The sequence below is a fragment of the Neopsephotus bourkii genome, unplaced genomic scaffold (assembly GCF_033783945.1).
Source record: "Neopsephotus bourkii isolate Nb327-2 ecotype Australia unplaced genomic scaffold, CSIRO-AGI_Nbou_v1 NB_1131, whole genome shotgun sequence".
In the NCBI taxonomy this organism is placed as follows: domain Eukaryota; kingdom Metazoa; phylum Chordata; class Aves; order Psittaciformes; family Psittacidae; genus Neopsephotus; species Neopsephotus bourkii.
Window position 1 is genome coordinate 347,238 of NW_026901617.1, and position 70,239 is coordinate 417,476.

The 70,239-nt window shown below is 42.5% G+C and overlaps 4 protein-coding genes across 7 annotated transcripts; 2 read left to right on the forward strand and 2 right to left on the reverse strand.

Moving 5' to 3' along the window:
* The first annotated feature begins 10,801 nt into the window (after window positions 1-10,801).
* Window positions 10,802-12,033, forward strand: TOMM5 (translocase of outer mitochondrial membrane 5). The gene is made up of 2 exons (XM_061362608.1): window positions 10,802-10,995; window positions 11,552-12,033. The coding sequence occupies exons 1-2, from the start codon at window positions 10,875-10,877 to the stop codon at window positions 11,584-11,586; spliced, it is 156 nt and encodes a 51-aa protein (XP_061218592.1). The 5' UTR covers window positions 10,802-10,874; the 3' UTR covers window positions 11,587-12,033.
* Window positions 12,034-18,631: 6,598 nt separating this feature from the next.
* Window positions 18,632-20,703, reverse strand: EMC4 (ER membrane protein complex subunit 4). Its single transcript, XM_061362627.1, has 6 exons — window positions 20,641-20,703; window positions 20,303-20,529; window positions 20,101-20,200; window positions 19,799-19,952; window positions 18,825-18,985; window positions 18,632-18,711 (listed from the first exon to the last, which is right to left on the reverse strand). Exons 1-6 carry the CDS (start codon window positions 20,701-20,703, stop codon window positions 18,676-18,678), a joined length of 741 nt encoding a protein of 246 aa, XP_061218611.1. The 3' UTR covers window positions 18,632-18,675.
* Window positions 20,704-24,214: 3,511 nt separating this feature from the next.
* Window positions 24,215-35,741, reverse strand: RIOK2 (RIO kinase 2). Of its 2 annotated transcripts, none has more exons than XM_061362610.1 (10): window positions 35,626-35,741; window positions 34,854-34,992; window positions 34,111-34,227; window positions 32,454-32,629; window positions 31,180-31,268; window positions 27,462-27,653; window positions 26,953-27,045; window positions 25,505-26,029; window positions 25,013-25,109; window positions 24,215-24,509 (listed from the first exon to the last, which is right to left on the reverse strand). In XM_061362610.1, the coding sequence occupies exons 1-10, from the start codon at window positions 35,689-35,691 to the stop codon at window positions 24,348-24,350; spliced, it is 1,656 nt and encodes a 551-aa protein (XP_061218594.1). In that variant the 5' UTR covers window positions 35,692-35,741; the 3' UTR covers window positions 24,215-24,347. The 2 variants fall into 2 exon arrangements, with proteins under 2 accessions (XP_061218594.1, XP_061218593.1); XM_061362609.1 differs by having other exon boundaries at window positions 34,770-34,992.
* A 10,104-nt stretch (window positions 35,742-45,845) lies between these two features.
* RGMB (repulsive guidance molecule BMP co-receptor b) lies at window positions 45,846-58,417 on the forward strand. Of its 3 annotated transcripts, XM_061362612.1 has the most exons (5): window positions 45,846-46,186; window positions 47,791-47,904; window positions 48,748-49,259; window positions 55,226-55,817; window positions 57,689-58,417. In XM_061362612.1, the coding sequence occupies exons 1-5, from the start codon at window positions 46,075-46,077 to the stop codon at window positions 57,724-57,726; spliced, it is 1,368 nt and encodes a 455-aa protein (XP_061218596.1). In that variant the 5' UTR covers window positions 45,846-46,074; the 3' UTR covers window positions 57,727-58,417. The 3 variants fall into 3 exon arrangements, with proteins under 3 accessions (XP_061218596.1, XP_061218595.1, XP_061218597.1); XM_061362611.1 differs by lacking the exon at window positions 57,689-58,417 and having other exon boundaries at window positions 55,226-56,051; XM_061362613.1 differs by lacking the exons at window positions 47,791-47,904; window positions 57,689-58,417 and having other exon boundaries at window positions 55,226-56,051.
* The last annotated feature ends 11,822 nt before the right edge of the window (window positions 58,418-70,239 follow it).

The following is a 70,239-nucleotide window of genomic DNA, read 5'->3' on the forward strand; positions in this document are numbered from 1 at the left end:
GAAGCAAGAGCTTGAAAAAAAGAAATAAAATTAAGCCACAGTTCTTTCCTGGGGATTAAAACGATCCACTAACAGGACAAAACAGAGCTTCATGCCAAGCTACCAAAGGCATTAGATTTGTACCTCTATGAGGTGGAACTGAACATGTGGATTTCTTCTCTATGATTATTCTAGTTTTCAGAAGCCTGGGAAACATTTCTCCAGAACTTACGAGACATTTTGTCTCTAAATAATGTTCTTTCATTGCTCGTGTTTTGATTATGAAACAACTGACTTATAAAAGCCTTCTGCCTGGGGAAACGTTTCAAAATTAATTGGAAGCTTCCACCTTATTTTCAGTTGCCTGCCAAGCTGCTTCTATGAAGAATGCAAGAGTATCAAACCTCTGAGAGCTCATCTTTGTCATGAGCTGAACCTGTGAACCCATCTGCATGTCCTGTGACCCAGGTAATCGCTCTGGAACTGCTGAGCTTAAGGATCCAGAAAGTTGCGTCTGCTGAAGAAGAATGACTAAGAGAGATTTCATGAGGGAGAAAGAAACCTTCACATTTCACATATTTGAAAAATTGAACTTTGCTGATTAGTCAGCTGCTTTCTCAGAGTTCCTTAGTCTGGATGAGGCAGGGCTTCCCGGCCACGTTTGAGTGCCTGTGTGCTGCAGGCTTTTTGGTTCCGTGAGCTACACAGAAACAGCTCAAGTTCCTTGACATTCTGCCTGCCCTTCTGCAGGATAAAGGTACAGACAAGGCAAAACCTCTGTGTGGCTGGCCATGCCATTCCGCTGCTGCCACCTAGGCTGGTTGTCTGATGACATTTCACCCATTGAAGTCATTCAGCACTATGTGAGTGACCCAAAAGACCTTAAAATCATAAAATCATAACATGGTTTGGATTGTAAGTGACCTTTAAAGGTCATCTAGTCAAACCTGCAATCATCAGGTTGCTCAGAGCCCCATCCAACCAGACCCTGAACACTTCCAGGGATAGCACAGACACAGATTCTCTGGGCAGCCTTTTCCAATGTCTCACCACTCTCATTGTAAAAAAAATTATTCCTTATGTCTAATCTAAATCTGCCCTCTTTTAGTTTAAAACCATTACCCTTTGTCCTATCACTATAGGTGTTACAAAAAAGTCTGTCCCCATCTTTCTTATAGCCCCCCCCTTTATGTTTTGAAAGGCTGCAAGTCTCCCTTGGAGCCTTCTTTTTTCCAGGCTGAATAACCCTGACTCTCTCAGCCTTTCTTCACAGCAAAGGTGTTCCAGCCTTCACATTGTTTCTGTGGCCGCCTCTGGACCTGCTCCATGTCTTTCTTCTACTGAGAGCTCCAGGGCTGGACACAGTACTCCAGGTGGTACTTCACCAGAGCAGTTTAGATGGGCAGAATCCCCTCCTTTGACCTGCTGGCCACCCTTCTTTTTATGCTACCCAAGACACCTTTTTAAAATATAACATGGCACATGTGACCAGTAAAACACAAAGCAGCTCAAAAAAGGTGAGAAAGATGCACAGGTGTTTGTACTGGAGTCCATCCAGAGGCATGTACCAGCACAGGTGCTTGTACTGGAGTCCTTCCAGAGGAATGGCAGTTGTGAGGAGGCTGTGTATCCTTCAAAGCCTTTATATGTGCACCAGCTCTTTCTGGTTGGGTAGACCTGTCTGGCAAGCCAGGCTGTAGATTGAGCCAGGCCATCTCTCTGAATCTCTCATGCAGAATGACTACCCCTGTGTGCTTAAAAAGGGCACATTCTGCCTATTCACAGCTCACCCTGACACTCTTGCTAGTAGCTGGCTTCTTAAATGTGGACAGCAAACACAAAGAGACAGCAATGAGAAGCTCCAAAGCCTGCTGTGCAGGCACTCCTCACCAAGCTCTTTTCAAGGAAATACTTTCAGATCCCTTAGCATGGAATGGACAAACAAACCCATGAAGCAGAAAAACTCAAATATATGAGAGCCAAACTATACAGTCCATAATTTGCCCTTCAAACTTCTGTTTTCCTTCTTACATCTTTGACAATTTGTTTCAATGACAGAGAGCTCAAAAAGGAAACCACAATTTTTGTATGTGATGGCAGGCAATGGCGAGAGTGTGATAAGAGAAATACTTCTGTTACTTATGTAACTGACTGGAAAATATTTCTCCTGAAGGTTCAAACTCATTCAAACTGCACAGACATAATATTCTCCTACATACTCTAATTCTACTTAAAAGTAGCAACTACTTCTTAAAGTGATACAAATGATACAAATTATATCCACTTTTTGTTTCCCTTCAGCATAAAGATCAGTGCATCCAAACTTCTGAAGACATCAGAAATCATGTTCAGCCACCTGGTGCATGGGCAGAACATGCTGTGGCTATGGTTCACAGTTTTTGGGGGGATCACATTTCCAGTTCTCCCTGTCCCAGGCCATAGGTAAATGAATAGTGATGCTGAAATACTTTCCTTGAGGCAGGTTTTGGGGCTGGACAGGAAGAGCAGACACAGTGGCTGAATGTACCGCTGCTTGAAAATCTACACAGCCTCCTACCTTGTTCCTAGAAAAAGTCAGTGCAATGTATTTTTCAAAACCTTTCTCTGCTTAAGCTCCATGCCATTTTGCTTCCCCCTTTGGAGTAGTCATCCAGTTGACAGGTCTGCTAAAGCACAGTGTTAGACAAAGTAGATGCAGTTTCCATTTTGGAGTCTGCTATTCAATGAAGTTATCTGTGCCAGAGTCTTCCTCTTGTACAATGGCCAAGATTCCTGCTGGAAAGGTGTGATTGGCACTGCTGACTTTCCTACTCCTAAGTAGCTCCCATTAGCTGCAAGCCATGCCAGAGCTTCTGACTGGAATTTGTTGAAAGGAAAGTCTTTGAACCTAGTGAAATCAGAGGCAGAGCTCTGTATATAGTCAGATGCCTGTCTTGCAGACTTTTTCTCTTCAGTGAGATGGGGATGTTACGTGCCTCAGAAAACTTTGCTGGGAGGAGATGAATGGACAGAAGACCATGCTGCCTCTGGGTGTCTGTTACTTAGCCCTGGATAGTATGACTACTGTGTGAACTATAGGCACTGATCTTGCTGTACAGCTGCTCCAGATACTGTGTGCAACGGCTGCATTCAGCTGTGCACCCTTTGGATAGACAAACTCACTGGAAATTTGCAGAATCTTATATGACAGCCCTTGACTTCTTACCTATCCTTCACTCCAGAGGCTGCAGATACAGGCTGGAAAACACAGGTAGGGGAAAAACAAAACAAAACAAAACACAAAACAAACAAACAAAAACCACACACACAAAAAAAAAAGGAAAATGGAGAGGAAAAATGAGATGAGACTGAACTGAAATGGCAGACCCAGCTTCCCACAAGGAATACTGGCAGGACAGTCCTGTTTGGAGGGTCTGCCAGAGCATTCTTCTTTATGAAGGAGAGCTCTCTTGCATTCACTGAACCAGCCTAATCCAGTCTAACTCAGACACCCTCTGCCTGGTTAAGCCTGGGTTAGGTAGCTCTATCTTCTCACATACCTGTGCAGCACTGTATGCAGTAGATTTGCCAGTTCTAGACTCATCATACATCTGGTCTGTAGCCATATCTAGTTAAATAGAACTGAAACAGTGAGTCCAGTTGCTCCAGCTTCAAGGCACCAGGAAGCCAATGCACTCACTGAGCACTGAGCCTCAGACTCCAGCAGCAAGGGCCATGCGCACTATTTGTGTACCTATGCACTAGGAGAGATAGCATTGCCCTTTACACCAGAGCTGAGAAGCTGAGAGGCATCAGTGGGGTGAGAGGGAAGTGTCCCTTCAACTTGAATTGGCAGTCACATTAATTTGCTTTTTGTGCTGGTTTGATGAAGCCCAGAAAATATATATTTGTACAGTCTGACCGACTGTGTGGAGCCCATAGAGAGAGACTACACAATGTCAAGCTGAAATTTATTGGCCAGACAGAGTCTTTTTCTTTTTCCCCACAAAGACAAATGCTGCCATTAGTATATGTATCAATATTGATTCCTTTGATGGGGTGAGAGGGTAAACATGCTAGGTAGTACCAAGGTTCCAGCACTGTCTGCTTTGCCTCCCCCTAGTGCTTCTGCAAGGCTTCCCCTGGGCCTCTAAAATGCCTTTGATATGAATCAGTGATAAACCACATGATCCAGTGCCAGAAGTGAAGGTTTCTGGCACTTCTCTGAATCTTACTGGTAGATGCTCAAGGGGCCACCATTAGCCAGAGCAGGCTAATGCTGCCTTACCTAAGAGAAAGGCAGCCATGATGAACCATCTCCATGATGTGGGAGCAGCCCAGAAGCCCCAGAAACACCCCAGAGGAGGATATGGAGGGCCACTTCACCAAACATCTTCATCAACGAAGATCAAGCCATCTTAGTGAGTTCCCTTCTCCCACAAACCTGCCTGAGGTCATAAAAAAGGCGATGAAGGCGGATTTAATTTCTGAGCACTATTTCTTGCCTTTCCTCTGCACTAGCTGTGGCTTACCTCAGCATCAGTGCCAGCACTTCATGGGAGGGGGAGAATCCCCAGTGCAAGAAGTCTGAGTTTTCACTAGTGTGTCCTAGCTCAGGTCCATGGACAGCCCTGACTCTTCTCTGCCTTCCCACCCAGCATACAGTCCTGCTACTGTCATCTGGAGTCTCTGTTCCAAGGCTTACAGAGCTTGTTTGCACTTGAATCCTGCAGTTTCCCATATAGCTTCCACTCACGGCAATGGAAGAAGAAACCAGAACCAAAGCTCTTCACTTAGGCACAAACAAGTCATCCAAATCACAGGCACAAGGGGATGTTGATTTATTTAATGTGCATGCAGAAGGATGCCTGGACTTGGGCCCGCTTCTTGGTGGTTTTGCCACTGAGTTAAAGAGGCAGCCAGACCATGATATCATATCCTTGGTATATGAAATACACCTTGGCTTATGTGGACCTTAACTGACTGACATGTGGAGTGAACTGGTTTCCTTGCTAAAGGAGTACAAATTAATATTCTGTGTTATTAGTCAACCTTTTCTCAGCAAGGTTAGAAAAAAAATGAACCTGTTTTTAAGCAATGTTAGGAAGTTTGATGGCTGCCAAAGCCATCAAACATAGAAGATGCATTTATATGGTAATATCGGGAAGCTGAATCCATTCACCTGGGTGTTCTCAAGTCAATAAGGGAAAACAACATGCCGTCCCTTTCATCTTCCTGATCAGGACATAGGTTTGATATACATGCTACAGTCAAAACAACAGGTTTGTTTTAAGATTCTGCTCTAGCAATAGCAATAACACACAGGGCTGCTTGGCTGCTTCCTCTATGTAGCACTGGTCACAACATTTATGTACCTTGGTACTCCCTTTTGCCATTCCTCAACCTTCCTTTTTGGAAATCTTGTACTTCCTTTGTCTGTCCCAATCTCCTCCCAAAGAAACAACTATCTTATAACTATTTCTCCCTATTGGTATTGTGGTGGGAGTTGTTTGTTTGTTTGCTTGGGATTTTTTAACATCTATGTCCACTTTGGTATTTCTGACACTGTTACCTAGGTAATCTTGGCATTATGTGCTATTACTGACAGTTATTGGCATTATCCCAGAAAGACCCCCCTGCTTCTCTCCAGATATCTTTGAAAGTTTAGCTTTTCCTCACATCATTGCTTCAAAGCCACCTTGCAGATCCAGCTGTTCCCTGTGGCATTACGTGCAACTTTTGTCAGCTTTTCATACTATTACCTGCCACATGCAGCCATTTCACATACCATGTCGTGAACTTGTCCATGTTCTGTTCAAAGACTTTAACCTCAAGTCAGTGGCTAGTAGTCTGCTTGTAGCCCCAGGAAATGAAAGCTAAATTTTCATACAATTACAGGACTGAGTAAGGGCAGGGTATGAGTTATCAAAACTGCACCATTTGGAGGTTTGAGGGAATGCTGGAAAATTGCTGCAAACACTTCAAGGACAGCTCAGGAAGTTGTTCATGCTGCTGTAAAAACCCAAAGCCAGTGTCTTCTGTTCCTTGCTGGTCACTCCACACCTTAAATCTCCTGCCTACTCAATGTGGATGTCTCCTAAAGAAAATGTTTATCATCCCCACATCTCATAGAAGGACAAGGAGAATTGGGTGGATCCAGTGAAAAAACTTGTGGCAACAGCTTCTCAGCCAATGTCCTGGCAGAGTCCTCACTTACATTTGGTCTTCTTGCTCTAGTCCCTTTTCAAGAGTGTGTCATGTTTGATTCAGCTTTGCCCAAATTTGCCCAAGTTTCTTTCTCTTCTGCAGAGCAGTGCTCAGGAAAACAGCATCACTTCTGCTTTTCAAATACAAATCAAGAGTGGGAGGACCAGCAGTCTTGAAATGTAAGACAAGACTCCTTGCTTTTCTGCAAAGATGGGCTTGGCATCTGTTTCTGCTAGCAAAGACCAGAGAAACCTACATTCAGAGTGAAATCTTAACAGGACTTCTTGGAAGACAGCAGACAAAAGCTAGATTATGTTAGTTGCAGATCTAGGCAGCTCTACTGTATTTTCCTCCAGAGCCTTGCTGTAAAGCTCTCAGGAGGGCAGTCTTCCAACTTCAGCAGTGAGAAGAGGTTGCCCCTTCAATTGCACTGGGGAGTGGGACTGAATGTCCTGCAAATACGCTAGGAGTAAGGTAGTTTGAGAACACTCCTCCTTGGCCATTCTTTGCAAAGTCACGGAGGGCTCTTGAGGTAGCACTGTTGCAGATTTTCTTAAGTTTTACTGAATCTTTCTATATTTTGTGTTTGTTTGTGAAACACTTACCTATAGGAACATCTTGATTGAAGAATTTAGCCATTATGTTAGTGTGGGTTGCTGTGCTGCTTGAAATCCAGTGCTGTGTTGCTTGAAGTCCCTGTTCTCTGGAACATATTACCTTAGTCCTTACTCTCTAAACCATAACCAGAGCACCTAGGGTCTATTGTATATAGGATGAGTTATTTGACAACCTGGCAAGGTAGCCAGCCAACTTGGCAACAAAATAAGTTTAGGGTGTCCTTTAGATGAATTATCCTTATTATGCTCTCAATTATAACACTAAAAAACATACCCATGGATCAAGAAGACCCTTGCCCAGGTGAAAACCTTCCTCCGCATAAGCATAGTAACAGAAGAGAATGACACAGCAGATAACCATAATTATGTGCAAATCACTAACCAATCATTCTAACTGGAGTGTACTATCTTGTAGTTTTAATGTATAAATGTAACTATGAGATAGGCATGGGATATGCTTGATCTGCAGAAGCTCCACCTAGCACCCAGCGCTGCAATCAAGAAGTGCCTGCTTTTTAATGCTACACTGGTATTAAGGAGTTTTATTCTCCTGACTTTTGGTGACAGCCCAGACAGTGGCACAATGAAAACAGCTGCTCTGTAATTGGCTTTGCCTCGGATCATAGGCAGTTTAGCTGAGAGAAATCCATTTTTTGTATTATCTGCCTACAGTGCATTGCCTGATCCCAAGAAGCATAGGCAGAGCAGGGTGGCCTGCAGAACCCAGTGGGTGGTGGTGGATAGAGCCACGAGACTCTGACTGCTTGCTTCATTGTCTCCAGGCATTAACAGCACCTGTGGCCATCTCAGACCATATTCCTGGCATGTGAGTAGGAGTTCTGAAAGTATCACTTCTTCTGAAAGTATTGCCGGCTGCCTGCCATGGGCAGGAAATAAAGGCTTGGCTAGCTGAAACCTGTATGCTACAAACGGAGCTCAGAGGGAGGTAATTCAAGTCAGCATTCAGGGTGATCCATTATCCTGACTGAAACTCACCCACAGCCCAGCTTCCCATGACCTTTAGCGCCCAGAGAGGTGGTTTTGTGGTTGGCAAGGGGCATCGCCAAAGTCAAGATCTCGGTCCCTCTTTGTCTCTTTGTACCTGTTAAGTATTACTGCCCTTGGATGGTCTCCCTGCAGTGGTTTGGGAACAGGGGTTGCCTTTGTACAAGACCTTGCATGATGGAGTTCTGCGCTGAGGTGAACGCTCCACTATACTAAATGAAGCAGCACAGATAAGTCAGTTACTCGCTGAAGCAGTAACAAACTCAGCAATGGTACCAAAGACAGTGGTGTGTTATTCAGGAGACTGAACAACTACATTAATTCTTTACTGCAATTAGAGAAAAAACAGTTATCTGTGATGTCCTACTGTTAATAGATTACACAGAATGAAGGCACTCAGATGAGTTCAGAGGGGCCAGCAAGGCAATCTCTGCTCCTGCCTGATGCACTATAACCTTCTCTCCCCAGTGATCAAGCACACCGAGACTAGCCTACTTTTCAGGACTGTCCTCATGTACACACAGTAGTACCACACAGACTGGGAAGCCAGTGGGGTTTGCAGCAGGGGATGCGATAACATGGCCGGAGCTGCAGAGTTTGAAGCCGTTGTGTTGTGACATGCTCTGAAGTGTCATGAAGTGTAATTCCCCAAAGGAGGCTCTATCTGTGTCCACCACTTCTAGACAGAGCCACATAAGGCATTCCCATCCCCAAAGTAAGACCAGATGTAATACCAGCTCCTTGAAACCATTATCAATTACAGACCAATTGTTGGTAACAGACATCCCAAGAACTGTTACTTGCAACAGAGCTTTGGAATCACAGAACCATTAGGGGTGGAAGGGACCCCTGTATGTCATCCAGTCCAACTCCCTGCCAAGGCAGGGCTACTCAGAGAAGTTACACAGGAACATGTCCAGGTGGGTTTTGAATGTCTCCAGACAGGGAGACTCCACAACACCCCTGGGCAGCCTGTTCCAGGGGTCTGACAACCTCAATGTAAAGAAACTTTTCCTCATGTTGAGATTAAACTTGTGTTTTAGTTTATGGCCATTGCTCCTTGTGCTCTCGCTGGGCACCACTGAAGAGCCTGGCACCATCCTCCTGGCACCCACCCTCCTTTCATCTGCATTAATGAGATCCCCTCTCAGTTTGCTCTTCTCTAGACTAAACAGGCCCAGCTTCTGCAACCTCTCCTCATAAGAAAGATACTCCAAATCCCTGATCATCCTTGTGGCCCTCCCCTGGACCCTTTCCAGTAGCTACTTGTCTTTCTTGTACCAAAGAGTCCAGAACTGGACACAGTTCTCCAGATGTGGCTTCACCAGGCTCAGGTAGTGGGGGAGGATTACCTCCCTTGACCTGCTGCCACAGTCCTCCCAGTGCACCCCAGGACACTCTTGTCTCAAGGGCTGGCTCAAAGTCAATTTGTTATCCACCAACACTCCCAGGTCCTTCTCAGCTGAACTGCTCTCTAGTAGGTCACCCCCCAGCCTGTGCTGGAACTCAGGGTTCTTCCTTCCCACGTGTTCCCCTCCCTACACTTGCCATTGTTGAATCTCATTAGATTTCTCCCCACCCAATCCTCCAGCCTATCAAGGTCCTGCTGAATTGCAGCACAGCTTCAGGTGCATCAGACAGTCCCCCCAGCTCCGTATCATCAGCAGATTTGCTGAAGGGACACTAACCCTTCATTGAGGTCACTGAATGGCACTGTACAATTTCTCTGTGCATTATTATGTAGGGCTGTTTTACGTCTGAGGGAAAGCACTGGGCTGAGGAGAAAGGTTCGTGATATATACATGACTCTCCTCTATGACAGCTACATCTAATGAGAACTCCTGTTCCATGCCCCCATGCAAGTGTACTGCCTGCACCACAGCTCCCCAAGTTCACAACCACGGGTCAACCAGACCGGGCAGCTTCTAGCCTGCTCTGCTGTAGTCTTAACCCTAGGGTGGAGAGAGCTGCCTTCCAGCCCCTGAGGATCAGAGACTCAGGTAGTACTGAGTCTGGATTTGCAGCAGGAAGACTTAACCCAGAAGAAACTGTGTAAATATGTGTCAAGGTTTAGACAAAGAACTGTCTTGTTCTCAGTAGATGACAGAATGGACAAATGCCAAAGGACACCAGAGGAGGAGGAGAACATGCTTTGGCCAAGAGCATTTATCTCAACAAAAGTTGGCAATGAAACTAACTTTCATGGTGTCCTCGACTGCCTTCATTAATATAAAAAACAAATCACACCTTTGAGATGAGACCCTTGCCCACAGCAACACTTACTCCCAGAACATGCATGGTGAAATAAATCAATACTATGCCTTTAAAAGGAGATGGGAGAACACAAGAGCCAATGATTGTACATTACTGACCAATCATTGTAACTGGAGTGTACTACCTTGTAACTTTTGTGTATAAGCGCAATCTAGAAGCCAGCATTGGGTCTGCTCCATTTGTAGAAATGCCCCAAGCAACCTGTGCAGAATAAATGTTGTCTCCTCTCTGAATAGAGCTGGACCGTGTTTCGAGCCATCTTTTTCAAACAAGCAGCAGCTCAGCTCCCGACCACAAACCCATCTCTGCAGCAACAAACAGCATGATACTGTCTGCAACCTGGCAGGAGCAAAAGAAATACGCACTGCTGCCGGCAGAACCATCGAATCACCCACTGGTTTGAGTTCGAAGGGGCTTTAAAGAGCAGAGCTCCAACCAGTGGAACTCTCCCTGCGGGAATCCCACACACCCCACCCCACCCCGAGTTCGCTCCCCCTCCCTAACAGGAGCCCGTGTCCCGGCTTTCAGCCTGGCACAAGAGGCTGACGCGCGGCCCCAGAAGAGGCAGGACGCGACCGGAAGGTAGGCGGAACTATAGCACCGGAAGAGGTAGGACGCGAGCGCAGGAGAGGCGGACACACGGCGCCGGAAGGGGTATAACGTCAGCGCGCAGCGCGCTCTCAGCCCCAGGCGGAGCAGCCTTGGTACTTCCGCTGCAATCTAGCACATCCGCACCCCCCCCGGTCACGTGAGGCCAGTGGGCGTGGCTCTTCGCGCCAGCCGCAGCGGCGCGCGGGGAGGCCGGAGGTGAGCATGTTCCGTATCGAGGGCCTGGGGCCCAAAATGGACCCGGAGGAGCTGAAGCGGAAGATGCGCCGCGATGTCCTCAGTTCCGTCCGCAACTTCCTCATCTATGTCGCGCTGCTGCGGATCAGTGAGTGCGCGGCGTGGTCGGGTCGGGTCGGGTCGGGTCTGGTCGGGTCGGGTAGGGTGGCAGCCAGGGCCTGCGTGTGCAGGTGGGTGGGCACGTCCTCACGGGGGCGGGAGAGCCTCGGTATCCTGGCGGGGCCTGGGCGAACACCGCGGTTCTGGACTTCCCCAGAGCATGGAAGAACATCGCCATGCTGCCTGTTCTTGCAGGCAGTGCTGTAATGTCTTGCATCAGAGGCTCGCAGCGTTTCTTCAGGGTGCCCTTCACTCCTTTTGTGTGATTCCGTCTGCGCCTGGTGGTGTCGAGCGCTTGCCCAAGGCGCTGAACGGCAACACAAGCGGGCATACCCTGTACCCCCTTGAATCATGCTACTTCACCCGTTAAAGCAGTTATGCAAGGAGAGAAGGGACTATGTGGGAGGCGGGGGGTGGTATCTCACCCAGAGTCTGAATATTTTAGATGCCACATAAACGTGTTGTATTTTCATCGCAGACTCACTGTAGGCTTCTTGTTATTCTCAGCTGAGTAAAGTTCATGTGGCTTTATTTTCTTTTTTCAGCTCCTTTCATCCTGAAGAAGCTGGACAGTATATGAACATTTAAGACTCAGTATATGAAAACATTAAATGGACTGTAGCTGCTTTCCTGTTTACTAATTAAGCATTGTGATAGAGGCAGTCATCCAATACTAAATGATTCTAAAATGTTTCACTTAAGCATATCCGACCTGAGAAGGATAGCCTATTTGGGAGTATGGGGAAGATGCCTGTTCCTGCAGGTGAATTCTGGTCAAAGAATACTCCTTAGTGTCATCAAGTAATGACTTGTGATGGAACATTTCTTGTACTGTTTTGAAAAACTCTCCACCTCCATTTTGTACAAAGTATTAAATGTTAGTAAGTTCTTTTTATTATGCAGCTACCTCTAAATTGCCACATGCTATCAATCTTACAACCTGTCTGTATGAAAAACGAAGTTGTTAATGAATCCAGCTCACAGCAGCTTGATTTGAAATAAATGGAAGAGCAGTTGTGTCACTTAACTCTGGTAGTGATTTGGTTTTAATACTCATCACTTAAACTAGAGGTCATCTGGTATTATATCTCTGGCTCTTGTCTTAACCTTGCTCTCTCTTCCACCTTAAAAATCAACTTATATTGAGGAAAAGCAGGAGAGAGCGGAAAAAGACAAGGTAATGGTATGTTTTTCAGGTTGCTAAATGTGTAGCAACTGAGAGACATGATCATTTAGTCAAGATTCAGAGAAATAAAAGGAAGAAATGTGCTAAAGCTTTATCCAGCAGATCTGTACCAGTTTTCCCTTCAATTAGAACCTCCTGGGTCTTGAATTTCCACAAAGAAAAGCAGGAACAGCACCATATTTCTTCTTTGAGAGGTAACTGAATTTTAGTCACAACAGTCTTTTTAAAATGCCTGTTACCGCCTCTTGCCAGTACGTACAGCAATTTGGGTGTTCTGTTAGTTTGTTGGGGTTTTTTTCTTAGTATCATGAATCAAGCTTGTTTTACCATGACAAATTGCTGTATTCTGGTAGTTCAAGAGTATTATTTTATTCCAAGGCTGCCTGCAATATTATTGCCTTCCATTGCCTATGCTGATGTCAAAATAGAGGGTATTTCCTCAGAGAAACAGCTTGCTTTACAAAGGAGATTGTGATTGTCCTCTCTGAAAGGGGTTTAGTAAACTTTATGCTAATGCTTATTAATATCAACCCTGTACCGAGTTTCCAAAGCAGGAGTTGGATTTTCATCTGTTTTGGTTTGCCTAAGTCTTAAAAGATGCATTTAGGATTTGACTTGATATCGCTTAGATCAGCTGCACACTGAATCTCCAGAGAGGCTTAAATGCTTCTCAGACGCCTGGAAATAACTTAGGGGAGTGCAAGCAAAGCCACTTGTAAAAAGGCACCCTGAGTACTTACCCCTGAGACAGGTAGGGGTTGAAAGTGCAGTTCATGAATGGCAGGCTGGGAAACGGTGTTAATTTGAAAGCATAACAAATTAATCTGAAGACTTCTAACCAGAGCTGATGCATGGCCCTGGAGCCTTGGATGTCCACTGCAGTCAAATAATCCAGTTCTATTTAATTCTCAGGATTTTTCAGAGAAATTAAGGATATTCCTGAGCTCATTGTTCTGATATCTTTGTAAAATGGAGCAAGCATAACTGAATAAATTGTGGAATCATATTAGCCAGTTACTAATTAAAATTAAATTAATGCGGTAGGTAACTGCATTGGAGTTATAATGTTGATGGTGGGAGTAATGAGATACATTAAAGAGTTTGGCTCTGCCTGTTCTGGCCAGAATCTCCATCCACCCTATCCTCTGCCCAGCTCTGGAGAATGAAACACTGGAATCCCTTTTGGTGTTGGGTCTTCATGCAAGGTCAAGAGGTAGAGGGGTGGAGTACCCAAGCAGTGTAAGGATGTGAAGGTTTCTAGTAAGCCACTTCACTTTATCCTTAAAATTGTGTATGGTGCTTTGTCCACTTGCAGGCACATTTCAAGGCACAACACAGCTGACATGTCAGCAGTTCTTCAAACTGGCTGTTGGGAGCTGTTAAAGATGCTTCTAGGAACTTGCTTTCAGGCACATTGAGAGCTGAAGCCATCTCTTTATTAAAATAGCAGGAAATAAATGGCTGGTATTTTTCTGATGACTCTGATTTTCTGCAATCTCGTGTGCCAGGCAACTGCATGATCAGCAGCCTCCTTGCAGGAGGAGAGAGATCTGCAGCAGGAGAGTGAGTGGGGTGTCAGACTGCAGTCTGGCTGATGACTCATCTGTTGTGTTTTCACTTCAATGGCCTGTTCTGCTGAAGTGTAAGATGTGCTGCAGTGTGGTCTCAGACCCTACAGAAACATCTCAAGCAGAGTGCCCATGTCAAGTGTAGGATCAGGATAGCAAGACAAGTAAAACATAAGTCCTTGTGAAGTTCAGACCTCAGCTTATCCTGTAGGTACCTTCTTTCAGGTGATGTTATGACTGTTGGCAGTAGGAGGAAAACATTCTGATTTTTCCACGCATTCCAGGCCTTAGTAACAGAGTTTTATTTCTGCTCTGCCTCAGGGACCTCTGTCAGCCATCTGTGATGGAAGTCTGAGTGTTGAGGACAGTCTAAACCTATGTCAAATTCAGTGTGGAGTCCTCATCTGTTTGACTGTAGTTAACGTGATGCAAGCAGGTTGCAAGCTTACCTTATGTAAAGGGTGTAAGACTGAAAATGAAGATGATCCTAAGTCTGGCATGAGACCATATCAACATGATGTTTCCGTGCACTTAAGCTTCTCAGAGCTGTTTTGGCATTTTCTAAAATAACCTTACCTTCATAATACTTTTGAACCTGAAGATTTGTGCATTACCCATTGCATGAAAGGATAATGTTAGTGATCTATGCTACTCATTATTCAAATAACAGTTCTAAAGCAGAACATTAAATAGCTTAATTCAGGTAACTGCAGCTTTGTAGCTAAAACTGAATAGTCTGTGTGGCATGCATGAAGACCTTTTGCACTTTATACAAAGCAGTATTTTGGGCCTCTTTTAATTACTAAATGTGTCACAAATGTGCAGCTAGAGAGTCCTTTGTCCAATGCTTTCCCCATTTACAACTCCTTTTGAATGACAAGGTTGTGTAACAGGCTTTTTCTGAGGCTGCCTGGTTCATAAACTAAAGAAATTGGTAGCATTTTTTTTGTCTGAACAGAGTTGATACATATACCAGACAAGAACCTATTAGGCTGGTGCAAGTATTCACTTAAATTGCATTAATCTTCTGCTTGGGGTTATCTGATGCAGGCATAGAGGACAGAGGCATCCTGGGATGGGCTGTATTCAGCAATTAACAAGTTATTGTCCTTGTGTTTGTGAGAAAATAATTCCCAAATAAAGATCAGCTGTCTCTAGTTGGCCCCCTCCCTGAGAAAGACAGATGCTGTTCAGTAGAGATAAAAGTGCTCTTCCCTTTACATGCTGTCAGAATACCTCTCTTCTCTTGTGTTTCCCCAGAGCACAGCTTTACACATCAGCTACACAGCTCTGACCATGTGCTTTGGAGTGAGACCATCCAGCCATGACCCAGCAGCTGGAGGAGACACAGGCAGGTGACCCAGCAGCCAACACACTGGGAAGTGCAGCCCAGCCTATGCTGGGTGCAGACAGTCTCACAGTCATCTCAGGAAGCTGGTAACCTGCTGAAGGCTGCTGACACAAATGGTGCAACAATCTAGGCAAATTGAAGGATTTATAAAGCAGTTCAGTTGACAATGGCTGACACTTCCAGAGCTGACTCCCAGGCTGTACGGAGGCAGGGAAAATCACGTTGTGTGGGGTTTTTTTGTTGGTAGAACCTGGTAGGAAATAGTAATATCCTTGACTTTTAAACACTATCCTTACAGTTTTGCCCTCCAGTTTATATGTGGCTTTTTCTCACTGTGGTGGAGTATCAAGGGCTTGATACAGTTGCTCACTGGTGGTTGCCAGCCTTTTGCAGCTCCTTTGGGGGGGGCAGGTCTCCATGTGTCCTTTGTCATACTTGTAGACAATATTCCATCCCCTCAGGCCCCTTCTCAGTACAGACAAGTGAGACAGCTAGTCTTGCTCACTACACAAAGTTGCATAGCTATTTTGCCAGCTTGCCCCATTTCTGTCCCAGTCAACTAATTTCCAGTTACTTTTATTCATTTTTACCAATGCAGCTTCAACTTCATACTCACTTTCAGTTTTCTACAGCCATAATGTTTAAGAACCTTTAGCATAAAACCATGTCAGGTTTTAAAGCAGTCAAATCATGTGTTGCCTCTCTCCCATATCCCTCATTGTACAAGCACAAAGTGGTTTTACGTTCAGTTTTAGCAATACAATTAAGTTTGAAAATGTCCGTTTATCACACATGCAGGAATAAAATTTCTTTTAGAGCCTCTGTTCTGGAGGTGTTACTTTGCCAGCAATTGGCATTGCGCTGGCAAATGCCAGATATTTCGTATTCAGTCTTACTTACAAATCAGGTGGCTTAATGCAAGCTTATTGACTTGTGCCTGAAGATGGAGAGCAATGCTTTCAAATCCTGGTACTCACCAGTTTCTCATGATTGGAAGTAATGTGTGACTCATTCACAGAACTTGAAAATTTTGGGAAAAATGAAAATACCACTGTCTGAAAAAAAAAAAGTCACATGCTGAAATTCAAAATTCAGAGATGCCAAAATGTACTGTTTAACCAGTCTAACGACCCTGAGGGGAGGTTGCAGGTCAGGCCTGGTGTAAACCTACGGTCACACTTGGTGGTAAAAGGGAGATGTCAGGGATCACATACCCCCTTCAGGTTGTGCTGCCATCATGTCTCTGAGTGCCAAGGCCACCAATGACCTTGACCGTGGTGGGCACACGGGTACTGGCCTCAGAGTAAGGGGGGGGGGGAGCAGGGGGCTATCCCTGGGGCTCTGTTCAGGGGCGCTGGGCCCTGAGACAGGGAACGCGGTGGGGTCTCTAACACATCCCTCAGTGCCCTCTTGGCCACCACCGCTGCCTTGGTGGCCCCTGAGGCCCGTCCTGCTTGAGTCACAGCCCCTGTCATAGATGGGGCTCGGCAGCGGCCAGAGAGGCCGGGGGGAAGAGGCGTGGCCACGGGGTGCCCAGGTGATTGGCGTGTCTGAGAGGGGGCGTGGTCCTGGGTGCTTGAGGGAGGGGTCATGGCGCGGGAGGGTGCCGGGTGGCAGGGGGGAGCGCAGTGGAGGAGCGGTAGGAGCCGGCTGAGGGAGCGGGCTGCGGCAAGGAGCGGCCACTGAGAGGGTCCGAGTCCTTTGGCTGAAGGCAGGGTGGCGGCAGTGTCCCGGGGCTGGCCGGCTTGGAATGGCTTCCGGGGCCAGAGCAACTGGGAGAAGGGGGACCAGGCGGGAAGGGTCACCCGCCCCATCCGCAGCCCCAGCGTAGGAGAAGGGTGTCCTCTGCCGGCGCCCCAGCCTACGAGTGCCACTGAGAGGCAGCGAGGTGTTCTGGAAAGCAAGCACTACAAGAGCAGTGGGGTATACTGGGTGGCAGTGGAATATACTGGAATGGGGATCTGGATTATACTGGAAGTCCTGAGGAAGGCGCTAAGACATACTAGGATTCACTGGACCCTACTGGAAAGCAAGGGTCTGGACCATCCTAGGGATCATGACGAGGCTCTGAGCCATACTTGAGAGACGTAGGGGGGCATGGGGGGGGAGGGGCGGCAATGGCCGTGTACTGGCACTTATCGGTGGTTGCTGGAGAGGGGGAACATGTGCCGCAAAAAGTAGGGAGAAAACCAGGGGAAATAGTGGAAAAGAACATAGGGTAAAATGGGGCAATAGAGCAGAAACAGGTACAAACCAAGGGAAGACATGAGATGAGGAAACTTAAGGGGAAACTGGGAAAATGAGGACAAATACGTGGACATGGGTCAGGAATAGGGAGAAGAAAGGGTGGAAGTGCAGGAGAACCAGGAAAAATGGTAAAAGCAGGGAAAAAGGGAGGGAAATTATGGAAAACAGAAGTAGAAAAATGAAGGAAATTGGGGAAAGAGGAAGGAAACAGCACAAATGAAGAAAAATGGGTCAAAACCGGGGAGGGGAAGGCAGTACAGAGGCAATATGGGGCAAAACCAGACAGTTACGGTGGCTGGGGCAGGAACAGTGGGAATAAGGGTGAAAATGGGCAAACAGGACAAAGAGAGCAAAACTGGGACAAACCCGGTGAAAACAGAGGCAAAACAGAGACAAAAGGGGGGAGCGGAAGGGGCGCAGAGAACGCAAACCCCTAACCCTCCACCATCCTAATATGGGCCCAGTGCTCCCAGTATGATGCCAGTGTGAGCCACAGGTCTTCAAGCATGATCCCATTACAGGTTCAGTGTTCTAGTATGAGCTCAAGTGTTCCCAGTACAATGCCAGTCTGGAAGTACAATTCCAGTATACTGTCAGTGCTCCCAATATGATGCCAGCCTAAGTCACATGTCTTCAAGCATGATCTCAGTATGGGCCCAGTACTTCCAGTACAGCAGCAGTGCTGCCAGTACAATGACAGTTTTGGTCACAGGTCTTCATCTAGGAGGCCAGTATGGCCCCAGGACTCCCCCTGTGGGCCCAGTGCTCTGAGTATGATGCCAGTAGAAGCTACAATTAAACTAAGATCCTAATATGAGCCCAAACGTTCCCAGTATAGACCAAGTGTTCCCAGTACAGTGCCAGCCTGGGCTGCAGCTCTCCAAGTACGATCCCAGTATGGACCCAAGCACTCCCAGTGTGCTCTTGGTGTTCCCATTATGCACTCTAATATGGGCCCTGAAGCTCTGAGTGCAGCTCCAGTGCACTCCCATTGTTACCCCCAAGGCTCCCAGTGGTCCCAGTACAGGCCCTGAGGCTTCCAGTATGGGCCCCAAGGCTCTGAGTTCAGCTCCAGCATACTCTCGGTGTGAATCCCAAGCCTCCCAAGTACATGCCCCAGAGCTCACAGGGCACTCCAAGCACAGGCTTTAGTGCTCCTCCAGTGCACTCCAAGTGTTCCCAGCAGACAGCAAAAATGGTTTTTGCTCTGACTCGTCCCAGTGCCTCTTTGGGCTGCACCCCTAAACCTTCATAATTCTCCTCAAAAACAGTATTACCAGCCTGCCATCACCTTTATTGGTGGGTGGATACATTGGGTCACAGGATGAGGCCCCCACCAGTGAACTCCATCCGCTGCAGGGGGAAGAGAGAGAAAGCAGGTAAGTGTGGGAACCTCAGTATCCAGGCCAAGGGGAACGCTGCCATCAGGCAAAATGGGGTGGGGAGACGTTGACATCTGGGCATACCTGTGGGGGGGCAACGAAGGCCAGCCAGTCGGAGGGGCGGGTGGGCAGCAAACCCATGGCTTGGCACTTGTAGAGAGCCAGTGCCAGCCCCAGCCCATTGCCCACCAGGAACACCAGACCCTGCAGTGCCCGTCGGCTTGAGCTCTCCAGTGCCTTCAGTGCTGCAGAGGTGACAGGAAGAGATGGGGAGGATGGGGGACCTGTCCCCACTGGGGACCAGGGGTAATGACAAGTGGGGAGTCACAGGGGAGGGGGGGGCACTGGATGGACTGCACAGAGGTGGCTGCTGGGGAACACACAGGAGTGACCAACATGGGTGCAGCTGTCTTAGGGACAACTGTAGGGGAAAGCATGGTGGTAAAGTGACATTGGGGTGACTGCTGGGGATGCATAGGGTGGCGGCAACTGTTCTGGGACATGTGGAGAAACTGATGAGGGATGATATCATAAGAATGACTGCTGGGGGACCCGTGCGGGTAAGTGACACAAGGCCAACTGTTGCAGTGGGACAGGTTTGGGTTAAAAGGGACGTTAACGCTCATCCAGTTCCAACCCTCTGCCACAGGCAGGGACATCTTCCACTAGTCCAAGTTGCTCCAAGCCCTGTGCAACGTGATCTTGAACACTGCCAGGGATGGGGCAGCCAAAGCTTCTCTGGGCAACCTGTGCCAGAGCCTCACCACCCTCACAGGGAAGAATTTCTTCCTAACATATAATCTAAATTTCTTCTCTATCACTTTAAAGCCATGTAATGCCATGCCCTTGTAAAAAGCCATGTCCAGGTTTCAATGTCCCACATATGTGGGGCAGGGGCTGTTGCAGGAACAAGTGTTGTGGGATATGAGGGGATGACTTTTGCTGGGGGAGATGTAAGGCAGTGGACCACAGCAGGTAAGTGGGGCAAGTGTGGTGTGGCAGGAGCTGGCTGTGTGGGGACACCTGGGGAGCTGTCACCCACACGGGGCAATACTCACTGGCAGAGAGGGACATGAGGGCCTGCAGTGGGCGCCAGCCCATCATACAAACCATCATGGCAGGAAAGATGGAGATGGTGTTGCCAGCCATATACATGATGAACAGGTTCATTGGGATCTGCTTTAGCGGTGCCAGTGCCACATCCCAGCAGCGCTGCAGGGAAAGAGAGAGCACAGACATCCATGATACGGGCGGGACAGCTCTCATACAGCACCTGGGCATGTGGGACGGGGACTACTCCGCCGCGGGACACCCAGATGTCCGGCGGGTGTCCCTCCTTCCCTCCTCCCCCCGTGCCTACCTTCTCCATGAGGATTTTATCGCTCTCGTGGACGCCTCCCTCCCCTAGCTGCCGCTCGGCGAACCCCAGCGGCCCACGGCCCTCTGCGGCTCCGCGGGGCCTGTATGCGGACAGAAGGGAGCAGATGAGGACAAGGAGACCCATGGACCTCACCAAATCCGTGTCCTCCCCCCGCCCCCCCCCCGTCCTTTCCAGGCCTCACCGGCCCCCCGGCGCCGCCGCCAGCTCCAACGACCACTTAAAGCGCCGGCCCCGGACTGCAGTCGCTGCCGCCGCCATCTTGAGAGTGCCCGACCGGGAACGAGAGGGTGTCACGTGAGAAGTCACGTGAGGAAAACGAGCCCTTGTGCCCGCCACCCACCCGCAGGGATCTGTGCACCGTAGGGGGGCTGGAGAGCCGCGGTGGCGGCGCTCGTCCCTTGGCAGCGTCTTTGTGCACAGAGACCCGTCCCCAAGCACGACCCTTGCGACCGCGGGGCAACGCTGCGGGGTCCACGCTTTCGTTTTTAACCCTTTCCTGCCTGACGGCTAACACGTCACGTCAAAATTCTCTGTTACGCCTGCTTTTATCCACTGCTCTTTATTTTTTAGTATTTCTTGCATTCTTTACAGCTCTCGGTTTTTGCATTTTCTATCTTAGTCTTCTTTTATTTGGTTCCTTTAGCCTATCTTTTCATTCACTCATTCCTCTCTTACCGTTTGGATGTTGCAGATTTTGTTGCTATGTCTGCTTTTATCAAGCTCTGTATTTGTGTCCTGTCGGTAATGTGGTTTGGGTTTTTTTCCCTGTTTTAATATGGCTGTTATTTTTTTGTGTATGTGTGTCTATGTAGTTTCTGTTTTGTGGTCTTTTCCTTTCAAAATCCCCATCACTTTAAAAATTTGCTGTGTTTCTGTTTATTGAATTTTCTGTCCTTATTTTTATGTTTTTCCTTTATTTCGTAGTCCCCCTTAATTTTAAAATTTTTGTGTTTCTTTTTATCTAGTCCACTGTCTGTATTTTTAAACTTTTTTCTTGTATGTCCTTTACCTTTGGTTGTCCAGTTTTCTTTGAGTTTTACTGCGCTGACTTCTTACTCGATTTCTTTTACTTTCTTAACCTGTTTTATAAACACCATTTCTATGTCTACTTTTATCCTGTTCACTGGTTTTATTTGTTTCGTGTCTTTCCGTAGTGCTGTTGTTTTTTAAATTGTCTTTCCATGGCGGCTTTTATCAAGCTGTCATCCCTAATTTTTACTTCTTTTTTGTCTGTTGTGTACTATGCTGGTTTTTAAATTTGCTTTTTTGGTCTCTGCATTAGTTCACTGTCCATATTTTTAGTTATTTTCCTTTATCAACCTAATTATGTTGCTTTTGTTTAGAAATACATATACTTTTATTCATTCCTGTTTCTGTTTTGAATCATTTCCTATCATGGGATGCATAGCTTTTTAAATTTTCTTTCTTTGTCTGATTTTATCTAGTTATTATGGCAACATACGGGTGAATTATTTTTAGCCTGGTGGGCCCATGACACCTCAGGCCATCAAGACAGAGATGGAACATACAGACAGGCTTGTGATCGAGGGTTGGACTTGACCATGGACACTATTGCCAGGTTATTAATGAATGTGAAATGTGCATTTAAGCTCAAGTCTGATAGAAAAAAACCAAACAACAAACCCACACCCCCATTCCTTTACTTGTAGAAAAACATCTTATGCCCAAGAAGCAGCATATTAAATTGCATCTGTGTCAACATTACCGTTAAGGTTTTGATACTGTGAAGCTTTACAGAAACCCCGATTAGAAAGCAGACTGAACAAACTATTAGAAAAAGAAAAGCAATACCAAATTTCCAAGGCTGTCAAGTAGAAATTTTTACCACCAGATGGATGTTACAAAGAATGTAATTAAGTATCTTAAGAAAAAAGATCTGAGTCAATCTTCTGAAGTGAAAACTTCAAACCCAGCCAGCACCTGTTTAGATAGGTGATGTGGAGTTAAAATAGTATTATGGTTTACGATATGCATGCAAATACAAGTCACCTAGCTACCCTGGATTTGGAGGAGGCTGAGGTTCTTTATGACTTCTTTGCCTCAGTCAGTGGCAAATGCTCTGACCACACCACCCAAGTCTTGGAAGGCAGATGCAGGGACGGTGAGAATGAAGACATTAGGCCCACTGTAGGAGAGGATCAAGTTTGAGATCGTATTAGGAATCTGAATGTGCACAAGTCCATAGGACCTGATGAAATCCACCCACAGGTCTTGAAGGAGCTGGCAGATGAAGTTGCTAAGCCACTGTCTGTCATATTTGAAAAAACACAGCAGTCAGGTGAAATTCTTGATGACTGGAAAAAGTGTAACATAACCCCCATTTTCAAGGGGAAAATGAAAGATTGGGAAACTGCAGACCAGTCAGTCTCATCTCTGTGCCTGGCAAATTCTTGGGGCATATTCTTCTGGAAAGCATACTAAGGCACAGGAAAACTGACAAGGTGGTTGGTGACAGCCAACACAGTTTCATTAAGGGGAAATCCTGTCTGAGCAATTTGGTGGCCTTCTATGATGGTACTACAGAACTGATGGAAAGGGCAAAGCACTTGACATCACCTACCTGAACTTGTGCAAAGTGTTTGACACTCACCCACACGACATCCTTGTCTCTGAACTGCAGAGACATAAATATGATGGATGGACCACGCAGTGGATAACGAATTGGCTGGATGGCCACATGCAGAGTTGTGGTCAAGGGCTCAATATCCAGCTGGAGACTGGTAATAAGCAAGTCCAGAGGAGGTCCACGAAGATGGTAAGGGAGCTGGAGCACCTCCCATTCAATGACAGGCTGAGAAAGTTGGGGCTGTTCAGGCTGCAGAAGAGAAGGCTGTGTGGAGATCTCATAACAGCCTTCCAGTATCTGAACAGGGCCTACAAGGAGGCTAGAGAGAGACTCTTCATCAGGAACTGTAGTGACAGAACAACTGGCAATGGGTTTAAGCTTAAACAGGGGAAGTTCAGGTTCATCTAAGGAAGAAGTTGTTCACTGTGAAGGTTGTGAAGCACAGATACAGGTTGCTCAAAGAGGTAAATACTCCATCCCTGGCAGTGTTCAATGCCAGGCTGGACAGAACCTTGGGCAACATGGTCTTATGTGAGGTGTCCCTGACCATGGCAGGGGAGTTGGAACTAGATGACCTTAAAGTGCTTCCCAACCCTAACCATTCCATGATTCTGTAATTAATTACTTCTATGTCTTAATATCTTGACTGTGGCAGATAATAAATAAAGCAATTAAAATGTTAGGGAAGTCAGGTAGTTATCTATGGTATTCACAGTCTTCAAATACTAGGGCAGGAAATACTTCTATTAGGAAGAACTTGTGCAATTACAAGTTGTAAAGACTCCAAGGTTCAGTACATCTTGGGTTTGCTTTTACAGCTAGCTTCTTATCCACAAGCTGTCCACATAGCAGAATTAGTTGAATCCTGGGCTGAATTTCTGCTGTTCATTTATGCACTAGATTCCTAAAGAATCTCCTCACTTCTCCCAAACACTGCCCCAAGTCCAAAATCTTTCATAGGGGCCACCTTCCTGGATTGCTTATATTTGTTGTGTGCTAACTACCTGTAAAGGCAGATGTCTGGGTTCACTCCTATTGCTTCTTTGCTACACACACTGACATATAGGGGGAGAAAGTGTTTGATTAGGATCACAGAATCATGGAATTGTTAGGGTTGGAAAGGACCTTAACATCATCTTGTTCCAACCCACCTGCAGGGAGGGTTGTGAGGCAGGGGTGCCTCACACTAGATCATGTCATCCAAGGCCTCATCCAACCTAGCCTTGAACACTTCCAGGGATGGGGCAGCCACAACTTCCTTGGGTAACCTGTGCCAGTGATGTTGCTTATGTGCTGAAACAAAGACTGTTCCGGTTTCTGCCAAAGACAAAAGATGCCTTTGCTTCCCAGAACACAGCAAAACTGATTTATATATATATATATATAAACATATTGTTGGAAATTGCTGTAGTTAAATGATTTTGGCAGTACTACTTATACAATTTAAATTACAATCAACAGTTTCAATCAGAATCACAAACCAAAATCCCCCAATCAAAATCCCAGTAACCATAATAAGGTTTATTAGCTTCCAGAAAAACATTTGGTTATGTATATGAAAGGATTATTGGTTATTGGAATAATTCTTTCAACTGTAGACATTATGAATTTTCTCATGTTCTACAGGAGCTTTAATGAATTATTCCCAGAAACAAGCTGCATCCAAGCTTGACTTAATGTTTTGCATATTTTCTCGACGTTGCTTGGTATAAATATTTGCCTCTCCTTTTTGCAGCCGTTGCCTCAGAACAGACTTCTGCTGTTTGGTCAGTTGACGTTTTACCTTCCGTTTCACCAGTTCCTACAAATAAACAAAGAATTAAGTATCAGAACTTTCTGAAGATCATTTAGGACTAAGAGATGACACAATCATAGTGCATTTTCAGTATTAACAGATGAAAAAGGCCAAATTAAATCCTGAGTCAAGCATCCAATTTTAAATTAAGTAGTATTAATCTAGCAAAAGAAGTGAATGAACTGATTATATGTTAGTACATTAACATACATTAACCTCTTACTGAGTAAATGAGAGTTGTTAATGCTGATACAGAGCTTTGGTAAAACACTAAAGACCAATACATGAAGGAAAGATCTGGAAATCATTCCCCATAAAAAAATTACAGAACTATGAGTCCTATTTTTCTGTGGGCATGGAAATGCAAACCAGAGAGGTACATGGTAACAGCCTTCTTTAAAGATAATTAATGCTAGAGAACATTTTTACACACAGGTACTAACAGCTATGTTCATTTTAACATGGTCTGACTGTAAACTAGATGGTAACATAACAACAACAGTACTTACTGCTGGTATGGTTGAGCAGCTCCCAGCACTTCTTACTGATGTGATACTTTCAGTTCTTGTTCTGTGCTCAGTAATGTAAGTGATACTCTCTTCATTTCTAAAAAACATAAAGAAATTATTTATTCCACTAGCAAGATAAATGTCCTTTGCCTTTATGAGCACAATTTAAATCTTAACTTTTTGAGATACAATCTGAGAACTCCCAATAGAATATGCAAGTACTACAAAACAATTACATTTTAAATATTAAGACCAGTTCTTCAAAACAGGCATTATATGAAAGGAAGAATTTGTATCAATCAATAGCTTACCTATCACGAGATCAATAGGAAAGATACTCACTGCAATTTTTTTCTAAATAAACTGAATTATTAATCTTCAGTTTAAACAAGGGTAGCCAAACAGCAGTCCTTTTTGAGCTGCTTGGAAGATTTACATTTACTGGGGAGAGAGGACGAACCACACTCCTAGATAGTAAATATGAATCTTTACCTGTTATGCCCTAATTTCTCACTTAAAGTTGACAAGTCAACCAGATCAGGGCATTTGTCTTCATCACCAGAGCACCTTCTTTCACCTGTCTTACTTTTTACTTCAGCAGCATTATCAGTTTTGCTTTTTCCCTTAAAAAAAGCAACTGTAGAACTCTCTGCACTTTTGTCGGACTTCCAAAGCATGGTTTGCTCTTCAGCTTTTTCTAAGGCTGAACTTAACTTTGACATATCCAGCCTTTGTGTATTTTCACTACTTTCAGTTGTGTCAGCCTCTTCATTGTTATACCAGTGGTCAGAGGTTCTGCTTCCAGAGAAATCACCCACTTCAGACATGAAGTCTGCATTATTTTCTTTATCTTTGCTGAAGAAGTCGAGCTTATTTTCAGCATCTTCTACAAATTCTGATGCCTCTGTTGTGTTATCATCCTCATCAGAACTTTGTGAGTAAAGCAGTTCACCATCTTCCTGTATTTCTTTTGTATAACCACTGGCAGCAATCTCTCTATCAAGGGAACACTCTCTCCTGTAAAAGAAGTATGTTTTCTTCTGATAAGCTGATTCATCAAGCTACCAATATGCTACATTTTGGATTAAAATTACTAATCAAACTAGACTGTAATTACACATACTACTAACAAAGAGGGCATGCTCTTGTCAAAACCTACAAAACACCAGATGATAGTGTTAAGCTTTGCTTAGGTAAAGTATTAACAGAATGTGACCTGAGAAAAACAAATAGAAAATTACTCCATCTTCAAAACCAGCACTTATTTGTTTATTTATTTATAGGAAATTATTTTATGTTAGCAGGAATACAATCTGGCTTTAGGTTCAGATTATGTTTAAGTAAACAGAAGAATAAAGGACACACAGAGACTGATTCAAGTGGGGTCCTACATTGAGAAAGTGCTCAGAATGAAATAAAACCCTTTTAATTCCAACAGGCTCAGTCTTAAAATAAGTTGAAAATTATTTTTCAAAAGGGACAAAAGACATTAGGATGAAACTTTGAACATAATAACGTTTGACAAGGCAATCACTATTTACTAGCACTTTAAAAATAAATTTAAAATTGAAACCCAAGTTAACCCTCCAAATACTGGAACTGTCAAATAGCTTTGAGAAATGGGAGAAACTGATTCTGCATCACTGGTAACATTTCCCAGATCCTTTACCATTTGGATCAAGCTTTTGGATTGATCTTTCTTCCTTAGCGGCAAGAGGAAAGAAAAAGGAGGCAGTAGCTGATTTTAAAGCATGCCCTGGCTTTCTGGAAACCACTTACAGTAACTCTGGTTGCAGAAGAAATAATAGGAATGACAAAAATATAATTAAAAAATGCACTGTTGGTCATATTTTCATTTTTTTTCTTTAACTTCCTTCTACAGGTATCCCACAGACACACATTTTTCTCATAAAACCAGTAAATAGGAAACACATTTATACCTGACATCTTTGAATTCTGGGAAGAACTCACTCTCGTAGTTGAAGCGTTTCTTAAAGAACTCCTTAATACAGTTCACATCTCTGTCAAAATACCTGAAAAGAAAAAAATACAGAATTGTACAAGCACAAAATCAAGGTAATGAAGTCTACTGCAATAACAAACTTTTACCATATATTTCTCACCTTTTACTGAGTTCACTGAAAATTATTTCTGTTAGTGATCCCAGGACAAAAGGATAGTGAAAAAAACTGCATGTAGCTTATTTCTAAGCATTTCTTAACTGAAAAACATCATTCTATCTGAGAAGAAGTGAATTACATATTTATCCTAAAGAGACATTTCTACTCATTTATAAATCAAACTATGTTTGGAATGTTATTCATGCTGCATGACAACAATGGTAGAAAAAGCATCACAGACAGGTGTATGAAACAAATCATGGTTGACTATTTCCTGTTACGAGCACTTGTCAGATTTACTTAGAAAACATCTTTAAATTTGAACCTACCATTCAGCATTTGTATGTGATGTTGATATCATCTGAGGGAAATCAATCATAGTGACATGGTCATCATTATCCAATATGAGATTAAATTCATTGAAATCGCCATGAATCAAACCGTGATTGGCAAGTTTTACAATCAGATCCATTAAGTCACTGTAGACAGAGGCAGGATCTTCCATGTGGTGCACCTGGCACCTGAAAAGTTAAATAATATACTGTGAAACTCAAAAAACTTAATTTCAAAATACTGACAAAATACATGAAATACATCTGACGGAATTCCAGGGTAATTCAAGCTAAAAGAGTCCTTGGGTCTCTAGTCTAAGCAGCTCCTCAAAAGCTGAGTCACTTGTGAGATCAGACCAGACTGCTCAGGGCTTTGTCAGTTGTGGCTTGAAGAATTCCAGGAATGGAGACTGTGCAATCTCACAAAGCACACTGTGGCACTGCCTCGCTCTCACCAAGGGGAGAAAATGTCTGTCCAGACTAAATCTCATTTCAGCTTATGCTCATTGTCTTCCCTCTCAGGCACTACTGTCATGATGTATTATTTAAATAACAGACCCATAAATGTTTATGTCTCCTGTTTCAGGTACCATCTTAAGGTCTCAGTAGAAAATAGGTATTGTATTGAAATTCAAAACCTCCACATTTTCTTTTGCAAAAATGTATTTTTTAGACCAAGTTATGGGAAAAAAAAAAAAAGCTGAAAGTATTGCTGAACATGTATCTGAGAAAGCAAAGTACCTTCAGTGTAACATGTCTTTAGAAACAAACCAAGTAAAATGGCAGTTATCTTGTTGTACCACAAACTGTCAGCATTTACAGTTATCATGAAATATTTTGATCTAAATGCAGCACTACAGTATTATAAGAATGGACCATTTGTACAGTACAAAGCCTGAACAATGGAAATACAGCTGCTCTTTAAGAGGCTTCTGTTGAATCCTTTTGTATTTGTACCAAAATTGGTGACTGTTCTCACAGGCACAGGTCTGTATTATAGAATCACAGAATAGTTAGGGTTGGAAAGGACCTTAAGATCACCTAGTTCCAATCCCCCCCCCCCCCCCCGCCCCCGCCCCAGGCAGGGACACCTCCTACTAAACGACGTCACCCAAGACTCTGTCCAGCCTGGCCTTGAACACCATCAGGGATGGAGCATTCACAACTTCCCTGGGCAACCCATTCAAGCACCTCATCACCTTTACAGTAAAGAACTTCCTCCTTATAGCCAATCTAATACTTCCCCTGTTTAAGTTTTAACCCGTTACCCCTCGTCCTATCACTGCAGTCCTGGGAGAAGCATCTGAAGACTGGACAAAGGCAAATGACACTGATGTTCAAGAAGGGCAAGAAAAAGGAATCAGCGAACTGCAGGCTGATCAGCCTCACCTTGAACCTTGGAAAGGTGAAGCAACTGATAACACTGGAAACCACTGTCAGGCACATTAAGTAAATCATCCAGAATATTCAACCACATGAATTTCTGTGATGAACTGACTGGCCTGCTAGATGACATGGACAGCAGTGAATATTATCTACCTGGACTTCAGTAAGGCCTTTACAGTGCCTCACATATGTTCTTCATAGAAAAGGATCTGATGCTGATGTACAGTCTAGATATACAGTGAGGTAGACTGAAAACTGAAAGCTTGGGCACAAAGTTTCCTTGGAGACCAGTGACTCACAATGCAGCCCCAGAAGCTGAAAGTGGTTTCAGTTCCCATTTAACATCTTCATTAATGAGTTGGATGATTGGGCAGTTTGCAGACATCATCAAACTGGGTTTGGCTGATATGCCAGAGGACTGTACTGCCATCCAGAGGGACCTGGGGTCAAGAAATGGGCCAGCATGAACCTCATAAAGTTCAATGATCAGTGCAAAGTCCTGCACATAGGAACAACCTCATGCACCAGTACACACTGTGTGTCACTCAGCTGGAAAGCAGTTTGGCAGAAAAGGACCTGGGGGTCCTCGGTGGACACCACATTGAATATGAGTCAGCAATGTGCCCTTGCTGCAAAGGTGGCTGATGGTATCCTTAACTGCATTAGACAAACCATTGCCAGCAAGTCAAGGGAGGTAATGCTTCCCCTTTATTCACTGGTGAGGGGACACCTGGAGCACTGTATTACTTCACATACAATACTGGAGACCAACTAAAAGGCACAAGAATGATTAAGGGACTGGAGAATCTTTCCTGTGTGAAAAAGCTGAGAGCTGAGACCATTCAGCCTGGAGAAGGCTCAAGGGGATCCAATCAATGTATATAAACACCTGAAGAAGGGAGGGTGTAAAGAGGGCAAAACCAAGCTTTTTTCAGTGATGCCCAGTGACTGGACAAGAGCAATAGGCACACACTGAAACACAGAAGAATCTGTATGAACATAGGAAACACTTTTGCCGCTGTGGGTGTGACTGAGCACTGGCACAGGATGCCCAAAGAAGTTGTGGAGTCTCCCTCCTTAATGATACTCAAGAGTCATCTGGGCATGGTCCCTGACAACCAGCTCTGCGTGGTCCTGCTCAAGCAGCAAGGCTGGACTACATGAGCTCCAGAGGTCCCTTCCAACCTCAAACACTCTCTGGTTCTGTGAAATGTGAAATAAAGAGGTAGGCTAAGAAAAACTGAGACCAATTTGCCAGAACTTTGAATAAGGTTGTACTTGTCAAAGACAGCGTAACAACCGTTTACCAAGGTCACCAACTCTGCACTAGTTTTTCAACACAGGCAATGGACAACAGAAAAACTTGCTGTAATCCTTCCAACTTTTTGGAGATTATTTAATGTTGGTATATTTGAAATAATTCTCATCCAATCCTTACCTCCAAGTTAGAGTCACGAAACAGGCAAAGCATGGTAAACTTCCATTGCAGATGTCAACATGGAAGTGCTCTATGTATATGACAGATGTGGAGTTATTTAAAAAAAAATGAAGGTGGGGAGAAAATATAATGAAGTCTCTTCCATGTTACTCTTCATACTCTTATACTTTGGGATTAATTCCCTTTTGATTAAACTGACCGCTTTAGATCTTGGTTACTATACAAGAGCATGGATTTGTCAGTTCTAGAATTACACTTTAAGCCTCTGGATAAGTACCTAAGTTATTCTACATTATATCAACTATATAGGCCTTTTGCATTCTGTTTTGCAAACAGAACAAACCATCCCTTTACGCTCAAACATCAAAGATATTTAATTTTCCTAGATGTTGAACAACTCATGCAAAGTAATCTGTTTTGGAGGAGCAGAACCAGATTATACATAAACAGAGCAGAAGTTCTAAACCATTAAATTATAACTTTACCCGAACTACCAGAGCAAGGATCACAAACTGGAGCTCAGAACTTGAAGGATACTATATTCAATATTGTACATATCCAGTAACATACAAAATATGTGGTTTCTGTGTAGGAAACGGTTGGAATACTAATCTGTGTCATGCTACTCTTTTACTCTATTCTTAAAAAAATTAGTAAATTTCACTAGTTTCTCTGGACTAAGAAAAAAACAATTTCTCTTAAGAAAAAGATAAGAGAAGAAAGACTACAAGTTAAGCAGAACACTAGTAAGTGTGGGTTAGAGAACATTATTCTGCATTGTGAAGTCAGAATCCACTCACGTGACAATGAAAAAAACCTCACCCTGTTACTTTATGGAACTTAACACTGTTAGGGTTTAATAAGATAGAGAATTCAAGCTTCAGTACTTACAAAGGATAGCCATCAATAAGCTCCATAACAACTGCATGCCTGTTGTAGTCTATGGGTTTTGGAACAGGAAAATTTCTGTCATGTAAAGCCTGGAGACAGTACATTAAAAAATTAAAATTAAATAGTTAAGAAAACATTATATATATTGACAAACTTCCACCTAAGATAAATGTTACTGTGGAGGCACCATACATTACTCAAATGCTAACTGGATACATCGTGACACACTTAAGAAGGAAGACTGTGTAACAGCCATTTCAGCTTTTGCTGCAAAAAAAAAAAATAATCCTAAATTTAGACACTAAGTGTGCTTATTAAGAGAAAGAAGAAAATATATCTAGATCTGTTGAATAGGACAAAAGGAGGAGAAAAAACTAGATTTTTATAAATAATCATGTTTTTCACTATTAACTTTCAATCACTGTAGAACATCTATTTTTTTAAAGCAGGTAAAAAAAAAAAAAATCTGAGTAACAACATATGCTTGGAAATGCAATCTTTTCCCAGAATATAGAACAAAGCATGCCTTTTCAGATCAGAACACCTGTCTAGATTGAAAGATTTTCCACAACAACACAGGAACAACTGTAAACAAGGGAAATTAGGAAAAAGGAAAAAAAAAAAAAAGAATGATAGCTGAACAAAAAAACTCCCAGTAATTCTGCCAAATAACTAAATTTCCTTACTTTAAGGTGTTTTTTGCAAGCTTATGCAATAAATGTTAAAGGAAAAACAGCAGAACTGGTGATACATAAATTGTCTATCCCTAAGTAACAATTGTTGAAACTTTTTCATGACACCTGCTTCTGTTCCACAGGACTGTAGTGGTCGGACAAGGGTTAACAGGTCCAAACTTTAACCGGAGAAGTTTAGATTAATAAGGAGGAAGTTCTTTACTGTGAGAGTGGTGAGCCACTGGAATGGGTTGCCCAAGGAAGCTGTGAATGCTCCACCCCTGGCAGTGCTCAAGGCCAGGTTGGACAGAGGCTTGTGCAAGGTGTCCCTGCCCGTGGCAGGGGGCGTTGGAACTGTATTATCTTAAAGTCCTTTCGAACCCTTACTATTGTATGATTTCTGTGACAAAGCTTCATTTTGTCAATGGAAAGTATAAAAGACATTCAGCACTGAAATTCAGAGGCATATATGTTAAGTCCACTGGGGACAAAAAAAAAGTGTAAATCTTACAAGCACTGCAAATATAAACTGATCAAAAGACAGAAAAGTATATTCCAGTCTATTACACCACTGTTGATATTGTGTGAGTGGTCACCTACCTTCATATAGGCAAACTCCTTCATTGCTGCTAGCCGGGATAAATACAGCCATGACATTTTATGTCTGTGCTTGTGGTAGTCACGTTTATTTTTCAGATTGCGAAAGGAAGTTCTTCCAAGCCTATGTAATTTCAATGCAAACTGTTGTTCCTCTTCATTTGCAACAATATAAATATCTGCAAGGCACATAACGGCATAGATCTAAGAAATAAATGATATCCAGCAAGCTAGTATCTGATTGAAAAGGTGCAGCAATAGTTTGCTACGTCACTTCCCACAATTACTATTTCTGGCATGGACAGTTCTACTACAGTTAGTACAGACAGCTACAGGGTACCCTATTAGAAAAAATATCGATGTGATCTGAAACATCTTATGTAGCCCTAGATTCTACCATTCCTATACTCATGTTAACATCCCCAGGCTATCTGCACAGCAAATAACAAGTATAAGCAATCTAGGGCAGATACTGCTGTTCTTAATCACACTCGGGAAGAGCCACCTTTTTTCCTACGGATTTGACAAACAACCCAAGGGACCAGCCTCTGAATTTAAACATGGCTAACAAATACCCTATGTTTTATTTCTACCATTTGTCCCAAATAATCACCTTCTCATTCTTCAATTACGCAAGTTATGCGCTCTATCAAATAAACATCAACATGAACATGATATGAACCAGTAAAGTACTACAATAGTTTTAAGATAGTAAAGTAAAATAGACTTAAGTGGGACAAAAAAGATTAATTATCTTTTTGCCAAAATGGTCCAAAACTCTTCACAAACCATGAGACTCTCATGGTTTAAACCCAGCCAGCAACTAAGCACCAGGCAGCATCCTGCTCACCCCTCTCTTCCCCCTCCCCAGGCAGAATGGAGAGGAGAATCAAAAGAACTTAAAACCACCAGTTGAGATAAAAACAGCTTAATAATTGAAATATAGTAAAATATAATACTAATACCACTAGTAGTAATAATAAGGGAAATAACAAGGAGAGATATATCAAACTAATAGGGAAAAAAAAAAAAAAACAGAACAAAAACAAACCCCAATGAACACAAGTGATGCCCAATACAATTGCTTACAATCCACTGACTCAAGCAATGATCACTCCCTCCCAGTTAACTCCCTGATTTCTATACCAAGCATGACATGCTCGGGTATGGAACACTCCTTTGGCTAGTCTGGGTCAGGTGTCCTGTCTCTGCTCCCTCCCAGCTTCTTGTGTCCCTTCTCACTGGCAGAGCATGAGAGGCTGAAAAGTCCCTGATCAGGGTAAAAGCTATTGAGCAACAAGTCACTGGTGTTTTATCAGCACTGTTCTCAGACTAAAGCAAAAACACGTCACTGTACCAGCTCCTAGGAAGAAAAATAATTGTATCCCAGCCAATCCAGGACAGAGACAAACAGCATCTGCATGTGAAGTACCTTTTACGGGATGAACTAAGAATCAGACACAGTGGTCAAAGTAGAACACTCTTGTGAAGAAATACTCAAATGCAGCCAGAAGCCTCACATAGCACTTCAACTAGTGAACCACAAATCTTCGTGTTTGACAGATTAACTGATGTGACTCTCCAGAGTAAAGCTCGCCCGGTTTCTAGCAAAATATATGCAACATTCCAGGTGTGCTTACTTATTTATTTTTTTAATTACCTGATTCTTTGCCAACACCCATCTGGTTTCCAACAGAATTTATGACTTGTCGAGAAGACAGAGTTTTCAAAGCAAGGTAATCATATCCTGCATTAGTTAGCCGATAACCCTGCACAGCTAGGTAAGAATAAAATACAACACATTTCTCATTATGTATACATTACAATTAAAGTAAGTCTCAATTTAGTCTTCTTTTAGCTTACAGTGCACTACATCCAAGTAATATTTCACCCATAGGCTAACATCAGTTCGCTCTGACAGAATGGTAAAAAAGTTTAAATTCCTGCAGGTTTATGAAAATTGACAAATGGGCAAATGACAAACATGCCATCAGCCCCTCTCTAACAGAGGCAATGGTAGTATTTTATATAGCCTGGGAAAACACAAGGAACATTTTGGAAGATATGCATATAAGAGAAACAGCAGGGATCTGGGATTTGGGTTGATTACTTTGCACAACTGAACGCTGTCTTAACTGATGATTCTTCTATTTTTCATGACTTTTCAGAAAATAAAGTTAACGGTTCATCTTTTTCTGTCATCCTTACAGGCATAAGCAACTCAGCAGACAGCTACAACATTTGGTGCTGCACAAATCCATTTCTCCAGGGTAGGTCCAGAAGGTAAGCCTAGCAAGTGCTCTGGATGCTCACACGTACCAAGCTGTGGTACTTCTGCAATTACCACTGTGAGACATTGGGGACAGAACAAGAGAGGGAATCCAATACAAAATTCAAACTCACTTTTAGTTCGTTCATAAGCTAGAAGTTTGTGTTTCACCAACTCTCTCAAAATTTTATTGCAGCCACCATGTTTAAGGCTGGCAATGGAAGCAATTAAGCTAGCAGGAACTATTTCATGGTTTTTCATGCCCATTTCCACCTAAAAGAATAAATAAAAATAGACTTGTTAGATCCTGTGTTCAACAATGGAGTAATAACAGATCCCACTTGAGACTAAAATCGATTTCCACAGATAAATTTTTACTTTTTTAATTACTTGACCAAACCTTTAATATGCACTACTGTCCCTTGATATCCTTCAAATAATTCTGCCTTTAAATTTCTACAGTACTGAATAGAAGATGAATAGCTTATTAGATTTCATTCTCAGGAGTTCTACATTTCTGAAATGAGACTCTTTTCCCATACTTACAATCATGGTTCAGTTTGCCTTTCCACTAATACTTCAGGTGTCAGTAGCAAACAGCATGTGTGGAGAAACTGCTGACCTTATACCACCTGGGCAGCCCCAGTGTTAATAATCCCTTCACGGTGGTCAGAGGAAGACCAGACCAGCACGACCTCACTGGGAAACGCCAAACCGGACCCCTCGGCAAAGCGGCGAGAACCATTCTCCTGCAGCCTTTCTTCCGCTGCCGTCTGCGTCCTCCATGAACGCATGCTGCGCGCCCAACCCTGCTTAACTAACCAGCCATGCGGAACTCCGTGAGCAGGCCTGGGCCAGGCCTCATTTCCTGCCCGCCTCCTCGGCCAGGCCTCCCCACCGACTCACCGCTGTCAGCACTCTGAAGTGGTCCCTGGAAAGGTACCGGAGCATCACCACGTTCAGCTTCCCCATGACTGCTGCAGCCGGCACCCGTTAGCAGCACAAACAGCCCGTTCACGCCGACAAGGTTTAGCCAGTCGCCTCCGCAGTGAAGAAACCACCGCGTCACCCACGCGCATGCGCAGTCCGACACGGCGCAGCAAGCACCGCCCAAGCAGAGGGGTTGTGTGCGTGGGTCCTGGCAGTGGTGTTTGTCATCGGTGGGGGAGCGGGTCGGGGGGTGGGGGGGTAACGGAGCCGGGGAAGTGCCTGGGGTAAACGTGTGATGACAACAGATAGCGGAGTTGGTGTTGTTTAGACTGGAAAAGAGAAGGTTCAGGGGGACTTCATCGCTCTGTACAACTACGTGAGAGGAGGATAGAGGCAGGAGGTGGTGGACTCTTCACTCCAGGAAAAAACAATAGGAGAAGAGATAATGGCCTCAAGCTGCTCCAGGGGAGGTTTAGACTGGGTATAAGAAACAATTTCTTCACCAAAAGGGTGTTCAGGCATTGAAACAGGCTGCCCACGAAACTGGTAATGGGACAATCCGCTGAGGTGTTCAAAATCCGTGTATAAGAAGCCCTTAGTAACATGGTTTAGTGGCCCTGGCAGTGCGGGGGAAATAAGTTGGACTTGATGGTTATAAGGGTTTTTTCCAACCTACATGATTCTATGATGTGTTGGCTAGGTAATGTATGTCAGTTAATGCACCTGACTTTAATGTATCAGGTGTTCTGTTGTTTTAGGGTGTTTTTTTTTGGTGTCGTGATTTTTTGTGGTTTGTGGTGAGTTGTTTTTTGTTTTGTTTTTTTTTTTTTTTTGGGGGGGTGTTTGTTTTTGGAGGAAGTACTGTATGTATTTTTGTTTGGGGTAGGTTTTTTTAATTAATACTATTTTCATTTAATCTGTGTTCTCATAATGATACATTCTGATTTGCTGTCTGGAATTTCTTCTGCAAGGTTTGCTGGGAAGCCTTAGAAGATGTGATGGCTCTATAACATCTTTATGCTAGAAACACCAGGAGCATGTGATTGCAAGATGAGTTTCCAAATGAGGTATCTGAAGGCAAAAAAATGAAGACATTAACCCACTGTACAATTACTTAATTAAGAAACTGTTAGTTAAGAGACTGAATATACCTCTGTAGTAATCATATGTCTTACCAGAACTTCATTTTCATTGCCCTTAACACAGAATAGTAACTTTAAAGATTTCCCTTCTGTCTGTCTCTAGTATGAGCTACTGCTACTGTCCTTCAGATACTTTGCATATTCTTAATATAGAATCACTTCTGTACAGCACAAATACATTCTGAACTTACAAGGAGGTCTCTAGAAAGTTTAACACGTAAACTGAGATGTTAAATTCCCAGTACAAACAGTTAAAATAATTGAATCTTTCTTGAAAATTGCTTGCGAGCTTAAAATTACAACCATGAAAAAAAGTGTCCTCTAGAAGTCTGCACTCATATAACAAAGTTAATGAGTGCTGTAAAAATACGGTTATTTTTGTCTGGTCAGTGTACTTCTAAGGTGATAGTGCCTTTATCAGGAAGAATATCAATAGCAAAATAGCATTTTTTATATTTTTAAACTTTGACTCATATGTGCTTGTGTATGTGAATAAATCGGTACAAAAACCCCGGTTATTTGTAAAAACTTTTCTAATGATTAGGAAAGTCTATGCCAGGTGTACAAATGCTGCACGTTCCTTTCTGAAGGTAGTTTTATAAATCCTCAAAAAGCTCTAGTTGAATATAAGGTTTGAACAGCACAGTTCATGTAGTAGGCTCTTCGATAGCAGTTTTGGAGAACTACTGTTCTCAAGACAGATATGAATGCTTATGAGTTCATTGTGTCAGGAGTTGCTTTTAAAATGAAAATTCATAATAACTCTTTAGGGGATAGTTTGTGGCAGTGCTACAGTTTCTAGTTTAGGTAACTTGTAATATGTCTGAATTACTAACAAGGGAAAAAGTGGTTACTGTATGTATAAGGAGCCCACAGCAATTGCTGTGTTTTACCTACACGTTTATACCTGGAATTCCAAGTCAGCATTTGGCACTTGTTGAGGAGGTGTTTGGTCACTTTATGAATGTAAGTTGGTGGTCAGACAGCTCACTTTGCATCAAAGTTGTAGCTCATGCAGTATGTGTGAGGTCTAGCTGTGATCCATTCCCTCATCATGGCTGAAAATACCCTCCTGGAAGACAGTTAAAGTAGGGTAGTTTTCAGAGTAGGTAACATGGGAACTTTCCCATTCTAATTAAATGACATAGAATGCTTAACACTCATAAATCTTTCTCAGAGTAGCTGTTTAGTCAGCTATTCAGACTCCGTTGTTAAAAACACAAACCACACCATCATTCATTAGGGACTGTAGTGATAGGACAAGGAGGATAAGGTCTAGACGTTCCTCTGCTGTAGCACAATTTCCAGACAGTAATAATTTCCTCTAGAAGGCAATGCTTGCCTTCCTTCTTGAACGAGGATAGTTAAATAGAAATTTAAAAGGGGAATTGCTTTCAATTGTCTCTTGAATACTACTTTTGGTTCCTGGACTTAGGCAAGAGAACTTTTCAACAACCAAGTAATTAAAAACCTTTGAAGGCCAAAGTTTGTTGTCACTCTAGACATTTTAAAATATGCATTTTTCTGGGCTAAATGTTGTGGGGTTTTTTCACAACTGTCAGTAGATAGTTCAGGAAAGCCCTGTAATTCAAAGTATGGTGGTTGTGGCTTTTGAACACTCTTTGTTTCTTCTTTCTCTTGGTCCTGATGAGAACACGGTGCCTCTAGAAATCTGTATGCATAGGTTCACTTGGGGTCTGGAGGCAGTTATGTTTTTCTGCTGCCATTGAAATCAGGAGGAGTGACATTCCACAGGTATTTTTTCCCCTTAGTTCTCCTTGTGGTTGGATGTTGTCTAGAGTGGATTCACAGTAGTTGGTGTTCTGGCCAGAAAGATGACCAAATTTGAGCTGGTCAAAAGTATTTGTAAAGGCACAAATACTTTTTTTATTTGTATTTTTATAAATCCCCAAAAGCTCTAGTTTGATATAAGGTTTGAAAACGCCACATGTTGTAAAACACATGATGTGTTTTACTTATAGTCTTGTTGAGTTAGTTTCTGAGCACGTTCAGACCCCATGACTACTTCACAGATTTTTTACTGTTGCTTTTTCCTGTAAATGCAGTTCTGTTCAATCTGATGGGTACGATACCTGTATTCCCTGATGTGAGCAAAGCCAACTTGAATTCCAGTGATTCTTCAGACACTTTCTCATAGGGTTCAATGTATGTTTTCCTTTTGTTAACAATGCAGACTAAAGGGATAAGTTAGAATAGGACATACTCTCAAATATTTATTTTCCCATGTTTTTTTAAAGAATCCACCTTGGCATGCTAAAGTGGCAAGTTATCGGAAGCATCCAGGTTATAAATCACTATTGCTATTTCATGTTGCATTTCAGATGTAATTTTTTTCTTCTTCCTTCAAATCTTTCATGACTCAAAAAAAAAATATTGACAAAACAGAAAAAATAGCTATCAAGTGGAAGAAAATGAGGAAGTAATGAAATTGTATTTGCATTAGGATTGCGGGCATATGTATCTAATGTTTACTTCCGAATTTTTCAGCTACTAAGATATCTATTCCTTTCAAAGTATGGATTGCTGCAAATAATCCTGGAGTATAGGTTAGTGTTACATTTGACTAGATTGGAAAAAATGGATCATCATGAATGTGCTAAATTTTCTTCAGTTTTGCGTGGTTTCTTATCTGTCAACTAGAATAGTCATACCATACATAATAGTGTTTAGGCAAAATTTTCATTATTTTCAATGGAATTTCAGGCCTGAGCTGGCAATTTGATATGGAATTTACCTCTTTAGAACCCTTTGGTCCATTCTTGCATATTGAACTTGATCCTTGTGTCTGCAGGCTCCTTCTGCCTTCTGTAACACACTAGTTTCTTGAGCTTTTTAGGTTTTTTTAACTGAAGAGTCTTGGAGCTTTTTATGATGTGCAGCCATATGGGTAGTATGGAAGGCTCTTTGAAGCCTTTTGGACTTGCTTTCCCGCTTGTTCTAGTTTGAGAGTCTAAACTCTGATGAATGCTGTTCTTTCCAGAACTGCTGTGGTTTTTCTCCATTTTTTTTTTTTTTTTTTTTTATAAGGGGGTGAGGTCTCAAAAGGCAGCAGTGCTAATCAGGAGACCTAATACCAGTGATAATGCACTTTCCCCTGACTAGGTGCTTTTGCCAGTGTCCTCTGTCCCCATTGTGTGCCAGTTCAGGTCTCTGGGCTGGTCAACAGGGCTTGAGGAGAAAAAGGGCTTCCCTGTGTGTATTCAATCAAGAAACAAGAGCAGCCATGAGGGACATCTGAGGCTGCAGCACCAAGCAGGGAGTGAGCAGGGGACTATTTCCTTCTTGTGAGCACAAGGAGGCAGTGGGATTTGACATCTGTTTTATAACATTTTACCCAAAATCAGCCCTGGGGTTCTGTTCTGTATAACATCTCTCCAGCTTCTTTCCCTTGCCATTCTTGTTTGGCGGCTATTTAGCATGACAAGTCCACATTTAATAAAAATACTAGTATCTGCTGGATTTAAGTACATTGTGTCTACATAACTTTCTTGTAGAGAGATGTATGAATATGTGTGTCTTGCAATTGGGTCAGTAAATTAATTGAAATTGAGGTAGATTGTAACATTCTGATTATTTGCTTGACTCTTTTTATAAATAGAATTAATGAAATATATTCCTTTAGTGTAATAAGGTTTCCAAGAAAGCCATTGGTAGGATCTATTTATATGCATTTTAAGTTGTATCCTTAATTCTACTCTGCATGGGTTTGGAGAAAAGAAGAGCAGTATTATAAATGTATTTTTGTCCTCCATTCTAATAATGCTCTTGTGGGTCTGTGGTTTTATTTCCTTAGACCACTCCATCTACTACTGCAACTAAGGTAGGGTTTTGTTTTGTTTCTTTTAATATAAACATAATTCCTGATACACTTACTTTCTTCTTTTGTTTTTTTTTTTTTAATATCTCTTAATTGTTTTAATATAGATTTATAGCAATATTGCTGCTAAGAGAATCATAGTAGACTCTCAGACTAGTAAGAATAATCAGTTCTAAACAAAATGCAGAAAACTTTACTATCAGAAACTAGTTTGAAATTATTAATGTTTTTTCATAAATAAATAATTTCCTTATGTCTCTTCAAGAATTAGCTTGAAATAGTATTTGTTGGTTTTTTGCTTGTGATGTTTGTTTTGGGTTGAAATAGTATTTGTTGGGTTTTTGCTTGTGATGTTTGTTTTGGTTGTTTTTTCCCCCCAGATAATTTTCTTACATCTCTTCAAGAATGAAGGATACTTAGGGAAAGCAAGTAGTTAAAATTAACATCAACTTGACACTGAAAATAAAACATACATCACAAAGACCAAACATTTTCTTATCAAAAGGAAAACTGCGATTTGGGTATCTGTATAATACAAATTTGAATGCCTGCTTTTTTTTAGTTTCTGTTTATCCTTTTAATATTTAATTTTTAGAATTTGCATTTTATTTAAAAAAATTGTATTTTTAGAAGTCTTTTGAAAAGTTTTAACAGGAGCAATTTGTCTGTTTTAGGAATGTCTTCATACATATTTGTCATACATATTGTGTAGGCCGCATATGAATACAGTGTTTGGATTTTTTTTTTCTGTTCAAGCTTTGCACATCTCATCACATTCACACTTAACATATGATTGCTTGATTGAGATTGTTATTTTTTTGCCACCGTAAACTTTTAAGAAGTCTAAGCTCTTTTAAGCACTTCATGTAATTATAGATAAAGTATTTTAAAATGAGCTTTTTGTGATTGTCAGAACTGTAAAGTAGCAATGTGAGGAAAGAAGTAAAGCTATCCAAGATAACTTAGATAACAAAATCTAGATGTAAGTCTCACATGTATGTATAAGTGCTTATGCAGTGTTTAATATTGATTTGGAGAAAACTCCAGGAACTCGCCAACAAAGTTTTAAGTTGACAAGCAGGTATTCTTTATTGCAGCGCCAGAAAACATGGGGAATAGCTCCTCCAAGTGTGTCTCTCCCAGGCATCAACCAGGCTGTGATTATATTGTCCTTAAATATACATATTCATTAGATTACATACATTACATCATACTTCTTAGACAATGCCTCCTGTATGCATACAAAAATGTGGTAGTGGGCTTTCGGACCCCCAGTGGTTATTTTGTCATCACTTTGTTTTAGGATCATTGTTATATCAGTAACTACCAGGTGGTTCTGGCAAAGCTTATCTTAGTAATTTTTGTTTTCTCTATAGTTGCTAAGAAAGCCCAAGGTTCTTGAGCTTACTTATTTACAACCCTATTCTTCAATCAACCCCATTCTTCAGTCCACCTTATTCTTCAATCAGCCCCAGTCTTCAATATGAAAGGACTTTCTGTGTAGGTTTATTCTTTAGAAAGATTTCCTTTAGAAATTGATAAAAGTATGTGACTTGATATTAGTCTTAAACTACAGATGGTGCTGAATGATTCTACTTCTCAAAGGCTGATACTGCTAGTGAGTTTTTAATTATTCTGTTAAGATAAAATTTTACACAGTATCCTCAAGAAGCATTGTCTTTGAATAGAAGTAATTGCTTAAGTTTGGAGGTTCTCTGAACTATTTCAACAAATTCCTTGCTTTGTTTTAAATAGTTGTAATGACCAATATAATCCTTTGAATTCTGTTGATAATCCAGACAAAGTAGGGAAATCAAAAGACTGAATGATGCCTATGTATAGCAAGCATTTGGCTGCTGATTGCCAAGTACACAGTTCACTGTTCGGTCACCTGTGTCTGTCAGTTTAGTCCCTTTAGCAGTTCTCTGCACCCTCCTTGTTCTCTAAAGCTTATTTGGGGGCTTCAAACATTTTCTAGCTCATTATTTCCCACAGAAGGTTAAGGCCTTTATTGTCTGACCAGAACTGCTCACTAATTAGAGCCGTTGTTTTGGCACTGAATGTGTCAGGCCTGCGAGACTTCCTACTGGGATCCAGTGGCATTCATGTTTGCTTTCATAAATGTGCAATAGACAGGAATCTTGGCAAAGACCTGCTTACTTAGCTTGTGCAAAGAAACAGGTGTCTTGTTTTGAAATAATAATAGGTAGAAAGAGAGCTATTGGAATATGTGCTGATTATTCCACTGAAAAAAATGTGTTCTGCCTAACAAGAGCCCAGTGTGCAGTTCGAACCCATCATATATTTGTTTCCGTGTAAACATCTGAAGTCAGTAGTCTTTTGTGATGGTAATTATTCTCAGAATTTAGGAATTTTTGCAGTAAATGCAAAGTCTGTAAGCAATATGATTACCTCCCAATATGTATGTCATGTTGCAATTAATAAAGGATTATTGGCATGCAAATATTTCACTTATTTCTTTTCTCCTCCTTCCCTTAAAAGATAGATATGTTTCCACATATGAGGTAAGATTTTTCAAATGAGCTTGTTTTGGCATATGGGCATATGGTTTTCATGGAAATACAGACTTGGGTCTCTATTTTGAGTGGCTCTTTAGGGTTCACCCAAATATACTGTGAATATTCATTCCTAGTAAAGCAGTTAAAAGCATTGGACCTTTCTCATCCTTTTTTTCTTTTTTTTTTTTTTTCCCCTTTATTCTTTTTTCCCTTCCTGTGCTCATCTTCAAGTCCTTTCATGGAGTCCAAACCTGGTGTGGTGGATTGGCCATGGCTGGTTGCCAGACATGTACTCAGCTGCTCTCTCACATGGCCTCCTCAACAGGACAGGGGGATTGAAAATCAAAAGCTTCTGGTTCAAGATAAAGACAGAAGATCGTTTACAGATTATTGTCATAGGCAAAACGGACTCTACTTGGAGAAATTTATTTATTGCCGGTTTAAAACACAGTAGGATGGTGACATAACTTAAAAATGCCTTCTGTCCAGCCTTCTTCCCAGGTTCAACTTTACTCTTTTATTCCTGACTTGTGCACCTTCTTGCTCACTCTGAGTAGCACAGGGAGGATGGGGAAATGGGAGCTGTGGACAGTCCATAAGAATTCCTCTCTGCCAGTCTTCACTGCTCACAGTGTTCCCCTGCTGCAGTGTGGGGCTGCTTCCAGGTGTTACAGTCCTTTGTGAGCTGCTCTGACTTGGGTCATTCTTCATGGAGTACAGTCCTTCAGGAACAGAATGCTCCAGCATGGGTTCCCCATGGGCTACAGCTCCTTCCAGAACAACTGCTCCTGTGTGGGCTTTAATTTTCCAGTTACACGAGAGTAGCTTGAGTTCTTGGGACACAACCTCCTTTGCTTTGGCAGGAAGCAGAGCTAGTTGTATGTGGCTGGGTAGCATGATTTCAGTGGCAGGAAAACAACTGACATATGACTAAGGTATTAATATACAACTTGAACCATGTGTCTATTATAGCAATCACATAGTGAGCTACCCCAATTTGTGATGAAAAGGAGAAATTGAAAGGTGCGAAACTCTCTAAATAGAAGATTTAAATCTTTGTTTTCCTCAAAAATTCAGTATTTTGTCAGCTTCAAAAGTGTTAGTTCTATATGCCTGTGGCAGGGGGGTTGGAACTAGGTGATCTTAATGTCCTTTCCAACCCTAACTATTCTATGATTCTATATAAACTTCAAAAATCTTTACGAATCCACAGAGTAGTCAGAGCCTGACATCACTCTTGCAAGTTTTCCCATCGTTTTGTCAGTGCATCTTGAGCTTAAGTGGAAAAATTAGAGCTGAGAAAGCAGTTTGGAGTCCATCTCTCATAGGTTACTCGCTATGGCACAAAACTGCCAGTGCAAAGGCCAGCATGGCAATTCCAGCTGATACCCCGACTTGTGAAAAGAAACTATACCCCTCTAGTTCCAAAACTTCAAATGGCCATTGGGCAGCAAATCTACATAACTGCAGGTTCTGTAAGATATATTGTGTATATTTGTTTCCTTCACTTGTCTTACAACTTCCCTGGTGAGCCTGAAGGTGTTGCAGTAAAATAACTGGTCTACTTTTTGTGCTATGGGCTGTGTTTAGGAACAATAAAGAGCTTCCCTTGAGTAAGAAAATGGGTCTTTTGTCCAAAAGAAGGCCTATTTCTTAATTTCCTAATTTCCTATTCTAAAGTGGCACCATATGCTGAATTATCTGTGAGGGAAAAAAAGTGTGCCCTGAGTAGCACTCTTCATGTCAGGACACTTTTGGTGCTGTGTGACAGCCAAATGAATAATTAAGCTGCGATGAGGTACTACAAAGAATTTGTAACTGCCATGAAATTAACCCTTCCTAGGGGCTTTATGGCATCAACTGCAGATGAGTCCCTACATCAGACGTGATTGCATCATGTGAACAACACTCGGTAGACTTGCCTTATTTGATCTAATGAAATTCCTGTCAGTTTTTGTCCACAAATAATTCAGGTAAATGGCTTTAGCCATTGAAGTTGGATGGGGCTTGGAGCAACCTGGGCTAGTGGAAGGTGTCCCTGTCCGTGGCAGGTGGCTGGAACCGGATGAGCTTTAAAGAGCCCTTCAAGCCCCAACCATTCTGCGGTGAACATTCTAAAGTGTGCCTTGGGCGAGTGACCTCTGACCGGTGGTGTTGGGTCTTCTACCCTATGAATGGCCGGACGCAGAGAAAGGCGGTGTACCCGTAAATATGGCTCGTGCTGGGACGGGTCAGTCTGCAGGAAGCTCTACTCGTGCCTCGCTCCAGCTGCGGTTCTACCCGGCCCTGCCACCGGAAGACCCCCACCTGCACCTGGCCCGCCTGTGCGCTACCGCCGGCGGCTCCACGTAGCCCCGCAGCCCCTCCCGCCACTCCTGTTGCTGGCTCAGCCAATCCCCTCCTCGGGGCCCGCCCCTGGGCGCCGCCGCGGTTGGCAGGAAGCGCGGCCGCATCCGGCTGGACGGGGTCGGGTGAGTGGCTTACTGTGCAGCGCCCCGCCGGGCAGCAGGCAGGGCCAGAGCCGTCTTGGGGCTTGTCGGGCGGGCCGGACAGTCAATGGGAGGAGGAGGCCCTAGAGGGGTGGAGAGTCGTGGGGGGCGGGCACAGTATGCGGGAAGTCGGTGGGCTATTCGGGGATGCCGCAGTCGCACCCGCGTTTGCCCCCTCCTTCGCCCCCTCCTTCCTTCACCGCCTCCTTCACCGCCTCCTTCACCGCCTCCTTCGCCCCCTCACCGGTTCCTTGCCTTTGTGCGCGTCTTTTTCTGCAGCCATGCCGTGCAGCCCCGCGCCCGCCCCGCTGTGTGCCGGCAGCCTCCCCCCGTCGCCGCGCCTTTGAAGAAAGAAGAGGAAGCCGCAAGGAGGAGGTTGCTCGCCTGCCGCCTCATGCCACGGTCCCGTCACGCCGCCAGTCTGGGGACCTGCATGGATGGGCATGGGGAGAGCTGGGCCTTCCCGTGCCGCCTGTACTGAGCCGCAGCGCCGCACATCGCTCGCCGCCGTCTGTCTTCTCGCCTCCCTGGGGCCACTGCTGGGCTCAGGTACTGGGGCTCGGGGCAGCTTGCGGGTGGGAGGGGGAAAGCAGCGCTGGAAGTGATGGGAGCGAAGCCGGGCTGTGCGGCGGCCTGCCTCAGGACACAGGGAACCGCTGTTGCTTTTTTCTTCAGGTGGAGCCAGCGTTTGCCTGGCAGACTGGAAACCTTGGGAAGGAGGTGGAAGTTGCTCCGCACACTGGAGGTGCTTGCTAAAGTGGTCTCTGCTTTCAACTCGGAAGTGATCTGGAAAGTTGTAGTTCTGTGAAAATGTTTTTCTCTAACTTGAGCTCTTTTATATATTTATAGTCTTAATGAATAAATTCTAAGGAGAAGGCATCCCATTTAATCAAGTCGCTGTTCATTCACCCCCCTCTGTACCAAGAGCGTACTGAAAGCAGCAAGCAGATTTCCTAAAGTTGCAAGGAGTGTGCAGGAACAGATTTATTAGACAATTTAATAACTTGACTGACTTGCTCAGCTAGACTTGTATGTGATTAAAATACTACCACAAATCATAACTGAAAGGAAATACACGAAGTTTTGATGCTTTGACAATCAGGCTCCTGACCAGTGTTGCCTGTGTCATTTTGCTTGGCATGGGTTTTTTTGTTTGTGTATCTGAAAATCAGAATTTGATTATTCCCCCCACCCCACCCTGTTCTTTTGCAAGGCTACATGTCACTTGAGCAAAGATGAAGTGAGAAACATTGCTTGTTCATTCACGGTCTTGCTTGGCTTTAGGCTAGAGCCTTCCTCCTTCTACTCTGTGTTGTCTTGGGATTTTGGTGGGAGATCTGTGTTAGCTACGCATCGCTGGCACAACATGTTGCCCTTAAATTCATGGTTTAGATATTCAGAGTAAGTCGTGTGAGTGCTGAGTCACAAGAGGGTCAGCTAAGGGGGAAGCAAAGAAATTGCTAGTATCTAACCTTTCATCACTGGGAACTGCAGAAAGTAACTAAAAATGAGAAGTGCTACATTACTGTTCAGTCCGTTTTCCACTCCTGGTGTCTCAGGAGTTCAGGAATACTTTCAAGTAGGCTGCTGAGACGGAAATCAGGCTGGACGCATGCCTGTTTTACTTAGAGGACTCACAAAGCAAGTGGGAAAAGTAAAAAAAGGGTTTGAGAGGAGGGAAAAGAGTATCTGTTAGGTATTTTCTCTATTAAGTATCCCAATTATCCCAAAGATATTTTCATGTATCTTTGTAAGCATTTTTGTGGTGTTCAAAATCTGCTTTATGACAGTTAGGAATTATACATTAATATATGCACAACTGAATTTTATAGCTTATAAAATAACAGATAAGTGCAGCATTTTTCTAGTGGATATTTCGAGTGTTTTGCTAGGCACAGGGTTTTTTTTTATTTGTGTATCTGAAAACCAGAATTTGATTAGTCTCGTCATCCCCCATGCTATTGGATGAAGTCTTGCACATACTTTTCATGAAGGTCCATTTTCTGCTAAAGCTGTTCTCAGGTCTTTGGATGGGAAGGAACATGATCTCTCATTTGACTGGGGTACTCCTAATTTTACCCCTGTGAAACATGTGGCTGTTGTTTCCTCAGTGCAGGGTGCAGTCTCATTTGTTTCTGCTCCTTCTTGTGTAGAAATTACCTGCAGAAGACTGATAACTGCCAGTGAAAATCTGGAAGGATTTCAGTTCATGACAATGAGAGCTGTGGAGGAGAGGGCTGTAAAACTCCAGTTTGCTTGCTGGGATGGTAATTATGCCTTTTTTGTGGGAATCAGCTGACCAGATAAGGTATAACTGGTTTGTTCATGTAAACTAAAGTGTGTACCTGTTGTGCACATCCGATAAGTAGTAAAGGTTTTTGTAGGGAGAGTTTCTTTGCTCCTAATCTTATTATTGAATTGCCCTGTAAGACATACTGCTATTGCAGTGTATGGATTCCTTAGCTGGCAATATGCACTTCAGACAGCTGTGGGTTTTCTTGTTCATAAGTTGCAGAAGGTGAGGAGTGAAGCTTACGGCTATGGCAATGCCAGGGAAATAAAGCAAACTTAATTTATGGCCTGCCTGCTTCCCTGCCATCCTTCCCCCTCCCCTTGCTTTGTAGAAAAGAAACTTTGGTTCATTCAATCCGGTTTTGTCTGAATGTGTATCGCTTGCTGCCTTTACCATGTTCTTCAGAGGAGCAGGATTCTCTTTAAAAGTTGAGTAACTTGTGCAAAGCACCGAAAGACAAAATGGAGGCTTGCTTATTGACTAAGCAATTAACTTAAGCACAGAATTGCATCATTACCTTGATATCTGGAAAGAAATGCTGGGCTCTTGCTTGGCAGGAGCTAGTGCCTTCAGTTTCCATCTAGACAATATCAAGTAACAGTTAAGTCATGCATGGGTCATCTCAGCCATTGAGATGGTCTGTATTGCTATCTTTCTGCCTCTCAACCCCTTTTTCTCTATTATATGGTGTTTCATTAATGAATGAGCACTGTAAGTGGTTTTCAGGTTGTTTTCTACAGTACCTGTGGGTATGTCATGGGGTATTGCAATCTAAGAGGTTTGCTTGATTTCTTTCTGCCGTTCGTTTTGTGCTTAGGTGATGGCCAGCTGCAAACACCTTGTCGAATCCAGAAGTGCACCACTGATTTTGTGTCCTTAACTTCACATCTAAACTCAGCTCTTCAGAGCTTTGATTTGGAGTTCTGCAAGGCCCTGCGAGCATACTCTGCCTGTACCTATCGCAATTCCAAAGCATGCCGTGGAAACCTAGTTTATCATTCTGCAGTGCTTGGGATCAGTGACCTCATGAGCCAGAGAAACTGTTCCAAAGATGGACCCACATTGCCCAGCAACCCTGAAGAAGCCCATGATCCCTGCAATTACAGTGGCCACCCAGAAGCCAGAGAACATCAGGGTGGGGAGAAGACTGCTCCCCCTACTTACCTATTTTGTGGCTTGTTTGGTGATCCTCATCTGAGAACTTTTAAGGATCACTTCCAGACGTGCAAAGTGGAAGGTGCTTGGCCTCTCATAGACAATAACTACTTATCAGTGCAAGTGACCAATGTGCCTGTGGTAGCAGGATCCAGTGCTACTGCTACAAATAAGGTATGAATTGTTCTTAAGCACTATGCATGCATGCTGAAGTGAAGGACCTAGGCAGTAGAGTAAGTCGCTTAGCCCTTAACAGTTAAGAAGCGTAGCAGCTTGAGAATCTTCAATGCAGTAGTCTAAAAAAGTAAAACTATTAGTCCCTTCTGAAAATGAAAACTTAAAATGAGTCACTTTCTTCTTTATGCTCCTCCCCAGCACAAGCAAATCCTGTACATATCACAACATAAGCCTGTAATATTTACATTTAAGCCTTTACATTTAGCATTGTAATGCTTTAAAACAGCTCTTGGATTGCAGCATCTGTGACTGCCTCTGCACTATGTAGAAGTATCAGGCAAGGAGGAAGGAAAGAGTGTAAGTCTTTGCTTTTCATTAATTCTCTAAATTGTGTAGCTGTAAAGGTAGAAAACAAAAAATACTGAGCAGTACAACAGATGAGTTACCAAGACACTGAGGGCTCAGAGAAGAGACAAGAAGGGGAACTGCTGAGAATTGAGAGCAGGCAACAAAAAAATTACGTTGATGAAAAATGGTTGTCAGAACATTTAGTATCTTGGGTTTACTAAAGAAGCAGCAGCCTGAAAATTATGCTCAGAGTGTCCCTGTTCAGACTGGCAAGTTTTAACATTACTCCTCTCAGCCACTTGAGGTGGCTAGAGGAGTAATACCTATTTCTAGTATTGATGACTTGTACCGTTTCCTTACCTTAAGAAAAGTACTTGTCTCCTTCTGCTGAAGGCAGATAGCAAGTGTGTCTTTTTGAAAGAAATAAGGCAGTGTAAAGCATGTGCCTGGCTAAGATGTCCTTAGATTTTTCCTCTAGGTCTGAAAAATGCTCTGAACTTTTGGGGGCATCTTTCTGTAAGTAAAAGAAATTACTTGAACATGCAGTTGAAGCTGATGTTGTCATATATCTTGTTCCCTTTTTGGAGTGAAATGGCCTTTTTGTAACTGTGGGAGTGTAGCTCTGGCATTCACAAGGTAGGTCATGTTATGTGAACACAGTTTGAAGACCATCAATATTTGAGAATTTTCACTGTTTTGTTAAGCTCAGAAGTAGGTTGGGTTTTGGTTTGGTTTTATTCCTTTTTTTTTTTTCCCCTGTTTTTTTTTTTTTTTTTGGCTGGGTCAGGAACAGAGGGTGCTGGTCACAGTAGGTTAGAGCTTGCACATCTTCCAGGGAGATGACTGTGCAGTGATAATTGAAAATCAGTTTTGTTGTTTCATTCATGCTGGTTTCAGAGGTACTGACTAATGTCAATGTTTTTATGAGTTAGGTAATTTTTTGCATTTGTCAGAGGCTGGACTGATAGATTACTGAAATTCAGAATTGCCTTTTCCCAACCTGTGCCTCTTCCAAGAAGAGTCTGCATTGTGAATGACATCTGAAGGAATACCAAATGAAGAGAATGAGGCTAACCTGAGTGAGCTTTGCAAAACAGACTTGGGTCCATTGAAATCTGCTCCTGTGGCTTCTTAAATAAGCACAAGAAAATGCTGCATTTCATAATCTGCAGTACACTTTTATTCTCAGTTTTGCTAAAAGTCCTGTGGAATGTTCTTCATTTCCTGTTACTGGTAGTACTGGAGGAGAAAGTTGAGAGTCATTTTGTGTATGAATTGTGTGGGTGGCTGGTGTCTGATTGTAATAGGTAGGTATTGATCTTACTCTTAGCCATGTTCTGAAAATGATTGACTATGATAGCATGTTATGCTGGTATATGTCTCCTCATTTCGTTTTCATCTTTTAAGGTTCCTCGCTGCAGTAGCTTAAGAGCTTTGTATGTGAGAACAAGGTTCAGACACTGTTACTTTAAAACGTATCCTATCCTTTCTACATCTAAAGACTCTGGCATTTGGATTTGCCTGCACTAGGTTTAGAAAGGCTCATTTCTAGTCCATAAACAGTGACGCATGAGCAGCTTTGCAGGGGTGTTCTTAAAACCCAGCCAGAGAAGAACACTACAGAAAGCACTATAGGTATATGTACGTATATTAGACATGTTACATTTGTTTGAAATAACCTTTTTCACTATTTAATGCTTTATTTTACCTTGACAACTTAAACAGTGAAAGCTTTGCCATGAAATTTGCTTCATATCCTTTTGCAACAAGCTGTTGAGTATCCGTCAGTACCAGGGTGCAAGACTGAGGCAGGAGTGAGTAGTAAAACGACCTTACAGAACTCTGCTTTTACTGATCTGTTCTTAGATGTATTAGATGGATGTCACATAGGAGAAAACACAATATTGAAATCTAGTGTCTCGAGCAGCAGTGTTTAAATATGAATATGTCTTTGGAAAGTCTTAATGGTCTCTGTTGATTATCTGGAGCATTTTGCAAAGTATGTGGAGGCCTTCACTCTACTAAGTCATTTAGCCCTCATTCAGCATGCAATGTTATTGCTATTCTTTTCTTACAGTGAAGGCTTCTGTTCTCCCTCTGTCTCTGAAACTGTGTGCATTTTGTTCTTGCAGAGGAGGGAGCTTTGGAGAGAATAGATTGGTGGCTGCTTCCTGATAAGTTTTGTTATGTGCCTTGTTTTAACTGTTTTATGAAGTAGCCAGTGCTGTGTCTCATTAAAACCATTACCTCTTTTTGACTCCAGAGCTGCTCAGGGGCTAAGCAGACTTAGAGCTTTGCTTCTGTTAAAATTTAAACTATTCTTTCCTTGCAGAGCAATGAAAATGTTATTGAGGAATCAGGAATACTTCTTTGAGCAGGCTGAGATAAAAGTCTGTTTCCTCAAAACTGTCCTAATTTACTGCATCAGGATTTGGATTATATGCAGGAATAATAATCACTTGACAGATTTCAGGTTTCTCTTCCCAGGGTTGCTGAGATTACATCACTAAGCATAGAGTTGTGAGGTGGTCTTTAGAGGAACGAGGGCACTTGTGCATTTTCTCGATTTTTGGGCATAGACATTCAAGCTTAGTTGTGGTCCACAGAGATCAGTTCACCAAGCTGCTTGAGTACATGTGATCTCAAGCTAGCTATATACTGATTAAAACAAAGAAAAAAATGGAAGATTCTAGTCAGACAGCACAAGTGGGCACATGCTTACATCAAAATAACATCGTGTGTGTGTGAGAGACAGAAAAACTGACAGCATCAAAAAACTGGGACAAACCAAATATTGAAAGCTAACAATATGCTGTTTAGAGTGTGTCTGTGTATTCCAGAGGAGAAACTGTTGAAGTGGAAAGAGGGAGATAGAAAGACTTTTTGTCTTGCACATCTGCTATGGAGAGGTGAGGCTGAGGAGGGTAAAGGTTTTATTCAGAATTTCTAGAATGAGCTGTTTGCTTAAATTCTAGCTTCTACTTCAGAGCAGACGGGCAGTAAACAAAAGTTGTGCAGAAGTGTGCTGGTTAACTGAAGTTACTATAGAGTAGATATCAAGGCAAAAGTTTAATATTAAATTGAAAATGCGTTCTAATATGTTTTGGAGTACTCTAAATCTTTTAGCAGATTGATTAAATTGTATACTGCAAGTAATTTTGATCAGTCAGTGATGAAAATAATGACTAAAACACCTATTTCTGCTACAAAATTCTCTCTCACCATTTCAAGGAGTCGCTCCCCTCTGAAACTGTAAAGGAAGTAGCATACCTGTTTCCAGTATTTATTTATCTTTGTTGGTGACATGGACAGTGGGATTGAGTGCGCCCTCAGCAAGTTTCCTGATGACACCAAGCTGTGTGGTTTGGTTGACACACTGGAGGGAAGGAATGCCATCCAGAAGGACCTTGACATGCTTGTAAGGTGGGCTGATGGCAGCCTTATGAAGTTTAACCATGCCAAGTGCAAGGTCCTACACCTGGGTCGGAGCAATCCCAGGCACAGCTACAGGCTGGGCAGAGAAGAGATTCAGAGCAGCCCTGAGGAGTAGGACTTGGGGGTGTTGGTTGGTGAGAGAATGAACATGAGCTGGCTTCAGTGTGCACTCACAGCCCAGAAAGACAACCATATCCTGGGCTGCATCAAAAGGAGTGTGACCAGCAGGTCAAAGGAGGTGATCCTGCCCCTTACTCTGCTCTTGTGAGACCTCACTTGGAGTATTGTGTGCAGTTCTGGTGTCCTCAACATAAAAAGGACATGAAACTGTTGGAACAAGTCCAAGGGAGGGCCACAAGGATGATCAGGGGACTGAAACAGCTCCCATATGAAGACAGGCTGAGAAAGTTGGGTCTGTTCAGCCTGGAGAAGAGAAGGCTGTATGGTGACCCCATAGCAACCTTCCAGTATCTGAAGGGGGCTATAGGGTGCTGGGGATGGAATATTCATTAAGGACTATAGTGACAGGACAAGGGGTAATGGGTTAAAACTTAAACAGGGGAAGCTTAGATTGGATATAAGGAAGAAGTTCTTTACTGTGAGGGTGGTGAGGCACTGGAATGGGTTGCCCAGGGAGGTTGTGCATGCTCCATCCCTGGTGGTGTTCAAGGCCAGGTTGGACAGAGCCTTGGGTGGTATGCTTTAGTATGAGGTGCCCCTGCCCATGTCAGGGGGGCTGGAACTTGACGATCTTAAGGTCTTTTCCAACCCTAACTGTTCTATGATTGTATGATTCTATGTGATTCCTCATTATACTTTTATTTTAGAAAAAGCCATTAGACTCTACAAACTTTGTCTGCCAAGCAGCTTAATGATTCCCTTCAAGTAAGACTGGAGGACCTACTCTTTCTGTTGTGGCTTATTCGAAGAAATCTAAAGGTTGAAAAGGCCAGTCATAATCTTAAAAGAATGAGTAACTGCTTTATGCTCCTGATTTTCTGTATTGGAAGTCAGTCTTCAGAGGCATGTTTTTCAATCTTGCTTTGTCTCTCCGTGGGCATATTTTCTAGCAAGAGTGGGTTGTAAGTGTGAAATCTGCCAGTTCCTGGGACAAATGGATTCAGGAGCCTTAAACAGTTATTTGACTAGTTGTTGTTCTTGGTCATGTATCTGACGTCTCACTGCCTGCTGTGTTCCTGGCTGATAAAGCACTAAATACATAAGTGCCTTTAAAGTAGTCTTGCACAGCTAATCCTGCAACACATGCAACAAGTGTACCACAACATGTATACCCAGCAAAGGTGATACAGTCACTGTGAATGGAGTGATGAAAATATTGTGAGTGGGGAAAGCTGTGATTTTGCAGAGTCTCATTCTGATTTTGCCATAGTGGCCACCTCGCATTGTTGGAATTACTTAATAGTTAGCTTCTCTGTGACTGCAGTATGCATTCCAAAGCGTTAAGAAACCATCAGGCAGGAGGGAATTGTGATGCTTAATTGAATAGAATGCCTTTTCCTTTCCTGACCTTGTGGCTGTTGCCACATGCTAGTAGTCTTACTTCCAAGCCAACCTAAGACCAACAGGTTCAGGCTGTAGGAGAGAATGCTCAAGGGGACACCTTATAGTAGCCATTCAATACCTAAACAGGGCCTACAAGAAACCTGGAGAAGGACTTTTTACAGGGGCCTGTAGGGACAGGACAAGGGGGAATGGCTTTAACCTGACAGAGTGGAGATTGAGATGAGGTCTTGGGAAGAAGTTCTTCCCTGTGAGGGTGCTGAGGCCCTGGCACAGGTTGCCCAGAGAAGCTATGCCTGCCCCATCCCTGGCAGTGTTCAAGGCCCCATTGGACGGTGCCTGGAGCTACCTGGTCTAGTGGAAGGTGTCCCTGCCTGTGGCAGTGGAACTAGCTCATCTTTAAGGTCGCTTCCAGCCCGAACTGTTCTATGATTCTATGATTTAATAATTGCTATCTTGTAAAACGTAGCTTCAAGCATATATACTGACTATTTTCCTGTAGGTATGAGTTGGGGACAGCTGTCAAGCTCTGAGGCAGTGGGTGGTCCCAGATATGTTTGGTTGCAAAATGGAAAAGGGATTGAAATAAGTTTGGTTTTTTTTCTACTAACTTTGCCTTTTTCTTTTTCTCTACCTCCCCTCCTGCCCTCACCTCCCAGATAACTATTATCTTTAAATCATATGAAGACTGCACAGATCAGAAAGTATATCAAGCAGTGACTGATGACTTGCCTGCAGCTTTTGTTGATGGTACAACAAGTGGAGGTGATGGGAGCACCAAGAGCTTGCGAATTGTGGAGAAAGTCAGTGGCAAATACGTTGAAATGCATGCCAGGTACATTGGAACCACAGTGTATATACGCCAGCTTGGGCACTACCTAACACTGGCCATTCGCATGCCTGAAGAGGTGGTTATGGACCATAAGGAGAGCCAGGATCTGCAGCTGTGTGTGAATGGTTGCCCTTCAAGTGAACGTATTGATGATAATGGCCACTTACCATTGCCTGTGGTGGGTCACTTGGTCCCTCAGCGTGGTTCTGCTCGTCCCCAGTCAGTGTACACACTGGAAACTGCCACGACTAAATGCCATGAGAAGATGCTGCTGAAGGACTTATATTTTTACTCATGTGTATTTGATCTGCTCACCACTGGTGATGCTAACTTCACAGCTGCTGCTCACAGTGCTTTGCAGGATGTGGAGTCACTGCACCCTAGAAAAGAGCACTGGCATATCTTTCTCAACAGTGAAGGTGGGGGTGTGGACAAGGGTAACAAATTCTCCGTTGGTCTTGGACTTCTGTGCTTGATCCTTGTTGTGTTTTTGTAGGGCTTTTTTGTCTATAACAAAGTTTTGAAATATATATATTGTCATAATATATTGACTAAATATGAGTATATATGTATATACCATGTATATGAAGAGATGTTTTGTTTTGGGACACCCACCAGATTGTACATACTGTGTTAAATATTTTCATGTGTGATTGCTGTAGTGTTCTTTGTATCTGTTTTGCAATTGATGAAATATTTTATAATGTCCCTGCATTGGGTCCTGATAGAAAGCACTTTATTTTTTTATATATTACATATTTATGTGTGTCTGAGTATGTATTATACATATAAATATGTGCATACAACGCTCAGTGCTACCTCTAAGTACTACTTAGTTTAACACAATTTTTTAATGGAATTAGTTTGTGGGGTTTTTCTATCATTTCTCTTACTCCAGAGACAGTATGTCTCTTGTTCTGTAATGGCATTGGTGATTTGCTGGGCTTGCTAGTTAAAATCATTAAGAATGGAATTGTATTCTGTCTCTCGAGCAAATGGCTATCCTGTCTTTGGAGGGAGAGAGTAAAATGCTTCCCATTAGCTCAAATGACAATCTTTGATAACCTGAATTACAGAATCTTCTTTGTAATTCTGACATTTCCTAGTTTCATGGCATGAGTTTCAAAAGAAGAAAAGAAAGCGAGACTTGTAATGAAACTGTCGCAGCTGTCCGTAACCTCAAGGGTGGTCATTCTCTAAGATGAACTGGAGAAAGCGCAAGTCTGAAATCTGCCTGTTACTTAGGTGCTAATCTTATCTATACATTCAGAAGGAGAAGGGCAGTGAGGCTGCAGGCTCTGACTAATTCCACTGAAGAGCTAGGAGGAGAATGAGATTTGGTGGCCTGAATGCCTTAATCTGCTGCAAGGAGTGGAAGTTTTAATTCATTCTACGGTAAACCCAGCTCCAAGACATATTTATTTCATTCTTTAGAAACTGTTCATCGGAGACTGGACAGGTACATTAGAAGTATTACCTGAATAAGACTCAGATAGCTCTTGCCTTTGTTTGGTAAACTTGGTCTAGTGTTTGCCTTGGTTGGAGGGAGATGGAGTTTATTTACAGAATTAAAGCTCCTATTTTTTATGAAGACTTGCTAGGTTAGGGACTGTTGACTGTTAAGGCCATCAGCAGTCTTCTCAAAGAAACTAATTAATTCTCTGTCTGGATGGGTAACTGCATACAGATGTTACTCTGGGAATACCTGAGATGAAAGTAGTCAGGGAAAGGCTGAAGGTAAATCTTTATTTTAGACTTTTTTATTTACAGCTTATTATGTCTGATGATGCTGCTTCAGATGAGTTAGACTTGTGGATAATGTGGCCCCTGCACCTTCACATAATGCTGACAGGCTTCTCCCTCTTTTATGTGCAAGAACTTCCTCTTCAGTGCTCTGAATTTAGAGTTCTCATGGCTGAAAACTAGTGGATGCACCTCGTGTTGCTTCCAATGGTGCACATACTTACTGGGCAGGCACCATATACTAGTTAACTTCTTCTTTTCCTGGATCCTGTATGTATATACATGTGTATGCTATGTATATATTTATATTAGCATTGAGTTGTTAGCTTCTCAGATAAATAGTATTTTGGAACTGTGATAATTCCCAGAAAGAATTTTCAATTTTCTTGTTCCTGCTGTGGGATTTCTTGAGAAAATGTTATTTGCACATGTTCATTCTTGAAGTCTTTAAGAGAGCTTTAGTTAATGCCAAACGTGGTCATTTTGAAGCTAGTGAATGGTCTCTGGAGATAGCTTAAGCTTAGAGGAACACTTTTTTTTTCCACAGGTTCTCCAAATGTCTGTGTTGTAGAAGGCTACACATAGTTTTCATGCTTGGAAACCCCACAATGCATCAGTCTTTGCCAGACCTTTTAGATGTGGTTCATGAATATACCAGTAAGTATATGTTTGTGTAAAAGAATGGCTGAGCAGCTTGTAAATACTTTAAATTATTATGAAAGAAGAATAAAGTTGCCTTCTTTGTTGAGGAACATCTATAATGTGGTGTTAGTGACCCCTGGTAGACTGCAGATAAATTTGGGATGTGATCTACATACAGGACAGGGAATCTGTAAATAAAGCCCCAGTTTGTCTCATTAACCATCACTTACTGGATAGGAATGTGCTGAGCATAATCATTACACTTCCTTGTAGATGCTTGTTTCTCCTCTGCTATATAAGCTGTGTAGTGAAATTTATGACCAGCAGCTGCAAACCAGGCTGGTACACTAGAGATAGTGTCTGCGATAAAAACAGCAGGAACCATCCCCTCACAATCCCACTTGCACAGTTCCTTCACAGTGTTTGCAGAGATACTTGAAAGAGCTTTAACACAGTGATCCGATATTGCTGTATCCATCTTGAGAGGTATCATGAAAATCCTCTTTTAAAGTTACTGGAGAACTGTCAGACCAGAAGAACCCAGGAAGAGAAAATTACTTGCTGTGGTTTTAATTAGAACAACTGAAGAAGAGCTGTTGTGTTAAAAGAATAAATTACATTGAAGAGTCCAAAAGATTACAGAACTTTGTATAACAAGGTGATCTCCTGTGTATATACGGGAGTTGTAATATATTAGCTGCAGGGCTGATCAAGCAGTATGAATTAAAAGTGCCCTGACTTAAAACCAGTCCTGTCAGGTACATACCCAGAAAACTAGACCCAGTAAACACAATTTTGAATGTAGTTTTTATAAGCTTGTGTTGTAGCTAAAATTTGAGGTAGAACAATCTTACGTGGTAGGTGAATCACTAAATGCTCTGTGGAAATAACTATAGGAAGCAAAAAGAGCTTTAAATACACATGTTTAGTATATGCAGGAGGTTCCCTTCACATCTGTAAGAGCTTACTTCAAAGGTAGATCATCAAAGGTGATGATCTACCACCACAAGCTCTGCAGAAGGAAATATAGCATGATCCATCAGGATTTTAATGCAACAAATAGTAAGCTATTACTGATACTATTACTTGTCTTTAAATTGCAGAGATATAAATTTGAAAATGGACCACCTTGTGGATAAAGAATTGGCTGGATGGCTGCACACAGAAAGTTGTGGTCAATGGCTCAGTGTTTACGCAGAGAATGGTGATGAGAGGTGTCCCTCAGGGGTCAGTATTGGGACCAATCCTGTTCAACATCTTTGTTGGCGATACGAACGGTGGGATTGACTGTGCCCTCAGCAGTTTTGCTGATCTCATTAATCTAAGTGGTTTGGTTGATAACACTGAAGGGAAGGGATGGCATTTAGAGGGACCTTGATGCACTTGAGAGGTGGCCAATTCCAACCTCATGAAGTTCACCCAAGCCAAGTGCAAGGTCCTACAATCCTAGGACAATCCCAGGCACAGCTACAGGTTGGGCAGAGAAGAGATTCAGAGCAGCCCTGAGGAGAAGGACTTGTGAGTGCTGGTTGAGGAGAAACTGAGCAAGAGCTGGCTTCAGGATGTGCTCGCAGCCGAGAATGCTGACCGCATCCTGGGCTGCTTCAAAAGAGCATGACCAGCAGGTCAAAGGAGGTGATCCTACCCCTCTACTCTGCTCTTGTGACATCTCATTTGGAGTATTGTGTACAGTTCTGGTGTCCTCAACATAAAAAGGACACGGAACTGTTGGAACAAGTCCAGAGGAGGGCCACGAGGATGATCAGGGGACTGGAGCACCTCCCGTATTAGGACAGGCTGAGGAAGTTGGGGCTGTTCAGCCTGGAGAAGAGAAGGCTACGTGGAGACCTCATAGCAGCCTTCCAGTATCTGAAGGGGGCCTATAGGGATGCGGGGGGACACACACACTCTTCATTAAGGACTCCAGCAACAACTAAAAACATTGGTGTTAGTGGCACTGTTCCCAGGCTGAAAGTCAAAACACAATGCTGCACCAGCTACCAAGGAGAAAAGTTGACTGCTACTGCTAAACCCAGGATAAGACCTCATAGCACCCTTCCAGTGTCTGAAGAGGGGCTATAGGGATGCTGGGGATGGACTCTTCATTAGGGACTGTAGTGGTAGGACAAGGGGTAACAGGTTAAAACTTAAACAGGGGAAGTTTAGATTGGATATAAGGAAGAAATTCTTTACTGTGAGGGTGGTGAGGCACTGGAACAGGCTGCCCAAAGAAGTGGTAAATGCCCCATCCCTGGCAGTGTTCAAGGCCAGGCTGGACAGAGTCTCAGGTGACATGGTCAAATGTGAGGCGTTCCTGCCCAAGTCAGGGGGGTTGGAACTAAATGACCTTAAAGTCCTTTCCAACCCTGATCATTCTATGATGCTATGATTCTATACTGTCTGTTGTTCGCCTTTGTCTTAAAGTTAGCTGATGCTCTGGATGTTAGTGGCTTATTTAAAAGGTGATTTTAAGCACTTTGAACTAGATTATTTCCTGATACTGTTGTAAGAGTTCTTAACAGTAGCTGTAGTTGTGGAATCTGACAGCTTCCCTAGGAAGCATGTCAGAAAACTGAGCAGAGAATCAGGTGCTTCATCATTCATTTTGCATAGAATCATAGAATAGTTAGGGTTGGAAAGGACCTTAAAATCATCTAGTTCCAACCACCTTGCCATGGGCAGGGACACCTCGCTCTAAACCATATTACCCAAGGCCTCGTCCAACCTGGCCTTGAACACTGCCAGGGATGGAGCATTCACAACCTCCCTGGGCAACCTATTCCAGTGCCTCACCACCCTAACAGGAAAGAATTTCCTCCTTATAGCCAATCTAAACTTCCCCTGTTTAAGTTTTAACCCATTACTCCTTGTCCTGTCACTACAGTCCCTAATGAAGATTCCCTCCCCAGCATCCCTATAGGCCCCCTTCAGATACTGGAAGGCTGCTATGAGGTCTCCACGCAGCCTTCTCTTCTCCAGGCTGAACAGCCCCAACTTTCTCAGCCTGTCTTCATACGGGAGGTGCTCCAGCCCCTGATCATCCTCGGGGCCCTCCTCTGGACTTGTTCCAACAGTTCCATGTCCTTTTTATGTTGAGGACACCAGAACTGTACACAATACTCCAAGTGAGGTCTCCTTCGACCTTCTGGTCACACTCCTTTTGACGCAGCCCAGGGTACTGTTGGCTTTCTGGGCTGCAAGCGCACACTGCTGGGTCATGTTCATTTTCTCATCGACCAGCACCCCCAAGTCCATGTACATGCACTCCTAAACAAGGGTATTATAAAAGGAAATAGCATGTTCATATCAAACCAAAAATTGTTTTTTCTTTCTTCCTGGAAAGCTTGGCTGGAAGAATAATCTGCATAGAGGACCTGTTAAGCACAACACAACCTGAGAGAATGCAGATCAACCTGGCTTTTGTTCTAGAGGTGAAGACCTTTCAGTAGTTCATTTCCTCTCAAACTGCTGCTGTACTGCCAGAAAATAGATCACACACTGTTTACATTCTCTTACTTTAGCAGTATGGATACTGTGCATTTGTTTTATGGTTTTGAAGATGTTTAAGTGGCTCTTTGTTTACATACACCCTGAAGTGAAGCAAGCAGCGTTGCAAGCTTTGCACTGCCTCATGAGGATTTTGTTAGTGGACGTGTTCTGAAAAAACCCTGTTTGCTTTTGGCTTTCTTCTGTTTTGACAGAGTTATAGCACAGTTTCAGATCTTGCTTTTTTTTTTTTTTTATTTTTTTTTCCACTTGAGTACAGCTGCAGTATTCTACACTGAAATTTACATGTTTTGGGTTATTTTAATTCCTGCCTGGGTCTTGACTGATATAAACTGTATTCCTTTCTGTCTTTTTAGCTATTCCACCTAGTAAAAAGGGTGCTATCTATACAATGCCTAGACACTGCTAGTAATGACTCCCTTTTTTCAAAGGTATTATTTGTTGTTTTCAACACAAGTATTCTGTGTTGTGCTGCTAGTTTTCTCTATATTAAAAGCAAACAAATATTGTGTGGGTCAGTGTTGTTCATTAGATTTTATCATTATTAGATTTTATAATTCTTAGATTTAGATTTTTAGATTTTATCATTCTTATTAATTTGCTTGTTTTGCAGAGCAACATAGCCACAGATCAAGTATGCAGGTTAAGTTTATTGTGATGTTGATGTAGAACAATTCCATCTTATCTGATCCACAATTCTTTTAATCTATGTTTATAAATTTCACTTCACTGAAATTAAAAGCTGCTGATCATAAATCAATTGTGAATGGTAAATTGAAATAAATAAAAATATTTATTACAGACTTCAAATGCATGCAGGGGTATGTATCAGACTGATAACTAGATATAAAAAGGACTTAATGTATGTGGAGTCCCAGTAACTTTTATGGGAATTATTTTAATAACTACTACAGTTTTGAAGCTTAATTTCCACTTCTATTCTACACCATAACAGTAGAAGAATAATCCATTACATACACAATCAATGACAGAACATGTCATTGATTCTAGAATGTGCTGAAGGCTGGGTCTGCAGCAGATTTTATATGTCTAGTTGGTGTTTGAAGTGTTTAAATCTTAAATTGACTTACACATTAAAGCCTCCTCAGCTTGAACCGAGACCTATCTTTAGGTTCTCTACTTCTTTCTTCTTAGTCCAGTGAAGTCCCTGAAGGAACCTGCATTTCTGCTGCTAGGCAGAGAGAACAAGTGTAGTCTTGAAGATCGTACATGCTCTGTAGCCAGATTCACATGTTCATCTTCCTGGTTTACTTGCAGGCCTTTTTTGGCAGATACTTGTCCTGCTCACTCATGTTTTGCATGAGTAAAAGCATCCTGCTGGAGCATGGGAGAGGCAAAGTTAAAATTCCTCCTCTGCTTCAATTTCTCACATCTTGCAAGAATGCCAGTGCCTTAACAGCTGGGAGCTATAGTCAAATAAATACAATTCTGTGTTGCTATAAAGTGATAGCTTTATACAAACAAGGTCTTAGGTCCTTGAAAGAGATTGGAGGCATACTTTAAGCTTGAGAATTATTTCACCTGAATTCTGTAAACTAAGTTTGTAGGTCTTCTCTCTAGTCAGTGGAGTAAATGGCAGGATTGTAGGTTGGGTTGAATTGTCTTCTGGAGATGGCTACTGATACGCTTCAATACGGAGGGGACCCAGGCAGCTAATTTTTAAATAGTTAAAGTCAGATGAAATTAGTTCAACCCTGATGGGTACATTTTAAATTCGAGCCTAGGTTCCTATTCAGGGACTACCTATACTTGCCAGATGCAAGCCAGCTGACCCAGCATTTTGTGCATGGAATCACATCTATCTCCCAGTCCTTACTGATAGATACAGTTTGGCCTCTGAAAACCCAAACCTGAGCGTCTTGGCCTTGTCTGTATACTGAAACTCTCAACATTTGATTTCTTTTGAAACCATACATAAAGAAGGCAACAAGACCACCCCATCCTTTCTGTACTGGTTTCCTCCTTCCGAAAGCACCTGGGGATCAGCAGGGGAATGGCACAAAGAAGAAGCAGGAGTCAGAAACAAAGAGGAAACAAGAGATGGAGTAGAATCATAGTGGGTAAGGCTTCCAATCTTAATTTTGGTCTTTAATTCCCAGACTGTTCACATTTTCCAATGAATGACATAAAATATATAACATAAATCTGCATAGGATCAGGTGCTATGTTTTCTAATTAACGTGGTTTATTTTTTAAGCTGTCCTTAGGTGCGTCCTTTGCTGCCATTAAGAAAAAAGTCTGTATTTTGTTGTGAAGTTAACAGCGCTTCATGTTCTCACTTTCCTACGGTTCAAGATTTTCTACCTAAATTGAAGAGATTCACAGCTTGGCCTTCTACACATGGATAATACCTATTCTATTTCTGAGGTTATGTCAAGAAAACCCTTGCCAAAACCACAGAGGAAAATAAAAGCAACAACCTTGATATGTGGCAATCTAGGGGCAATAAAAATGCCTATAAGATTGAATCCTGAAAGAAGACAAATACAGAAATGTATTCTCTTGGATGTAGGCAGGAGATAGCACTGAGCTGCTCAGACCTTTGAAGCCAGGGGATATAGTGGGCATATGATCAAAAACAAGTATTTAGAAAAGCAGTAAATTTTAATATAGAAAATTGAGGCCCTTCAGGTACTACCAGATTAGGCAACAGCTGTGCGCAGACTCTGAGTATTGAATCTAGGTGTCTAACTTTTTTAGTGATTAAAGGCTATAATCCCTGTAAATTAACAAACACCATTTTTGCAGATGAGCTAGATTTTGAACAGCCACAAATCCATCAGACCTGACAAGATGCATGCCAAGATTCTGAGGGATCTGGCAAATGTAGCCACTAAGTTGCTCTCTCTTGTATTTGAAAAATCATGACAGTCAGGTGAAGCCCCTAGTGACTACATGCTACATGCATGTAGACGTACGCAGTCACAGTGATTTTCCAGAAAGGGTGTGCAGAGCTTTTGCCATCATGCAATCCTCTATACACATCCTTATTTGTGTGCATACAGTTGGGATAGGCCCCTTCTGGCCTATTTTCCTGGCTGTAAGGTCTCTCCTCTTTATGTCACCCTGCACTCTTTACTTGTCAGTCCAAGCCACAACTTGATTGTGGACCATTATTTCCATCCCTTGCTGTTCCTAGCTGAAAGTTCTTCTTACCAGGTTGGCCAGACTTAACAAACCTGTCAAGATGTTTAATTAATTAAGAGTTTAATTAAGATCAACCCTAGGGGTTGCACAGTGCTATCATGGTATTATCCAAATCCATGGTGAAAGTTTCACTTTCTTTATACATCAGTTGAGACATTGATTTTAAAGATCTCTTAAATTCTATGATGCTTTCCTTCTCTGTTCTCATCCCTCTTTCTGATGCTGTAAGCCTTCCTAGAAGTACTAATTTCCAACAATAAACTACATCAGAAATAGTCACAATGACCTACTTGTATTTGTGCCATAGTGGTAATTTTAGAATTATTGTTCTTTCAGTGTGAAAATGGGCTCACTTTATAGTCTACAAAGATCTGAAACTAACCGTATCTACCACCTAGTCCTCCATTTTTCAGTTTCGGAATTCATTACAAGATAGCTCCATGCTGGAACTCAAAGTACAGCTAAGTTATTTCACATACAAATTACGTTTAAGAGAAATGCACAGACTGTAGGAAATACGAAAATCTCACCTGTCAAATTGAACTACTCAAAAAGCTGAAAATACGTACAAAAAAATCTTACAGTTGATCTTAAAATATTTATTATCTAATTAACTATAAAACACTCCCAGTGCTTCAGGAAAAGAAATTATCCACAATAAAAGTACTCAGGGTCCTGTAGTCTCTGTAATTGCTGACAATTACTAGTAAGTTTAGAGAAATCATCACTTACTACTTACATGACCGCTCATGCAAACGTAGATTTCTTTTAACCTTTTAGGTATTAATCTTTCACAGGCACGCAGTCTTAGAAGCAGAAACTGTGCTCCGAATTTTCCAAGGGAAGCATTGCTGTTTAACGCAGATGTAAGTTTAGCTCCCTCTAGTGACTCCAACTGCTGCTTTGAATACCTACCAAGAAAAGGAACGTTTCCGTCCCCGATCTTCCATTCCAGGTGGAAAATGGAACCCCAATTATATAAATACATCTCTATCATATGACAAGATTGAATAGCGGAGGAAAAGAGAAAATAAAATATATCCTTTATTGTTATAGATACTACATAATTTAAAGTACATTTCTAAAACAAAATGAGCCTGCACTTAGTAAATAAGCTTTTGCACTTCAAGCAGTATATTCTGGTTAGCAAATACTGCAATACTTTCTGCTTACTCATAAAAACCTCACCAAATTTCATTTTCTAAAATCATTGCCAAAGAAGTGGTAAATGCTCCATCCCTGGCAGTGTTAAAGGCCAGGTTGGACAGGGCCTTGGCTGACATGGTCTAGAGTGAGGCATCCCTGCCCATGGCAGGGGGGTTGGAACTAGATAGCCTTAAGGTCCTTTCCATCCCTAACTATTCTAGGATTCTATGATTTTAAAAGGGAAAGCCAAGAGCAGTTATTAGCTAAAAAGTGGTCATAGAAATAATAAAGTGCCCTGAGACATATGAAACATACAAGGAAGCATTTATAGTAGCTGCCATACAGCTGTTTCTTGGTGACATATATAAAGGGAAGAAACAATAATGAAGAAGAAATGAGGATAATTCATCAGAACCTGTCTGTTCAGGTATGTTCTGCTTACTCAATCGATCCACAGCATTAAGTAAATTGTTCAGTCTAATAATTTTTACTGAAGTGACAGAAAAAAGCAATTATTTTAATATAATGAAGAATATTCAGTACAAATTGAGAGTACCTCACTCTCTCATTAAAATTCTTAATTGATCAGCTAAAAGCAAACAATGCCTAAACCAGCTGGCACTATGGCAGATCTTTGCTAATTTGTACCTGTGTGTGGGAGACCTGGAGTGTAACCAGCCCATGAAAGCACCAGAACTGGCACAAACAGGAGAGACGTGACATTGCTTCATTTGCTGGCAAGCACCAGTCTGATGAGACTTAGCCATGGTGGGGTGTGTGCAAAACTTCTTTAGTTTTCCTGTGCTCTTCCACTGCTTTCCTTAGGGGGAAGAAAAGCTGTGTCTACATTATCAACTCATGCAGTGCAGAGCAAGAAAAAACGAGTTGAGGACCCAACATCTACACCCCACACCTCTGGGGAAGGGGGTGTAACATCAGCTGAGCTTTAGTCTTGATGCTCGGAGGGTGTTTTCCCCTTTGGCTTCATCTGAAATTAACCAGCCCTATGTAGAGGGAGACTGGTCTACAGTGCAAATCCAAATGGAGAGTGTGGAAGGGATCAGGAAATTAAGTTCAGAAATCTACTAATGTACAATCTAAAATCCTGTTCTAGATGCATGCTGTGTTTGTGAAGTACTTCTCATTTTATGCAAGCTTCTGTTCATCCATGATCATAACATATTCAAAAGAATATTTCCATTAATAATATAGAATTTCCTTTTAGACTCCTTAGAATCTGAAGCCTGAACATCTAGGTGGTCAAATGGGTATCAAATTAACAATTAGTGACTTGTGGGTGCTATAGCTATATATCCTCCCAATACTAATTAGGTTTCTTCAGGATGTTGCAGTTGAGGTATCAAAGTTATGACAGAATGAGTAAATTCTTGTAGCATCTGCTGGTCTGCTGTTTGGATGGCAAGGAACAGACCTTGGTGGAGGAGGTTTTGTATTTTCTTTAAATAGGTATAATCACAAAATTCTCTCTAAATTCCTTGTTGCTCCTCCAAGAGGCAGGGGTAGGGTAGGCTGTGAGAGGCAGGTGGTGTTGACTGACACAGATCGCATGTGCTCCTTTATCTGCAGCTGTGTGCTAGCATTGCCCCCACAGAGCCACTTCTTTCACAGCTGGCTGAAATCCAGAATTTCTTTCACTGTCTCTGTGTAACAGTTACCTCAGGGCCAGGCTTCCAAACCTGGTATCTTCTGCCTTCCAGCTCAGCTCAGTGTTTGACAAACAGCAAAAGATGTGATGCCTTACGGATTTACTTTGCTGTCACGTTCCTAAAGTAGATGGAAAGTACACTGGAGTAGTCATGCACAGAGTCTGGTGAGGCAACTTCTTTGAGAAAATGTTTTCCACAGATGATGCGATTGCGTAGCCCAAATGTTGCTTATTCTGTCATTCTATGAAAATTTGGCATCTGGAAACACCAGGGTATTTACATACGGGAGACCAATAAGGACAATAATTGGATGCCTAGTGTTTTTTGTTTTAAATTACATTCAGTCACCTGCCATCTGTACAACTGATGGGTAAAGAGAACCAAGGGAAGGTTGCAGATGTTCCACATTTGCTCTCTCACAAAGCAGGAGTCTTGAGTCTCACTCATGATACTGATGGGCACCTCTGCTGCACTGGAATTCTGTCCACTGGAACAACAACCGTGCATTGGAACTCTGAAGCTGAACTTCACAACTTCCATTCAGCTTAGCAGTCAAATTTCAGAGTGTGAAAAAGAGAGGACGATAATTACACACAAGTTCCTATCGTAGAGAATCATGACTGCATCTGTACCCAGTTAATTTCCAATATCTGTGAAGTTGTCTGAGGTATATGAAGAATAAAGGAAACTTTGTAAAAAGTGAACAAGATACAGCCCTGGGAAAAAGGTTAGGATGACACCGCAGATCAGCCAACCAAGGCAATACCAAGGTAAGCACAAAGAGAACAAAACTGCTGATAGATCCAAACAGAAGAGTACTTCAAGTGAACCATCCCAATTAACATAATACATACCCACCCTTGCGTAGGAAAACCCCTACCAATGCAGCCCCTTCCCCATAGCAAATGCACAGTAAAAGGAAGATGCTGGGACTTCACTAAGTAAAGACGGGGCAACTTGAGAGCCAGTGGGAATGAGGTTGACTAAACATGACAAGAAAAATACTGATAACTGTTGCTCAGCATATATAAAATGTTTACTGTGAACTGAAGCATGCTACCTTCACGAAGTTACCACCTAGCACACATCTCTGCACAGACAGGAAATTAACAAGTATCTCAACTCTATGTTAATTTGCTCTCTGCACACCAGAACCCTGATTTTTGGCACAAGAAACTGATGCGTAACTTAGAACAGGTCTCCCTGAGATGCCTGCTTTCAGCTTCATCATTGTTTCCCATATCTGCTCAGTGTTTTATTTTTAAGTCAAAAGCCAATAAAGAGATGTGGTGTAATAATCAGAATTTCCACATGCTAATTTTCAGACAAGCGAATGAGCTTGTCTCACCTCTCAGATGTCCTCAACAAGAATACCTGGCACTGGCCATGACTGCCTTCCCACTGCAATCCAAGATCCTTCCTGGAGAGCTCATGTACAAGCTAATGGGAAAAAATCCTGTTCCAAGAGATCTGCGTCAATCATGATGGCTGAAAGAAGACATTAAGGATAAAGAAAAGGACATGGGAGTGTTGGAGCAAGTCCAGAGGAGGCCCACAAGGATGATCAGGGGACTGGAGCACCTCCTGTATGAAGACAGGCTGAGAAAGTTGGGGCTGTTCAGCCTGGAGAAGAGAAGGCTGCGTGGAGACCTCATAGCAGCCTTCCAGTATCTGAAGGGGGCCTATAGGGATGCTGTGGATGGACTCATCATTAGGGACTGTAGTGACAGGACAAGGGGTAATGGGTTAAAACTTAAACAGAGGTAGTTTAGATTGGATCTAAGGAGGAAATTCTTTACTGTGAGGGTGGTGAGGCACTGGAATGGGTTGCCCAGGGAGGTTGTGAATGCTCCATCCCTGCTGGTGTTCAAGGCCAAGTTGGACGAGGCCTTGGGTAATATGGTTTAGAGCGAGGTGTCCCTGCCCATGGCAGGGGGGTTGGAACTTGATCTTAAGGTCCTTTCCAACATTAACTATTCTATGATTCTAAGAAACACTGAATAAAATGTAGTACTTAGAAGCACCTGGTAAGACTAAAATAAAATTCACACATTCAAATATTTTGGTATTCAGAAGATATTGCTACTGATGTGTGTCTCATGATCCCCTTGTTATGCTGGAATAACAGCAATTCATCTCATAAAACAGAGTGTTTACAGTACTAAACTGAGTGCATCACTGCATCTGAGAAGAAACTATTTTTTATTCCATGATCATACACTGAATAATGATAAAAGAAATACTGATTCACTGCAGTATACTCTCATCGTGTACTCTGCAATGGATGAAGTGGGCTTCCCTAGAAAAAGCAATTTGAGGCTCTGTCATTAAAATTGCATCATAAGAATTGCATAGAGGGGCCCGAATTAAGATGCTGCATGAAAATTTAGTGCAGCCTAATTTTTAAGTGATTTTTTTCTGCAGTTATGCAGATGTAAAGTCACTCTTCATTTATGGAAAACAAAAAATACTGCCATCAAAAAATGTTAACTCAATTTTGACTGTTTACAGTATATGTACTGAAAATATTTTCAGTATTTTCCTACGTATTTATTGAAAATATTTATTTTTGTAAAGAACAGATAGGCTGCCGGTCCATTTATTCTGTATGTTACTATACTACAAACCTATGTATTAAGCCCTTAGATTACAAATAGAAAACTAACTTGACTCGTTAGTTAATGTAAGCATATTTCAAATTAATAATTACAATGTCTTTTTTGTAATTATGGAAACATAGATTTTTGGTTCCTTTCTGTTGGTGGAAGCATGGTACCTCTAACTATACTGGATCAACTGTGGCACCAATTTGCTAAAGTTTATGATTAATATTTTTGGCAGGAAGTCCTGAAAAAGAGAATATTTCATATAGCTTCAGTCAGCAGTGCACATTTTCACTGATTCTGACTGACAACCTTCACACAAAAAGGCACTATGTTCTATTAAAAGTTTGCAAATCAGTTCCAGA

What these genes read in the sequence shown, in the direction of transcription:
- RIOK2 (XM_061362609.1), bottom strand. Translation starts at nt 35,691, where the DNA reads ATGGGGAAGCTGAACGTGGTGATGCTCCGGTACCTTTCCAGGGACCAC. An exon ending in CTTATTGATGGCTATCCTTT is followed by an intron (nt 27,654 to 31,179) that starts GTAAGTACTGAA and finishes TTAACTTTTCAG; the next exon opens with GTGCCAGGTGCACCACATGG. An exon ending in CCAGAATTCAAAGATGTCAG is followed by an intron (nt 26,030 to 26,952) that starts GTATAAATGTGT and finishes CTTCTTTTACAG; the next exon opens with GAGAGAGTGTTCCCTTGATA.
- EMC4 (XM_061362627.1), bottom strand. Translation starts at nt 20,703, where the DNA reads ATGCAAGAAATACTAAAAAATAAAGAGCAGTGGATAAAAGCAGGCGTA. An exon ending in GCGTAACAGAGAATTTTGAC is followed by an intron (nt 20,530 to 20,640) that starts GTGACGTGTTAG and finishes CTGTGCACAAAG; the next exon opens with ACGCTGCCAAGGGACGAGCG. An exon ending in CCTCATGTCCCTCTCTGCCA is followed by an intron (nt 18,986 to 19,798) that starts GTGAGTATTGCC and finishes TCACCTCTGCAG; the next exon opens with CACTGAAGGCACTGGAGAGC.
- RGMB (XM_061362611.1), top strand. Translation starts at nt 46,075, where the DNA reads ATGGGCATGGGGAGAGCTGGGCCTTCCCGTGCCGCCTGTACTGAGCCG. An exon ending in CCAGTTTGCTTGCTGGGATG is followed by an intron (nt 47,905 to 48,747) that starts GTAATTATGCCT and finishes TTTTGTGCTTAG; the next exon opens with GTGATGGCCAGCTGCAAACA. An exon ending in GTGCTACTGCTACAAATAAG is followed by an intron (nt 49,260 to 55,225) that starts GTATGAATTGTT and finishes CTCACCTCCCAG; the next exon opens with ATAACTATTATCTTTAAATC.
- TOMM5 (XM_061362608.1), top strand. Translation starts at nt 10,875, where the DNA reads ATGTTCCGTATCGAGGGCCTGGGGCCCAAAATGGACCCGGAGGAGCTG. An exon ending in TGTCGCGCTGCTGCGGATCA is followed by an intron (nt 10,996 to 11,551) that starts GTGAGTGCGCGG and finishes TTCTTTTTTCAG; the next exon opens with CTCCTTTCATCCTGAAGAAG.